Source organism: Lynx canadensis, chromosome B1 (assembly GCF_007474595.2).
Source record: "Lynx canadensis isolate LIC74 chromosome B1, mLynCan4.pri.v2, whole genome shotgun sequence".
NCBI classification, from domain to species: domain Eukaryota; kingdom Metazoa; phylum Chordata; class Mammalia; order Carnivora; family Felidae; genus Lynx; species Lynx canadensis.
In genome coordinates, this window is record NC_044306.2 from 145,453,030 (window position 1) to 145,525,118 (window position 72,089).

Below are 72,089 nucleotides of genomic sequence, written 5' to 3' on the forward strand. Positions count from 1 at the left end.
GAGATTTTGCAAAGCTGCCTAGATTCTTATAAAGGTAGTCTTTTCATTACTGAAGTCTTTTCACTCCTCTAGTGGCTTTGCCTAGGACATGCCCTCTGTATTTAGACCTTTGGACCTCTCTGTTCTCATTATGCAAATTACACTCTAAAGTCTTGGGAATTTCTTTCCTGTTTTAGGGAAATCATTTTTCCTTCATGATTCTGGCCTAGATACTTTGCGCTCTATCTAATCTTCTAGTTTTAGCGATTACTTCTTTGGAAAAAAAGCTTGGGAGATTACCAAACTATTTCTAATTTTTGCTCTGCTATAGTCTCTTTGTCTCCGTCCCCTCCTACCCAGCTGGCAACAAAAACTGGATTGATTATTTGAATTGGGGCAAAGGAAGAAAAAAAGTACAGCAATAATTTTATTTTATTTTAAATTTTTTTAATGTTTATTCATTCTTGAGAGAGAGATAGAGAGAGAGAATGAGAGCACATGTGCGAGCACACGGGCAGGGAGAGAGGGAGACACAGAATCCAAAGCAGGCTCCAAGCTCTTAGCAGAGCCTGAAGCAGGACTCAAATCCACGAACCGCGAGATCAGGACCTGAGCAGAAGTTGGACGCTTAACCGACTGAGCCACCTAGGCATCCCTACAGCAATAAATTTAAAAGTAGATTAATAGTTTAAAATATTTTCCTGACACATGTTTTAAAGGCGATAGTAGATGAAAGTAGTTCTGATAAAAGCTAATGACGCTTAGAAGAGAGCTGGGGCAGTCAGGATGGAGGGATAAATACAGACTTGACATATATTTTGGAGGCAGAAAGAACAGGACTACTAACTGATAATGTGATGAGGCTGAAGACGAGGTTGGAATCGAGTGTGACCCCCAGATTTCTGTTGGACTATCACTTTGTGGATATTGACCAGTTTGGCCAATCTTGCATCCGTTTGTAAATTCACTTCAGCGCTCCTTACCTACCTAGAAATACATGGTTTTGGAGTTGAGTCAGTTGTAACATCTTACTGGTCCCCTCGTTTACTAAGGAGTTAAGTAAAACCTTTGCTATGCATTCATTTTATGAGTCATGACTTTTCCTTTTAAAATTGTTTTTAAAGAATCACAACTTATGATATTATAATGTTTTTAGTCTAAATTCGTTTTTAAAAATGTTTACTTACTTACTTTTGAGGGAGAGAGAGAAAGTGAGGGAGGGACAGAGAAAGAGAGAGAGAGAGAGAGAATGCCAAGAAGGCTCTGTGTTATCAGCCCCGACTTGGGGCTCTAACTCACAAACCATGAGATCGTGACCTGAGCCGAAATCAAGGGTCCGATGTCCAACCAACTGAGCCACCCAGATGCTTTGTCTATATTCTTGTTAGAATAATTATAATTATAGGGATGCCTGGATGGCTCAGTCCGCTGGGCGTCAGACTTTGGTTCAGGTCATGATCTCACGGTTCATGAGTTCCAGCCCCACGTCGGGCTCTGTGCTGACAGCTCGGAGCCTGGAGCCTGCTTCGGATTCTGTGTCTCCCTTACTCTCTGTCTCTCCCCTGCTTGCACCATCTCTCTCTCTCTCTCAAAAATAAACATTAAAAAAGTTTTTTTTAAAAAAAATAACCATAATTATCATTAGTGTAATGAATTAATATAATTAATAATCTATCAAGGGTGGCAAAAATCTTGACAGCTTTATTGTCCACTGTCTTCATTTCACAGATGAGGAAACTATAGAACAGAGAAGTGAAGTGATGTTACCAAAATTGTAATCGGTTTCAGAGAAAAACCCTCTCCAGCAACTTTTAGTTCAGTGCTTTTTTCATTGTACCCTTTAACTGAGCGTACTTTCTTCACCTTCTTGTTTTTGTGAATGTGGGCAATCCATGAAGCTTGAGACAGGTTGCTTCAGAATGATAAATTTAAGCTCTAACCACTTTCTGTGTGTCTTCAGAAAAACAGACAAATAAAACAAAACAAAACAAAACAAAACAAAAAACAAACGTGTATCTGGAAAACAGAGGGGAAATTTAACTCTGAGGCTGAGAGGGAAAAAAAAAAGGTCATTCGATATATTTTCATGATATGTAACACTGTTACCACGGCTAACCCAACTGGCTTGGAAAGTTATGTCCTTCCCTCTACCGTCTTTCCCTTTGGGTTCTATCACTGCGACTTTTTTGGTTGTTTTGAGCATAAAAATATTCTATTTATTAAAGCTAAAAATGCTGAACCTTTTATATTCAACTTACAATTTTATTCTGTTTGTTAATTCTATAGACCTACGTAGACTATATGGCATTTTGAAAGTTTTTAGGTAATAGCCTCTTATGCAGAACAAGTTAAATATCTTAAGACATTAAATTCCATGGTGAATTTAATGTTTGTATTTCCCTTTTAGGTATTTCCGATGTCAGGTTCCATGAACAAAACCTCTCCGAATTCTTGGATAATTCTTTTAAGATTAACAAGCTAAGTTTGCAAATAGTGACTCTTTAGTTCCTTTAGATATTCAGATAATATGTAAACTGGAAAAGTTTCTATTTAAAATCACCAATTTATTATTTATTTATTTATTTATTTATTTATTTATTTTTAAGTTTATTTATTTTGAGAGAGACAGAGTGGGGCAGGGACAGAGAGAGAAGAGGAGACAGAGAATCCCAAGTAGGCTCCATGCTGACAGCTGAGGAGCTGGAGGTGGGGCTCATACTCAAGAACAGTGAGATCACGACCTGAGCCTAAATAAAGAGTCAGATGCTTGACCAACTGAGCCACCCAGGTGCCCCTAAAATCACCAATTTAAATGACCGATTTGTGTATTTTGAAAGAGAATTACAAAATGACTATACTAATAGGCCAAATTCTCTAAAGCAGAAGTACACAAAATACAAAATATGTGGAGATTCCTAAACCACAAATATTATTATTATTATTGTTATTATTATTATTAGTTCATTATAAATATAATTCTATGACACATGTTTTTATACTTACCTTTAAATCTTCCTGGGATTAAAATATGTTTACCCACTACAGAAACATTTATCAAATCCTAAGGCATTTTAGGGATACCGTCTCACACATATGATGACTGAAGATATTAGCCAAGGTGATGACTGGATTCTTCTGTCAACACCAATTATTAGAAGGACTTCATAACGTAAAGTATTTAGGCTCCCAGTCCATGAAATCCACTTCTCTGCTCTGCTCATGAAAGCCTTCATTCCCATCCAGGTGGCTTGACTGAACTTAGTGTTTCCTTGACTGTTGACATAGTTGTAAATTCTTTAAACTTGACAGACCTTCTTTCAAATGCTTCTGTTTTGTGGAACCGTTCAATTCTTAAAGCTGTAAAAATGACATGCAGTTGAATCTTGGAAATCTGGTGCCTTTGGGTGACTATTTGATCACAAATTTTAAAGTCTAAAGCAATAAATGAGTTTGTTTGAAGGATATAGGCCATCCAAAATTGAAGGAACATTTAAAGGTCAGGCCTCTGGAACCAGGAATCCTCCTGTGAACAGAAGGAACAAAAGGAATGGTTTTTGTCAAGGACAAAGGAGGTTCAAGAAGACTTTTCTTCATCCATTTTCAGTTAAGACTACACACACAGGATTAAAAATCTTAGGTGAATGAGTTCATTGGCCTGCTCTGTGTCAAATGCCGTCCCTTAGCCAGCGAGGTGCCAGAAGGAAAACATACCCTAGGACCTGAGAAAAAAATCTGAAACTTGAGAGGCTAATGAAGATGGCCCTACCAGCTTCTGGGGATAACGATTGTTTGGACAGCTCTGATTTCTTTCAAGCCAATGACAATAGTCCCTTTTGGGTAATTGTTGGAATGCCAGTGCTAGTGTAAAACTAATCTCAATATTTAACCAATTTCGATGTTATTACCATTCTAACGGAACTCATGCTAGAAAGCAAACTTGGAGCAGTATAACTTTTCCCTTCAAATTGACTCCCATATCACTTAATCCTTAAAGCAGTAGCAAGTAATCTTTCCGGAAGAAGAGTAAAGTCACATAAATAATAAGGTCAACCCAACTGCCTTTGGTCAAAGAGCATAATAAATTGACTCCTTGAGGCCGAGAGGGTGTCGCAAATCACCAGTGACCACATGAGTAACTGCTTCATCACCGCATCAGCAACCATTGGATGGGAGCATCTTGAGAATTCAGGAGAGGTCCTCTTGGTAGCCACCGTCATAGAATCAGCATCACCTACTTTTGATGGTAAGCACTGCACATTTAACTTTTTTTTAATAATTTTTTTAAAATTTATTTTTGAGAGAGATACAGAGAACAAGCAGAGGAGGGTCAGAGAGAGAGAGAGGGAGAGAGAGCATCCCAAGCAGGCTCCATGCTGTCAGCACAAAGCCCAATGTAGGGCTCGACTCACGAGTTATGAGATCATGACCTGAGCCAAAACCAAGAGTCAGATGCTTAACTGACTGAGCCACTCAGGCACCCCACAGTTAACTTTTTAAATCAACTTGACCTCACAAGAATATTGTCCTTTGGTATTTGCATTAAAATAGGAATCCATTTCCCTATAGTAAATCCAAGGAAAGACTATGATCCTCAACTAATTTGTTTTGACTATTACTTGCAATATTATTTTCTGTTTATTGCACTTGACATTGGGGATACACTTGCTATTATTTAAGTGACATTTTGTGCCTGTAAAACATCCAAAGACATTAACTAGTAATTCTTGGCTTTAGATGTGGCAAGAGTTCACGAAAATCAATTAGAGATCCCTGTATTAGTTTTTCTCCTTGATGCTAAAAAAAAACATACTGAGCTATAGTTTAAAGCCCAGTGCCACCCAATTTTAAATTATTTACACTTTTATATGTTATTGCAAACTGTTTCTGGGTATACAGCCATGCTACATTAGGTTATACTACTGATAATTAAATAAGGGTAGGCTTGGTGATTAGAAGAGAACTTTGTCAGCCAAGGAAATGTTGAAAACACTTAGGTAGTTTTTTGCTGTATGTAAAATTTGACACCCCATTAAATAAAGCTATAACAATAACCCAATAAAGCTGAAACAGCTTCAAGGAGCATAAAGGGAGCTTTCAGGACTTTACTGTTAACAATGCAAAATGTCAGTATGAGAAAGGCCTTAATAGGGCCATGATTTCACATGCAAGATTGACTAGCAATGTGCGGATCAGAGAATTTGGGCTTCTGTGTTTTTGGTAGGGAGGGTTGTTTCGGCTTGAACTATCTGGGTTGGCCTGATTGTATGTTTGTGCTAGTTACATTTTAGACATCCACTAAGAATCTGGACTTTCTTTTTCACATGTCGTACTGTCACTGCAGGGAGGATGCTGAGACAAGGACTCCATTTCCCAGCACCTCTGCCTCCAGATACAGCAGATGATTAATCCCTGTGAATGGAGTGTGATCAGAAGTGATCTGTGTTCCTTCCAAGCTGAGACTTTTAAAACATAGACGAGGCAGCTCTTACGCTCCCTTTTCTCCCTTCCCAGGACAGAGGGAGCCTGGGTTCTGACTCGCCATGGAGGAGAACCCCTCTCCCCAGCTAGGAATACCTGCATTAAAATGTTATGTGAGAAAGCCAAGAACTTCTATTGTATTAAGCTGTTATGATTTTGATGTTTTTTTTTTATCAAGGCTAGTGTTGCTTTGATTAAATATAGTATCTTTAGCAGGATACTTGTGCGACCGTCTCCTTTAATTGGTCCTATCCATCCGTTCATTCGACAAATACTTATTGTCTATTATGCGCTAGGCAGTATGCTGGGCATACGTAATGAAGACATAGGCTGGATATTCTGTTGTTTGTAGTGTAAGGGGTGGATTCCTTGGAATGGATTGGGGGAAGAAAGAGGAGAAGACAGGTCTTTAGGAAAAAGTCCGTTGTGGGAAGAGTGCAAGGAGAACTACAGCTGCTAGGAGAGCATGTATGCAGGGGAACCTCATCTAATTAGGGAGTCAGGAAGGCCTTTCCATCAAAGTGGCCTCGGAGCTTAAGTTAGAAATGTGGGTAGGAATGAACCTGACAAAGGCTGGCAAGTAAGGGATGGAGGCAGAGGTGGGAAGCCCAGAGAGCGTTCTAAGCAAAGACAGCACTGTGTGAGAGCCTTTCGAGTAAGGAAAAAGGCATGGCATTTAACAACCAAAAGGAGATAATGGCTAATCTATTATTTTATGTGTAGTGTTTTTAAATAGACAAATTACAGCACTAACATTTTCCAAGGTGTTTCACAGGATGACCCATTCTCGTCAAACATCGGTAACCTAATCAGAGTAGTTGGTATGGCCTGATTAGCTGTGTCTTTCTTTTGTAAACTGTACTATTACTGTGTCAGACTAGGAACAAGGCAGCTAATTATGAGCAGCCTTTCAGCAGCTGTCTTTTATTGGTGTGGCAAAGATGCATCTCTGATTCTCCAGCAGCGTCTGTTTTAAATATTTTGTCTTGGGGCGCCTGGGTGGCTCAGTCAGTTGGGCATCTGACTTCGGCTCAGGTCACGATCTCGCGGTCCATGAGTTCGAGCCCCGCGTCGGGCTCTGGGCTGATGGCTCAGAGCCTGGAGCCTGCTTCCGATTCTGTGTCTCCCTCTCTCTCTGCCCCTCCCCCGTTCATGCTCTGTCTCTCTCTGTCTCAAAAATAAATAAAACGTTAAAAAATTTTTTTAAATATTTTGTCTTGTTATTTTTTCATAGGCATGCACCTTTAAATCAGAACCCAAATTGGTGAGGCCATGTTGATTCCCCCTTATTATTTTTCCTCTGGCCTCCTCCTTTCCTACTCTTTCTCCTCCTCTTCCTTCCTTCCTTGCTGTCTTCAGTTATTATATTCCTCTGAGTAAAAATTATAGGCAAACACCAAAAGTACCGCGTTGTGTATCTGTAGGAACTCATGAAGAACAAAAAACAGTTAACAGTGATCCACGGAAGCCCCTGTCTCACCTAGTGGCTAGTATCCGGGAGCCTTGGATAATTGTGTACTAGAAATATTTATCATATCAAAAATACTTCTTGAAATGCCCCCCGCCACCGCCTCCCCAGACATTGATTTCCTCCTGTAGAAAACAGGCACAGAATCCAAGGGGGAAGCAAATCAATTCGGCAAACATCGGCACTGACTCATACTATAGCTTTCAAACCTATAAAAGCGCAAAGCAGCTGAAAGATTTGTCTCTCAGAGGAGAGTGAAGATGAATTTTATTAGACCTGGATTAGGTTGAGTTAACCCGAGAGAAACCAGTTGAATACCTATCGGCCCAAGAGAATTACTCACTAGAGAGGTCTCCCCATTTCCCCCGGTCCTTTGTGGATCATAAACCCAACACTTATAACAGCTACCAGTGATCACATTCCCATGACGTTTGGGTTTCTGTTAAATTTCTTTTCTCCAACAACACAGGTTGGTTACCTAGCACTGAACGGGTTTGGCTAGTTTCTCGCTGCAGCCCCGGTCAAGAACAGGCTGAGGGTCAGTGACAGGATGAGGACATCTGTTGCTGTAATTACTTTCAGACAATGAAATTATTTTAACATTGGATATGTTAAAAATGACCTGTTTGGTTGTTATTATTGCAGGCTTATAGATGAAGAAATTTAGAGCTCGGAGAGTTTAAATGGCTTTCCCCAGTCACACATCTAATGAGTGACGGAACTCAGAAATTTCCTAAGCCCCTCTCCTCCACGTAAGCACTGCTGCTTCCTGAAGCTGCCGTTCACCAAGGGCCCCATGTCACTGTCAAGTGCTTTAGACATCTGCAACTTGGTTGAATTCCTCCTCACCTGGCCTTGCAAGAACCGATATGAGCCGAGGCAGCTGGTCCCCTGCCAGCTTTGGAGTAACTTCCCTCTCCAGCAGGTCCCTTTGCTGCATTCCATGACCCAAACCAGCCTGGCTTTTTAACCGAATAACTTTTTTTTCAATTTGGATATTTTAGGTTTCTCCTGCTGAGATTTGGCGACTCAGCTTTTGCTTCAGCTTCTTGGCTCCCAAACCTCATGGTGTGACTGATCTGGTTTTGGTTCTGGATTCCCTACTTGTGGGTTGGGCAGCCCGAACTCACCCCATAATGTGGAGACAAGACCCCTGGTTCCGGCTTTCCAGCCCTGCAGTTCTTTTTTTTTTAATTTTTAAAAATGTTTATTTTTGAGAGAGAAAGGGAGAGACAGAGAGAGACAGAGTGAGAGTGGGGGAGGGGCAGAAGGACAGGGAGACACAGAATCCCAAGCAGGCTCCAGGCTCTGAGCTGTCAGCACAGAGCCCAATAAGGGGCTCAAACTCGCGAACAGTGAGATCATGACCTGAGCCAACGTCGGACACTTAACCGACTGAGCCACCCAGGCATCCCTCCAACCCTGCAGTTCTACTTGGTCCCTTCCCTGCAAGAGAGCAACAGCAGGTTGGCACAATAGAGGAGGAATGAGCTAGGAGTCAAGGTGCTTCATCTTTCCAGGGATCCACTTGTTATTTGTAAAAAGAGAATAATGGTAATAATAATCATAGCCACTTTATAAGATCATTTGGAGGGTTAAAGAGGTGATAATTTTAAGTGGGTCCAGCACACAGCAGGCACTCAATAAATATTATTAGAATCACATAAAGAAGTTTACCTTTTCAAAGCGCTTGGAACATACTAAATTTTACACAAACGTGAGCTATTAATCAAACTTTGGGGGCCAAAAGAGACCTTTGAGGTTACCAAGTTCATTTCTGTTTTGTTTTACTGGGAAATATTGTTTAAATATAGTGACGCCTTGTACTTCCTTGTTTTATTTCGTAATTACAGTAAGAACATGCCTATATTGTTGAAGAGTGTGCATATTATAGGAAAAAAATCCTACCAACTTGTAAACGTCTATTTACAATAAATGCACCAGGAATCAGCCACCTTATTAGGAACTATCCCTTTGCTCACATCTTTGAAGATCAAAATCACATGGAATTTCACACTGCCATGTTATTTTACTTTAAGCACAGCACGTCATATTGGTAGTAAGTCCTCTTTTATTTAGGCTACAGAGATTTGGAGAACTGCTCAATATTAGTAAAAATTCTAATGAATGGCTCAGAAAAGCAGATATTTTGGCAACGATGCGATCAAGATGGCAGCATAAGTTGTTTCTGACTTCTGTCCCCGCAGAGGGCAGCGACCAGCCATTGACAAGACACCGCTGTGAAAATCTCAGAACGTGGGTGAGGCTGGAGCACCCCCCTGGACCCTAGGGACCAGAGACAGTATTAGAAGGGTAAGAGGAATGCTGCACTCCGAGCACATCACCCTCCCCCAGGATGGCACATCTCCATGCTGAGAGGGCCTGTGGGGAACTATGGTTTCTCTGGTGGGAAAAAGAGAACCCAGGGTGGACATGCTGCTCCCCTAGCATTGTGGCTTGCTTCCCTGGAGGCCAATCAGGTGTGGCTTTATGGGGATCACGGGGAATCCGGCTTGACCACTAGAGATTAGATTGGCTACAGAGAAAGGGGACGGGGTTTACAGAAAAAAAAGGCCACGTATGCTAAGTCCAGAGCTAACATCATAATCAGCGATGGAAGGTTGAAAGCTTTGCATCTAAGATCAGGAACAAGACAAGGGTACTCACTCTCACCGTTCTTTCTCTTTTTCTGTAAAAAATGGTTTTTTTTAAAAATGTTTATTCATTTTTGAGACAGAGAGACAGAGCGTGAACGGGGGAAGGTCAGAGAGAGAGGGAGACACAGAATCTGAAACAGGCTCCAGGCTCTGAGCTGTCAGCACAGAGCCCAACGCAGGGCTGGAACTCATGGACTGCGAGATCATGACCTGAGCTGAAGTTGGACGCCCAACCAACTGAGCCACCCAGGCTCCCCAATTCTTTTTCTTTTTCTTTGTTTTGCTAGAGAGATAGAGAGCCAGTGGAGGAGGGGCAGAGAGAAAGGGAGACAGAATCCCAAGCAGGGTTTGTGCTGTCAGCCCAGACCCCAACCCAGGCTGGAATCAAAAAACTGTGAGATCGTGACCTGAGCTGAAATCAAGAGTCTGTCGCTTAACCGACTGAGCAACCCAGGTGCCTCCTCCCCCTCCCCGCTCCCACTCTCACGGTTCCTATTCAGTATAGCATTGGAAGTTCTAGTCAGGGCAATAAGAAGAAGAAATAAAAGGAATCAGTCAGAAAGGAAGTGAAATTGTTTCTATTTTAAGGTGACATGAGGGGAACCTGGGTGGCTCAGTTGGTTAAGCCTCCGACTTCAGCTCAGGTCATGATCTTATGGTTCGTGAGTTCCAGCCCTGAATTGGGCTCTGTGCTGACAGTTCGGAGCGTGGAACCTGCTTTGGGTTCTGTGTCTCCCTCTCTCTCTGCCCTCCCCTGCTTGTGCTCTGTCTCTCTCTCAAAAATAAACCTTAAAACAAATTTAAAAAAAAAAATAAAGATGACATGATTTTATATATGGAAAGTTCTAAAGACTGAACCAAAAACCTGTTAGGTATGATTAATTAATTCAGTAGTTGCATAATACAAAATGAACATAGAAAAATCAGTACCATTTCTATATATTTGTAGCAAATTACCTGAAAAAGACACAAAGAAAATCCCATTTACAACAGCATCATAAGCAATAAAATATTTAGTAATAAATTAAACCAAGGAGGTGAAAGATCTCTATACTAAAAACTATAAGACACTGGTAAAAGAACTTGGAAGAGGTACAAGTAAATGGAACAATATTCTGTGTTCATAGATTGGAAGAATTAATATTGTTACAATGTCTGTAATGCCTAAAGCCATTTATAGATTCAATGTAATCTCTATCAAGATTCCAATGACATTTTTTAATAGAAATTAAAAAAAACTATCCTAAAATTGGTTTGGAACCACAAAAGAGCCCCAAATCTAAAACAATATTGATAAAGGAGAACACAGTTGGAAGCATGACACTTCTTGATTTCAAACTATAGTATAAATCTATAGCAATCAAAACAGTATGGTATTGGCATAAAGACAGACATATAGACCAATGGAACAGAACTGAGAGCCTAGTTTAGTACTAACCCACACATATGTGGCCAGCTAATATTTGACAAGGAAGCCAAGAATACTCAAAGAGAAAAGATAAGTCTTTTCTTTAAATGGTGTTGGGAAAAGCTCCTTGACAATGGTCTTGGCAATTTGTTTTAGATACGGCACTTAAAGCACAAGCAACAAGATAAAAAATAAATATGTGCAACTACATCAAACTAAAAAGCTCTGCACAATCTCAAAAATGATGAACATAACGAAAAAGCAACCCATGAAATGGGAGAAAATATTTGCAAAACATATATCTGATAAGGGGTTAGTATCCAAAATACATAAAGCACTCATACAACTCAATAGCAATAAGCCAAATAATCCAATGAATAAATGGGCAAATGACCTGAATAAACACTTTCCCAAAGCAGATATTCAAATGGCCAACAGGTACTGGAAAGGATGTTCAGCATCCGTCATCATCAGAGGATTGCAAATCAGAACCAGAATGGGATATTATCTCCCACCTGTTAGGATACTATCATCAAAATGTCAAGAGATAACAAATGCTGAGGGGCATGTGGAGAAATGGGACCTTTGTGTACCGTTAGTGGGAATGTAAATTGTGGAGTTACTATGGAAAACAACATGGGGGGTTCCTCAAAAAATTAAAAATAAGACTACCATATGATCCAGCAATTTCACTCCTGGGTATACATAGAAAGAAAATGAAACTGCTACATCAGAGATATTGGGACCCTCAAATGTATTGCAGCATTATTTACAACAATCAAGATGTGAAAACCATCTATGTGTCCACTGACAAGGAATCAATAAAGAAAATGTGATACATATATCACATGGATGGACTTTGAGGGTATTATGCTAGGTGAGATAAGTAAGACAGAGAAAGGCAAATACTATATGATCCTAGTTATATGTGATATCTAAAAAGCTTGAGGAGTGCGTGGGTGACTCAGTTGGTTAAGTTTCCAGCTATTGATTTTGGTTCGGGTCATGATCTCATGATTCCTGGGAGTGAGCCTTGTGTCCGCTCTGTGCTGATAGCACGGAGCCCGCTTGGGATTCTCTCTCCCTCTCTCTCTGTCCCTCCCCTGCTGTCTCTCTCTCTCTCTCTCTCTCTCTCTCTCTCTCTCAAAATAAATAAATAAACATTTAAGAAAACATTAAAAAAAAACTTGAACTCATAGAAATAGAGAACAGATTGGTGGTTTCTAGACAAGGGGAGGTAAAGGGTGGGAGAGATGGATGAAGGGGGTCAGAGGGTATAAGGTAAATAGATTCTGGGGATGTGATATGCAGCATGGTGGCTATAGTTAACAATACTGTAGAGTATATTTGAAAGTTGCTAAGAGAGGAGATCTTAAAAATTCTCAGGATAAGAAAAACAATTATAACTATGAAAGATGATGGATGTTAACTAATTGCAGTAATCATTTGGCAATACATATGTATATCAAGTCATTGTGTTATACACTTTTAACTTATATAATGTTACATGTCAGTTACATTCCAATAAAACTTGAAAACGTATAAAACAAGAAAAGTAGGTTTTTAAACTTTCAGATATACACAATAATTTACTTAGCAAAATACTTCTTTGTGGGTAAATAGCTTCAGTATTTTCCTTATCTGAATTATCAAGTATTCTGAATTTAAGAAACCAGTTAATGAAGTTTTATTATATATTTTCAAATTTCTTTTTGCTGTGACTTCCCCCAGGCAAGCATAACAAGAGATTTAAAAATCAAGACTTAGATTTAATGAATATCATGTTGGATGAACATAATTACTTATAGCCTTAAGGGCCGACCAATCTGGTTTTTATTGCAGTAACTAGAAAAGAACATCTCAAAGATGAAGATCGTCCTTAAAAAACTTCATCTTATCTTGCTCTAACAAATGCTCTTTACAAAATGCCTTCTCTGCTTAAATGTTATGTCTGTGTGCTATAGACAGAATGTCTGTGTCCCTCCAAAATTCATATGTTAAATCCTTATGCCCAGTGTAATGGTTTTAAAAGGTAAGGCCTATGAGAAGTGATTAGGTCATGGGATGAAGCCTTGATGATAGGGATTAATAGCCTTATAAAAGAGACCTTAAGGCTCTCTCCTTCCTTTTGCCGTATGAGAACACAGAGAGAAGACGGCCATCTATTAACCAGGAGGCAGCCCTCACCAGAAGTCAAATCTGCTGACATTTTGATCCAGGACTTTCCAGACTCCAGAACTGTGAGAAAGAAATTTCTGTTGTTTATAAGCCATCACCCTATGTTATTCTGTTATAGCAGCTTGAGCAGACAAAGACACTGTGTTACAATAAAATACTTTTTATGAAGGGGTAAAAAAATAGATCTTTAGGCTTTGAGAAGCTATACAGATGGACAGCGACCAGACCATATATGACAACAGAACTTTGACCCACAACCTTGGCATCAACCAGTCCAGAATGGTCAGGATTTGGTCAATTACTGACAATTTCTGTATTTTTTTGCCTTGCTTCCACCCCAGGACCAACTAAGAAAAGCCAATATGCTCCCCAAACCAATTACGTATGATGCCTTCCTTCTGGTGAGCCTCTTTCCAGTTTCCCCATATGGGCACCTTCCCAACATATCATACATGAAGCCACGCCTTTTTATTTTCACTATAAAACTTTCACATTCCCTTGCCTGTTTTTAAGTCTTTCCCAAACACAAGTGATGGTGTCGACCCATTTGCTATATGGCAAACTTTGAATAAATAGCCTATGTTGCTCCCATTGGATGGGCTTTGCTTATTTGTGTTTTCTTTGTGGTCCTATCAAGATACAGTGTACGTTGCTCAATGCTGTGGATCCCCACCTTCAACCTGTCACAGTACCTGCAGAGTCCCCTCATGTCTTGCTGCTCATGGTTTGTCAAGTCCGCGACAGGATGTTAAGTCAGGACCAGGTCTGAGCTCTGCTTTCTTTGCCTCGGTTATTTATTTACAGATCGGTACACGGGTTTTGTTATTGGTTTCCATTTGTTTGGCATCCTTGGGAGAATCAAGTCCTTTCTTTTCATCCTGTTTTGTTCCCTTCGTGATCTGTTTTGCGTTGAGCTATCTAACAGTGTTATTTGTCATAGATGGAGAACAGAAGTGTGGAACAAAGGCACAGGAATTCCAGCTAGCCTCGTGACTGGGTAAAATTTGAAGTTGTCACTGGCCTGGTGTCCATTTAGATAGATTTTGGCATCAGACACCAATGAAACTTGCTAAGTTTCTCTTTTTGTCTTGACTTTTAGCCAGACAACTTGGCTTCGATTCAGAGAGAGCCCTGTCTAATTTTCTATCTGCTAGTAGTGCGTGGGGGAAACACAAATTTTGGGGTCTGCATTCAAAGGTAGACAACCACAGTAGGTTAGAGACCGAAGACACAAAGAGCATAAGTGTTGTTTGTTTGTTTGTTTGTTTGTTTGTTTGTTTTGTATACTGTTGGCAGCTCTCATTGGACCCTCTAAGTCTAAATCCTCTGCTCTTCCAGGGAAAATTCCTGCATCTTATATGCACTCTCCTTATCTTCATTATTCAGGCTACTGTATTTCTAAATAGCATAACTTCACCAAGGATGATTTGAGCCTTCAATGACCCCTCTGGGGAGCATTTGTCATAGACAAAATTGTTCATTGAGAGACACCTCAGGAAGGAAAGGAAATAAGATTTCTCAAGGCTGATGGGCAGTATTCTTCATTTTAATGCAGAAGCTTCCAAATCAAATGATCTCTGAAACAAAATAAAGCCTTTATTTAATAAATTGTCCCAGAGGTAATTCATGGAAGTGTAACCCTAAAATCCACAAATTAGACAGAGCCTTGAACTCTCTAAGACTCAATTTACATTCCCTCCCCCATGTTCACGTACAAGTCACAGAGGCAATCTCTAAAATCCTTGCTGAAGACTGATAAAGGTTCATTCCTCCTTTCCCTCAACAGAGACTTCAGAGCACAACACTAGATTCTGATGTTGTAGATAAAAATATGTAGTGATGCAGAGCAACATTGTAACTAAAACAAAGCAAGTTATAGGGATTCATATTTCAACAAAATACATCAAAAGTAGTATTTGTAGATGTTGAATATTTCATGAATAAATTCCGAACTCCATTATCAGAAATGGTAATTGTTCTGACATTGTATTTAAATTTAATTACCATTTCATTTTCCGTTATTGTAGTAAGAAAACTTGAGATCTACCCTCTTAACAAGTCTTTTAAGTGCATAGTACAGTATTTTTATGTATTTCTAATCAAATTCTAATTCTTTTTTTTTTTAAATCAAATTCTAATTAGAAATTGTTTTTCCAAAAGATTCTTTGGCCAAAGCTAGTGAGCCATTTGACAAACTTAAGCAACAACCAATTAAACCCATTTTTCTAATTTTTAAAAATGTTTATTTATTTATTTTGAGAGAGAGAGCGCGCCAGGGAGGGGCAGAGAGAGAGAGGGAGAGAGAATCCCAAGCAGGCTCCGTGCCATCAGCACAGAGCTTGATGCAGGGCTTGATGTCACCAACTGTGAGATTATGACCTGAACTGAAATCAAGAGTCGAACACGTAACTGGCTGAGACACCCATGTGCCCCTAAACTCATTTTTCTAATGAACCCTCCCCCTTCTCCACCTGTTGCCTCCCTATATAGGGCATGCCCTACCTGAGAAGAAAAAATGTTCTTTCCTGATAAAGACCTGCAAACTTATCCTAGATCCCTCACAAAATGACACTTGGGAGGATTTCTAGGTTTAATTGGATATTGCAGACAGTGGACACCAACTTTTCTGCATTATTACACCTCTTTATGGATTCACAGAGTCTTCAGTAAGAGACTCTTCCTTCAGGGAGACCACACCTGAGCAGGTCTTCTGGAACCTAAAGAAGGCTCTTCAACAACCTCCTTTCTTTGGAATCTCTATTAGTTTCCTGGGGTTACCGTAGCAAAGTAGCACAAATGGGGCTGCTTAGAATAACATAAATTTATTTTCTCGCTTCTAAAGGCTAGAAATCTGGGGCACTTGGGTGGTTCAGTGGGTTAAGCGTCTGACTCTTGATATTGGTTCAAGTTGTGATCTCACAGTCCTGAGATCAAGCTGAGCGTGGAGCCTGCTTAGGATTCTCTCTCTATCCCTCTCTCCCTCTCTCTCTCTCTTTCTCTCCTCCCCCCTTGGCCCCTCTCCCACTCGCTCTCCCTCTCTCTCTCTCTCACTCAAAATAAATAAATAAGCATAAAAAAAGGCTAGAAATCCGAAATCAAGGTGTTGTCAGGATCAAGTTCCCACTGAAACCTGTAGGAGAAAGTACTTCTTTTCATGTTCCTAGATTCTTGTGTTTGCCCTCAATCCATGACATTCCTTGGCTTGTTGATGAATCACTCCAATCTTTGCCTCTCTCATCACATGGTGGTCCTCTCATCAGTCATATTGTATTAAGGACCGTATCTACTCCACTGTGACTTCATATTAACTAATACATCTCCAACAATCCTGTGTTAAATTAAGGTCACATTCTAAGAAGATTAAGAATTCAGCACATCTTTGGGGGGGATGGTGAGGGGGACAGTTTAACCCATAACAGCATTCCCAAATCCAGACGGTCTTTTTGTCTGTTTGTGCATGGACAATAGGGACAAGCATTTGTAGTTTTTAATTCAGCTTCCTGGGAACCATCACTTATTACAGCCTCAATATTGACCCAGTTGCAAGGACCCTTTTGTCTTAAGGTAGTAGGTACCACTGCAAAATTTGTTGAAACTTCTGCTGACATAGTCCTAGGTTCCCTATTTGACTCCTCACACAGTATAGACATTACTACTACTGCCTGAAAATACATAATACTTTTTAACCAGCCTATTAACCGCTTATGAGGTTTCATAACTTTCACCCCTGCACATTACTATTGACTGCTGTAGCATCCTGAATCCTGCCTCTACTGGAAGAAGGGGAATCTCACGATTGCTTGACATCTTTTCTCTGCCTCATTCAGATTTATTAGAGATTCTCATTGAGAACCCTAACCTAATACATTATTTGTCGATGGATCTTACCTTAAAACTGAAACTGGAGGTTAACAAATAGGATATGCTATTATTAATTTAAACTTTTCTTTAGAACATAGTCCTCTGTCTGAGGTAAAATTAGATCAGATGACAGAACTTTCTGCAATTCCCGGAGCTTGTTAAGCTATCCAAAGACCAGAGAGTAAACATATATACAAATGACAGATAATATTTTGGAATAGGACATGCCTTTGGGAATCTTTGAAAACAAAGGGAATTTCTTCTGCTGGAACCTTAATCAAAACTGAATAGCAATTAAGGAACTTTGAATGTACCCCTGCCTCCTGGAAAGGTGGCTATTATAAAAGTTGAGGCCCATGTTAAAAGGCATAATAGAGGAGGGGAAAGAAATGATCTAACAGATTATTATGCCAAACCAGCAGTCTTAACTAAACTTGTGATTTTAACTAAACACCCTAAGGATTAATATTTGGAATTTAAAAAGACCATTATAAAATATCTACATTTAGCTCCTGATTTGAGAAAGAATAGAAAATTCTCCCTTTCACTCCGATCATCTCTGGCACAGTTAAGTTAGCTACTTGGTAACATCAGATGATTTCAAATGGATATTATTTAAATTGCTTCATAAAACTACTTACCATGATACAGACACATTGGCCATGTGTTATTAATTAATAATAAAATCTTGGGAAAACTGTAAAGATGGGGAATGGCCAGGAATTGACACTTAAGGACCCTCTTGGAACACCTTCAGATGGATTTTAGCCAGCTTCCTTTCTCCTTAGGATTTGAATGTGCTGTAGTTTTTACAAATCTGTTCTCAGGATGGATTGAAGCATTTCCTTGCCAAACAGTTACAGACAGCCCTTATCATTGCTGAAAAGCTGCTGGATTTTGTGTTTTAACCTGAGGTATACCAATTTTTATATCAAGGGACCAAGGGATACACTCCATGGGAATTATTATAAAATAACTCAGTAAGGCGTTACCTCTTACTCAGGAATTACAGTGCCTTTACCACCCACAATCTTCCAGAAATGTTGAAAGAACCAATGTTATTTGCAAATTAAAATTAAGAGCTTTCAGAAACCTTTGAGCCCCCCATGGCCAAAAGTGCTCTCTGCAGCCATTATGGCCATATGGTCCACTTCCTTGGGAACACATTGGTAATCCTTCTATGAATCAGTTACTGATTCAGTATGGGAAAGCCCATACATTTACAAATTTCACCTCTGCTACTAGACTTCCTCCTGCTGTAAACACACATGGCAAAATATTACAAAGGACTCAAATACTATACTCAGTCTCATCACCAACAGGTTAAGGCTACCTTCCTATGGCTTCTTCCCAAAGATCCCCTTCATGATTTTCAACCAGAACTTGTCTATTGGAAGAGACATCAGAGAAAAACTGTTCTCTAACCTCATTAGACAGAACCTTATCAGGTCTTATTAACAACAAATGTAGCAGTGAAACAGATGCAAGTCAATCCTTGGGCTCCACATTTAACAACTAAAGATGCAATCGGAATTCCACATAATTAAAAGATTTCTCCAACAAGAAACCTCAATCTGAAGATTTTCAGAGATCATCTAGAAACAGGTGATCTTCAGAAGTGGACTGCTGACCCAAGGCCTTTGGAAGAAGCTGATGAGTTCAGAGAGTGGACAGATTCACTCAAGATGTTGGACCAGAGCACCTGGATAATTCTTGTTTTGCTTTCCATTGCTTCTTTATAATCATCCTCATTTTCTATAGATCTGTAAGATCTAAAAGGCATAATAGAGATCTATAGATCCCTGGTTGTCACCCACCCATAATGGTCCCTTTTCTCTTTTTCTTTATGATAATTGTTAAATCAAAACAGAGCCATTCTAATGCCATTACTGACAAACGGATAAAGGAATTGTGGTGTATATACACAATGGAATACTACATGGCAATGAGAAAGAATGAAATATGGCCTTTTGTAGCAACGTGGATGGAACTGGAGAGTGTTATGCTAAGTGAAATAAGCCATACAGAGAAAGACAGACACCGTATGTTTTCACTCTTATGTGGATCCTGAGAAACTTAACAGAAGTCCATGGGGGAGGGGAAGAAAAAAAAAAGAGGTTAGAGAGGGAGAGAGCCAAAGCATAAGAGACTCTTAAAAACTGAGAACAAACTGAGGGTTGATGGGGGGTGGGAGGGAGGGGAGGGCGGGTGATGGGTATTGAGAAGGGCACCTTTTGGGATGAGCACTGGGTGTTGTATCAAAACCAATTTGACAATAAATTTCATATTAAAAAAAACTGAGAACAAACTGAGGGTTGATGGGGGGTGGGAAGGAGCGGAGGGTGGGTGATGGGTATTGAGGAGGGCACCTTTTGCGATGAGCGCTGGGTGTTGTATGGAAACCAATTTGACAATAAATTTCATATTTAAAGAAAAGTAGTCAGTTCTTTCCATCTTATTGACTGCTGGACATTCCATCGATCATTCTGTCACCATGACAACTGATAAATTCTGGTTTCATCAAATGGGATCATAGGGAATTATAACCAATAACATTTCTACTTCACCTTAAATATGGGCAAATGACCTTAAACAAATCTACCTGTGACCTTGCCATGTCCCTCTCTTCTAGGAAAAAAAAAAGTATTACAATCTACTGATAAAAACTAAGGTTATTCTAAATTTGAACTCAAACAACATTCATAGGGTTGTGTACTGAATACTTGCCATGGCAGGAAAATAATTGAGATCCAAACATGTAACACAACTAATGTAAGGTCTTGGTTCCGACCTTCTGTCATGAACCATTTCTTTTTTTCCCCCACGTCTCCATGTGCCCCTACTGGATACTATTTCCTTTTTGTCCAGGATGCCTGGTCCTGTTTGCCTCAGTTGGCATCTTATGCACTTTAGGAATAATACTCTGAGACTTGACTGTACAGAGAGGCCCTGATTCAATAAATCCTCAAGGCTAGAAATTCTGATTCAGATACAAGCTCCAAACCAATGCCACCCTTAACTATTCAGGTATTCTACCTGGGAGAATTACTGACACATAGTTTGTGCAAACAATCAGATCAGTGTTCCCACCTGTGGCAATCATAAAAATGGAAAAGACTGTGAGAAACTTATCATTAACTTTGGCAGAAGTGATTAACGATACCATCTCTGCTTTCAGTGGAATACAGAGCAGTCTCAACTCAACCTGCTCATACAGAGCAGGCCCAAGTACTGATGGACAGCCACAGTACTCTAGATTTCTTGTGGGCTTGTCATGGTGGCATCTGTGCCGTTGTTAATTCTTGCTCTACTTGTATCAATGATTGGACATGGCAGAATAGGTTATACATCACCATAATAAAAAAGCTACTTGTCTCTCTGAGGTTGGTCCTCATGAAATTGGTTCTTGGCGTGAGTTGGGCAATTGGAATTCTCGGTTTCATGCATTTCATAGGAACTATTAATTGTTCTTGTTTTTGTCATGATGGTCATTATGTTGCTCAATTGCATTCTGCCCAGAACAGCCAATCCCTCATCAGATGACTGCACTGACAATAGAACAGAAGGGTCAAGACTTCTGGTCTTGCCATGCAGTTGAATATGAAGGTGACTTAACAATCCCTGAGCATTGAAGGTTGGGTCTCTAGGCTTCCATGAATTGGTTAACCTTTCACAGGTGAGATACTGACCAAAAAGGGAGATGAGAGTGGCCAGACCAGACCATATGTGACAATAGAACTCTGATCCACAGTCTGCAGCAAATAGTCTGGGAAGCCAAACCACAACCTCTGTAACAACCATTCCAGGGAGCAAAAACACAGCTGCTCCAGCAAGTGTTCCTTAGTGGGCTGGGCATGCTCAGTGGCTGCTTGCATCCCTATTTTTTTGCTTCTCCTTCCAACTCAGGACCAATCAGAGACGGCCACACATGCTCCCCGCCAAACTTACGTTTGATGCCTGGCTTTTAGTTTTCCCCTTTCCGGCTTCCCAGTGCCAACAGCTTCCAATCAGATCATACCTGAAGGCTTCCCTTTTGTTTTTTACTATCAAGTTTTTTCACTTCCCTGTTCACTTTTGAGTTTCTGCAAGTGATGGCTGACTTCCTTAGTCACAGTAAACTCTGAATAAATGACCTCGTGTGTTCAGATTTCAGCAAGTCTTCACTTATTTTTACGGTTTTCAATCCACGGCAGCTTTGTTTTAGGATATCTATTACAATGGGCATAAAGGTAGTAAGATTATAAAGTCGGTCTCAGACACGCAGGGCAACTGTGAGGGCAGGAGGGAAGGTTCTTTTGTGACAATGAAGGAAAAGTGGTTTCTGAAAAATTTCCCGGAAATCTTCTGGAAAACATGAAGGGGAAGAAAATAAGTGATTTGTTTGGCTTTGTAAAGTGACTTGATGGGCTGGATGGAGTCCTTATTTTTTACAGCAAGAAAAAAAAGGGAAAAAAATGTTCATTGCTTTGTATTTGAGAAGAAGCTCTTTACCCAGGTTCTAAAAGCACTTTGCAAAAATAGTCTGGTGCTAAGTATTATAAATCCTTTTTCAAAAATGAGAAGTGCGAGCATTGTTGATTTTTCCGGGAGAGTAGAATAGAGATTTTGTACTTTTCGATTAAATGTCCTAATAATTATGCCAGTAACATATTATTCCATAAACTAGTCTGTATGGCAGGGTTTTATATATTATGTATGCTGTGTAAACCCCTAACAATTAAAAAAATAAACAGTTTTTGACTTTTAAATTAGTCTGTTTCTCCTTACTATGTTCAGTGAGCTGGCACCAAAATTACATATTTAAACAGAGTGATTTTATGGCTTGAAGTAATCCTCACACTTCATATCTACTCTGTCGACAGCACTTTCTATCATCTTGAATTTACTCTCTTTGCCTTGAGTCTATAAATAAGGAAAAAAACCCATTGCTTTAATTTTCATTTTTTTCTGCTTTAGTCTGAAGGAGTGCTTTAATATTATAAATGTGGCTTATAAATCTAAGTCTTTGAAGCAAGGTTTATCACCTTAGATTCCATCAAAATGGTATGGAAAAAAATGATTTAGGTGTATAAAATGCAAGTTCCTATCTATTATTTTAAAATTACAATTTACTACTAAAACAGTGATTCTTCATTTTCTTTTCTTTCTTTTTTTTATGTTTATTTATTTTTGAGACAGAGAAAGACAGAGCATGAACAGGGGAGGGCCAGAGAGAGGGAGACACAGAATCTGAAGCAGGCTCCAGGCTCCGAACTATCAGCACAGAGCCCAACACGGGGCTCGAACTCATGGACTGTGAGATCATGACCTGAGCCGAAGTCAGACGCTCAACGACTGAACCACCCAGGCGTCCCAGTGACTCTTCATTTTCTAGAGGGACTCCAGTGTTATCTGAAAATGTCCAAAAGGTGTTAAGCACAACAGAAAGGATATAACAAGGTTGGGGTTGTTGTTGTTGTTGTTGTTTAGCAGAGAGATGGGTAGTGAAATAAAATACCAACAACGCTTTGTAATTCCAACAGGGTTGGCAGAGAATCTCCTGAATTTTAAAAGTGATCTTTCCTTTACAGTATTGGTTTCCTCACTACCAATGTTAGAGTAGGAAACTGGGCTTTGGACACTACTACTGACTTGCTGAATATTATATACCAGTTCAATCTGATTTTTTTTTTTTTTTGGCCTCTGGTTTCCTGTTTGTTATATATGTTGCTGCTATCTGCCTTGCAGAGATGATGTCAGAATTAATTACCTAAGTAACACTGTACTGTTGAGGCTAAGCTTATCAACTTGGTCATTATTTTTTTTTTCATATAATCTGTGCATACTCCTATATTCTTTCATAAGGATTTCTTTTCCCTTTATATTTTACCTGCTCTCGATAATTGCAGTGTTACCCTCCCAGCTTTATTATTCATACTTTTCAGGAGTGGAACATTACATGTAAATATATGAGACCCTTTTCTGTTATAGGCCTTTGAATATGAAATGTAAGACATATCTCCCGCTTTTTGATACTTTCTCACACCAGCAAGAAACTACCTAACCTTCTAGCCCTAATAAAATTGAACTGTTTTTTTATCCATGTATTTTTATCTATTTATTTAACAAATGCTTATTGACCACTTCCTATATGTCATACATATGTCAGTGCATGACATATAGTAAGTGGGACGTATATATAATCATACATACATCCGAGATGGCAGCTGGAATACCCTTTCCTCAGACTTTTAAAAAAATTGTCCAAACACTTATCGTACATCAGAGGAAAGGCCCATTACTCTTAAGATTTCATTGCTGTTTTTTTAGATTCCATAGGCTCATATTCTCATGTTGTCTTCACTACAATTTCTGGATGACTTCAAGGACTTAATTTTCCTTGTGTCTCTTAGCTTCCATGGCTGTTCTGTTTTCTATGCCTTCAACAGATCCAGATGTGGAGTTCAGCCCCCTTTCCTTGACTTCTTGCAAAACACAGGCATTCATGCATTGGTATACTTTATTAAAGATTTGGGGTCATATAGTGACAAAGAACCACATACGAAGTAATTAAATGTCAATGTTACCCTACCCTCTTTTAGAATCTCTTACGCCACCTTCATTACTGGTGGCTGGCTGATTTGGCTCCATTGGTCCCTACGTGTTTTGGTCCTTTGCTCTCTCAATAGTCTCCTCGCATTTCTCCATTGATCTCCTTCCAATCCCCCCAATTCTTACCCAGTTTAAATACAAACGATTTTGTTCTCTTAGTTTCACTGGACCACTCCAGGTCATACTCTCGTGGTCACGGCCACGGTGGACTGAGAATCTATTTTGTTAAATAGAAGACTCTGTAGAGAATTTTTGCCACTCCCTCAGGACAGAGGTGTCTGCGATTGATTTTGGTTTTAAAAAGCAGAGTGGTTTTCGGTTCCTTTGCATGTGTGGACAATATACTGTAATGTGATGGGGTTTGCTATAGAGGTCTGGACAGAGCATGGTAAAATTGTTCAGGAGAGATAACTGGGAAATGCAGAAAAGCTTCACAGATATGGGATCAGAACTGGTTTTAAAGCCTGAGAATGAATTTACCAATCTGAAAATTGGTGGAGAGGACAAGAGAATCATTCACCCTAGGTTACTCTATAAATATTTGTATAATTAGGGGAATCTATTACCTATAATTAGTAAGTGTGAGAAGTAATTTTTTCACCCCTCACATTTGAAAATGTGTTGTTACCCTTTCTCAGCTCACCCCGCTATCATGTGACTTTTTCAAACCTTACTCTCATTGACTCTGATATTTCTTATTTCAACCTCTGCTCTTTTTTCTTCTTCTACTAGTCTTTGGACTCTTTTCTGTCTTGGCCCGCCTTCCTACCCTGTGCTCTGCTATTTCAGCTATGTTCTCTTCAACAGGCTTTACTCTGTCACCATCTTCACCAGTTACATGACACAACTTGTCCGTTCTTAATTCTGAGTAATCCCACGTTTTTCCTTTTACTCCTGGTCCTCTCTTGCTGTCTCCAGAGAAAAGTATAAAAAGAGGGCTGAAACCAAACAATTTCCTGTTCCTATGTTAACAGTAACTGGGTATAATTTCCTGTCCCTATGGTCAATAATTCTGAGAATAAGCACAGAATACCCTAGCTCCTTGTTCTGGGAAATATTTGCTCCTGAGAAAGAAGACTGACAGATTGACCATAAAGAGTTGCTTCAAGATGCTTGCCTCGCTGAGCACATCATTCCCAAGCTATTATGTCATAGCTCTGTATAATCCCAACCTGCCTAAAAATCACCCAGCCAGGTTCTAAATCCTATAGATATTCCCCACTGCCTCTTCTCCACTGTCCAGCAATGCTTTCATTCATCTATTCTTCTCTTTTAAGCTTTCTCCCCCTAGATGTCAATAGCAGTCCTATATCCCTCAATCTCAGCAAGTGACCTAATTCCATCTTCTCTGTCCTTACAAAGATAGGAAATGAACCATGAGAACAGTTTCAGTGTGGTTTTCTTTCTTAGAACTCTCTTCTCCATTGGTTTCTATGGCTCCTGTGGGCTTCACCTCACTGCTACTCTTTATTGTCTTACTTACTCATCTTTTGCCATTTGCCCTTTAAATAAAAGTGTCCCACAAGGTTATTTTTTCTTTTAATCCTCTCTTTGAGGCCAATTTCATTCAGTTTCATAGCTTCGACAATGATCTCTCGGCAGATAGTTTTGCTAATCTGCTTTTCTATTCTAACCTTTTATATGAGCTTTAGACACAAAACTGTGACAAGAAGGAACCTCCGTCTCAACACAACTCACAATCCTCCTCTCTCCTACCTCTGCTGTTTCTCTTGTATTTCCCATCTCAGTTAATGACCATCCTAATGACCGTTCTCTGACAAGGAAAACAAACCCAGAACAAAATAATGGAATATCTAGTTGTGAGAGGAGTTTTGGTTAAGTGGAGCCCAATTTACTTTTCTTGGCAAACATAAAATGAATCCATGGATTTTTTTTTTTTTTTGCTCTACCATTCAGGTGTGCAAAGAAAATAGAGTTTCTTTATTTTCTATTTTGGATCACAGGGAGTGAGAGCTAACACTTAGATGTATGTGCCTAAACTTTATCAGGAGCCTTAAAAGCCAATGTGTTCCTGTTCACAGAGTTACAGATGTCTACCTGTCTTCTTCCTAAGAGTCTCTTCCTCAGTCTCCTCACTGATGAAGTACAGAAAAGAGCCACAAGAGATTAATATGGTGATAACCCCACCCAGAAAGACCAACTGCCCAGTCTCCTGTTGGAAGGATTAAATAAAGAGTCAATCTTATGCCGTTTTCAGCCTTCTACTACAAATGACAATTTTGGTGGATGGATAAAGTAGACATGGAGGGAAACCATGTTGGAAAGCTACCATGAATGGTCTCTTGGCAGTGGGGAAGAGCTGTCCCTCAATTCAACAATGGCTCTGAGGCTGTATGGTGCAGCTGGGCTGCTGAGTTTTATTTTAGTCACCCCTGCTACATGAGAACCTAAGACTCTGGTGTGCTGGCTTAGACCCTTTCTCTATCTCTGCAAGTGCTTTGTGCTAACATTTTTTACTCTGCCCTGTTGGTATCATGTTACTCTTACCATGAGGCCATGCTATAGTTTGGTCTTCTCCAGAATTCAGAACGGAACATGGTACAAGATCCTTGAGAGCTCACCTTTCCTATAAATTATACACTTTAACTACCAGGTTTTCTGCCTGAGGTGTTATAGGGCCACCACAGAGCATACAAGGCTGACTTCTGCTTCCTTTCTGTCCATTCTTCTCACAGACCCCTGGACTGGGGCTGTTCTGGCTTTCTCTTTCTTCCCTTACCATCTTGATGTCTATTTCTATTCATTTTCTTCTCTTCTTCTTCTTCTTCTTCTTCTTCTTCTTCTTCTCCTTATTTCTTCTCCTTCTCCTTATTTCTTCTTCTTCTTTTCTTTCTTCTTCTTCTTTTCTTTCTTCTTCTTCTTCTTCTTCTTCTTCTTCTTCTTCTTCTTCTTCTTCTTCTTCTCCCTCTCCTTCTCCCTCTCCTTCTCCTTCTCCTCCTCCTTCTCCTCCTCCTCTCCTCCTCCTCCTCCTCCTCCTCCTCCTCCTCCTCCTTCTTCTTTAAATTTTAGTTAACATACAGTGCAATATCAATTTCAGGAATAGAATTCAGTGATTCACCACTTACATACAGCACCCAGGGCTCTTCACAGTAAGTGCTCTCTTTATACCCATCACCCATCCAGCCCATCTCCCACCTACCTCCTGTCATCAATCCTCAGTTGATGCTCTATTGTTAAGAGTCTTTGGTGACTTGTTTCCCTTTCTTCTCTTCTCCCCTTTCCATATGTTCATCTTTTTGTTTCTTAAACTCCACATATGAATGAAATCTTATGGTATTTGTCTTTCTCTGATTGATTTATTTCACTTAGCATAATACATTCTAGCTCCATCAACATCAATGTAAATGGCAAGATTTCATTCTTTTTGATGGCTGAGTAATATTCTGTTGGATATATCTATATCTATATCTATATCTATATCTATATCTATATCTATATCTATATCTATATATCTCACATATTCTTTACCCATTCATCATTCAATTGACATTTTGGCTTTTCTCCATACTTTGCTGATAATGCTGCTATAAACATTGGGGTGCATGTACCCCTTTGAATCTGTATTTTTGTATCCTTTGGGTAAATACCTAATAGTGCAAGTGCTGGCTCTATTTTCAGGTTTTTAAAAATGTTTATTTATTTTGAGAGAGAATGAGAGCATGAACAGGGGAGGGGGAGAGAGAGAGAGAGAGAGAGAGAGAGAGAGAGAGAGAGAGTATCCCATGTAGGCTCCACACTCAGCGCAGAGCCTGATTCGGGGCTCAATTTCACAACCGTGAGATCATGAACTGAGCCAAAATCAAGAGCTGGACACTAAACCTGTTGAGCCACCCTGGCACCCCTCTATTCATTTTCAAAGAGGAACACACTCTTCCCACCCTTCCTGAAAGATATAATGATAGAATGGTTACTAGAAAACATCATCTATGGAGGAGACAAAATCCACACCAGTTTAAAACATTCAGAGTACTAGCCCTCCTAACACAAAGTTATAGATGTTATTTTTAAAAAATTCAATGACACTTGTTTAAAATGGTAAGGTGCACTTTATTCAGGACCATGGCAATAGGTGTGGAGACCACCATAATGGGTTTTTATAGTGGAAGAGAGGGATCGTACTGAACCTCACCACAGCATGGGCCAATGGGAATTTACAGCCAAGGAACCGTGTGGTGGGAGTCAGTGAATGGAAAATCACTAAGAGGAAACATCAATGGTAAAAGGGGATTTCTGGCTAAACAGATGGTTGGGACTCTTGCTAAAGGCAGGCCAGGGGGATCATACATCACCTGAAGATGGTAGAGGATGAGGAATCTGATCAGAAAATCTGATCCAGAGTGGGGAGTTCTGGTAGAATTGAATTAGCAGGGTTCTTGCTGAAACTAGATTTTACAAGGAAGTGCATATAGGGGCCTAGGAAGATTATGGAGCCTGATTATAGTTTAATCAAGCAAAGAGCCTTTGTCAATATATATGAGTTTTCTGGGCCGGGGACTGGCACGCTTGCAAGAGGAGGCCAGGGGTATTATGGTCGCAGAGGGACCAAGACCCACTCCCTTCAGCCTGAATTCAAAGTTACAGGTATTCGAAGGGTAGAAGGGATGTTTCTGACTAAGACTTAGTGGCAGAGGAGAGCCGTCAAGCCAGATGTGGGCAGGTGGAAAGAAAGAAGCTGGTGCTTTGCCAAGGTATGTGATTGAAGAGGAATGTGGTCTGGCACCGAGAGGTAACAGCCACTGGACATGTTCTGGTCCAGGCTTCCCGGAGCATGTAGGTGTTCAGGGAGGTAAATGATGCCTGGGGGTCTGGGGACCATTTTGTTATGGTAGGAGAAAGGACGACACCATTCTCCTTTACACGTGGAAGCTTTTGTGTGGCCCGGGTCAGTGCCTGTGGCAGTGCCTGAGACAGGAGGCAGGGGATTTCTTGACTGTCTGACTACCAGCTCCAACACTGGTTCTCCGGTTTGGAGACTCAGTAGTTCATTTCAACATAACTGTGTCTTAGAGGTATTTGTAGCATTCTCCAACTTTAAAGGGGCATTTCTGATTTTTGGTTCTGGTGAGAGTAAGCAGGATTGGTCCCTTGGACATGAGTACACCTTTTGGAACTCCTGAAGATTACTATTAGAAAGAATGACCCAAGGAAGGAAAGAAAGGGGTGCTGCTAATGGTGTTTGGTGCGTTTAATAGCAACCTAAGTGGTGTGACAGTGCTTTACCAAGCTGTAAAATGGGTCAGTTGCACCATTACCCACCAAGGCCTTCTGCTTTCCCTGGTTCAATGTCATTCAAATTTACCTCCTATTTGCTGGTCTTGCTGTCCCACTTTCAGCCCTGACTGTTGTTGTCCACTTCTGTCATTGCTGTAGCCACTGAACTGGTCTCTACCTCTAAAGTGTGGCTTTTGTGGTCCAATATCTACAGTGTCAAAGGGGTTACCTTCCTGAAGCACAGGAAGGAGCTTGTGTTCATCTTCACTTCCCACTATAACAAAGTCTAAATTTCTTGGTGCTATTCAAGACCTTCCATTTATTTCAGACCACAGCTTCTTTCCCAGCCTGGGCACACACTGCCTCTTTTCTTGACCTGCGTCTTTCCATCTACCATTTCCTTCCAATACAGTTGACTGCTCTCTTTGCCTCTCCCCACATACACTCCCACAGGAAGACCTCTGTCTTGCTCATGCCTCATCAAATGTAATTCCTTTGTCTAGCTTTCCCCTATACCCATAACACGTGAGCCATGTGCTTTTATGGGTATTATGCACCTCTCAGATAACATTTCTGTAATTCCACTGGATATTTATTTACATCAATGACTGCCTCCCCTACAAGGCTGTTACTTTGTGAGAAGGTACTGAGTCATCTTTAGGTATCCAGAGTGGTCTACATTGTATGTGCTACACAAAAAGTGCTCACAAATTTTTAAATGAATCGAATGGATAGACAGAGGTGCATGAGTGGCATTGGGGTAGAGATTTGGAAGGGGCAGGTAGGCAGGAACGAGCAAAGGCGTCAGGGCTCTGGGTAGCCTCTGGAGTGGAGTGAGGGTGTTCATGCATTTCATCTGGCGGAAGGCAGAAGTTGTCAAAATGAAGTTTCTTATATCCCAGCTCCCCATTTTCCTCCATTGGCCTCTTTCTCCCGGTTTCCAGAGAACCACCTGCACAACCTTGACCTATAGCTCATCAGTTTCTAACAGACGCTCCATCTGGGGTGGGGGGGCGGGGAGGAGAGAAAGAGTTCTTAGCCTGAGAGTGGGAACAGACTTCAGGCAACAGGACATAAAACAGCTTGCTTTGCCATCACTGTTTACGTCACCCAGAAAGAGAGTTTCCTCAGGAGTCTATATAGCTGTGAAATAAAATGTAATCATTTGATGTTTCCAACATCTGATTAAACTGATTTGTTCTGGTCAAGTAGCTTCCTGGCCATCTGTCACTGTCACTCCATTCTGTGGCATCAAAAACATCTCTGCGGCCCAGGCAATCGCTGCTGTCCTGTCCTGTCCTGTTCCCTGAGCCTGGGGACGCTAGTCTGGGACTGACACTCAGGCTCCCTGAGAGTGATGCAGCCAACATCAGCGACGGAACTGAGGGAAGTACCAGGCTCTCCAGACCTTTCTGTCCGGCAGCTTGGCTGATCACAGCTTCGTCACCTCTTCTGATGATGGGCATCTGATAATGCGGTTCTTGGGATTTCAGAAATGTGGTTGTTGTCCAAATAGGAATGGAAGGGCCGCTGTTCCTTAGTCAGGCTGTCAGATTTCATTATGAAAATATGGTCTCTGCAGTTTCTGATGTGGTAGTGGGAATGGAGTGCTAACGGGCGCAGCGTTTTCTGTTGTATTACCGTATTTCTCTTATTGTAAAACTCACCATCAACCTAATAACATAGTTGAGATTAAAAACAAAGTTACGCTGTTTCCACAATGCTAAACATACGTGTTGATCGCAAGGTGTGTCCTGATTTCCGAAATGTTTAACTGACAGGAGAAGCTTTCATTTAATAATCAAGGCCTTGTAAAGTTAGCCAACAGGACTCATAGAATCTAAGGAGAAAACAGCTTAATTCACCTTCTGTGCAAATCATTGAACCTACTTTAAAGCTTTTTGGAGTAGCTCTTTCCCACCCACTGAAATGAAACTTAAACCAAGGCTCGTGAATTTTATGGCTACCCTTTTGTCCCCAAATGTAGTCTCAATTCAGGACTTCCTATGTCCACACCAAGCCAGGAGACTGAAGACCTCTTGCCGGAAGTCCATTTGGCACAAGGGAGTCATTGGATTGCTATGTGACTCCTTCCCTTACCACCAAGGACCTAGTGAGACCCTTCTAGATTCTTTCTGCTGAGGTCCCCTTGACCTTCAGATAGTCTTCTTAGACAAGATCCAAGAAGACTTCTAAGAAACCAGCTTTCTTGTGCATGATCCATATTTACTCTCCAGGAAATATTCATGATTTTTTCACCTTAACAGACTCTGGGAACGCAGGTCAACCCCAGGGAAGCCACTATTCCTCCACTTCTCTATCAGAGCACGAACTAGTTGCAGTCTCTTGCTCCTTACATTCTTAGCTGTGATTCCGATTGCTGTCCACACACCTCGCTCCCTAAGTGGTTCCTAATTTGAGGTCTGGAGAAGGAAGATTTTACTCATGTCCCATGAGATGGGACCTCACAGCACAGTGACACTATCCCATTTGGCACAGTCTTCCAAACTGATCAGCGAAGGGTCACACAACTGTGTTTCAGAATTACTTTTTTAGTCTTAAAGGTAGTACACTGTGGAAGAGGCAGATAGTATTTTTTGTTTTGGGGACCTCAGCTGAAATTAATGCTAAAAATTCTATTTTAACATGTAATCTTAGATTTCTCAGATCTCATCAGACTGTATGTTCAAATTGGTATCATTTTTCTGGTTAAAGGGCTCACCAGTATTCATCACCACTATTACGGACACCATGATACTATGGTTTATAACAAGAAATATATATTTGGTCCTCAGCCTCACTCCTAAGTGACGGCAGCCATGAAGGTATCTTTGTTATGTTAATGAGGCGACTTTGGGGAGGCACTTAAGGATGGGGGCTGTTTGCCAGGAGAACCAACAGGGAGATAAGAAGTTTGGAACTTTCAGCCCCCCCACCCGCCCTTGAGCTCCAAAGAGGAGAGAGGGGTGACAGGTTGAATCGCTCACCAGTGGTCAGTGAGTTATTTCAGTCATATCTACGTAATGAAGCTTCCATAAAGACCCAAAAGAACAGCATTCAGACGGCTTCCAGATTGGTGAATTCGAAGAGATTTGAGGAGAATGTCTCACTTGGAGAGGCACAGGAGCCCTGGGTCCCCTTCCCCATACCTTGCTCTATGCACCTCTTCTATCTGCCTGTTCCTGAGTTGTATCCTTTTATAACCAACCAGCGATCTAGTCAAAATGAAATGTTTCCTGGGTTCTGCGGGCCAACCGAACAAATCAATCAAACCCTAGGAGGGAGACGTTGGAATCTATAGGGGTGCGTCAGAGGCACAGGGAGACAACTTAGGCTTGTGATTAGTATCTGAGGTGGGGGACAGTCTTGTGGGACTGAAACCTTTCACCTGCGGAGTCTGATGCTATCTCCAGGTAGATGGTGTCAGAATTGAGTCGAACTGCTGCACGTCCAACTGGTGTTGGAGAATTGCTTGGAGGCGTGAGGAAAACTGCTGGAACTGAGTGTCAGAATATTGGATACAAAAGATACAAACCCAGCTCACACTGGCTTGCCAAAATATAGACTATATTAATTCAATGGATGGTGCAGTCCACATGGAGGAGTAACAGGATTTAGGTATTGAAATGAAGTAGATAGGACTTGTTCTCTATTTCCTTTTCCCCCCTTCATCTCTTGTGTTAAAGTATACTTTTCTTAAAAAAGTAATTTTTGTTTTTCTTAAAAAAAAATCTTTTATTTACCTTTGAGAGAGACAGAGACAACCTGAGCAGGGTAGGGGCGGAGAGAAGGAGAGAGGGAATCTCAAGCAGGTTCCATGCTGTCAGCACAGAGCCGGATATGGGGCTCGAACTCACGAAACTGTGAGATTACAACCTGAGCCGAGGCCAAGAGTCAGATGCTTAACCGACTGAGCCACCCAGGCACCCCAAAAAAGTAGTCTTTAAAAATAACTCTTAGGTGAATATAAAATAACCACGTGTCAAAGATTTTATTTAACTTGTTAATTAACGAGGGAACTATAAAGATATTAAAACCGGTCCAAACATCTTTGAGAAGCTAGGCATTTATGCGCAACTCAATAAAGGCATAGTAAAATAAGATTTCTAGAGGGACCCAAAAAGTCATTAATATTCAGCAGGGCAATAAACTGAAATGTTTAAGATGATCTGTTCCACTGGACAAACATCATTTGCATCTCTACAAGTTAACATGGCACTCACTACTTCTGGATCTTTAATCAGTAGAAATGAATGAATCAAACTAAGTTCTTTTCCTGAGAGGTCCTTGGGAGAGCTTCATCTCTGAAAGGACATGTTAGTTACCTAACATTTTGCCTCGTCTCCAAGTGTTGCAGAATTCTTCACAGCACTTGGCTTTCCCAGGCAAGCGTTTGCCATGCATCAGTCTCTGGCGGTTCTAGGTTTCCGTTTTCCTGATCATTTGCAATCCCAGAATGTCTCTTTTCCAAAAATTCTGTAAAAGTCCTGTCTTTTCATTTCATGGCCTGACTTTGGTTATGTGCCAGTCCGTAATATAAATCACAACAGCCAAAAGGAAGGAATAGATCAATTAGCCTTTCCTGGGACTCACGCCCACCCCGTGGAGCTGGGAAATGGATCAATTGTACTCAAACTACTAAGACCAAGGGTGAAGCAGGGGTGGTTTTCTGAAGAAAAAGTAGATTCTATTACAGGAAGAAGGGCACATGCACATTGTGCAGTTGAAAGCAATATTTTTGCTCTGGGTTTGTGTTCACTCAGGCCCTCTAACCTCTGCAAGGTCTTTCAGAGTCAGTGGGAATCCTCAGAGCTGTCTCATGATAGCTCCAGATCTACTCTGTTTCATGCCAGGAAATGCCAAGTACTGGGGACCATTTACTGGGCATCGCCCGGATGTCCTGCCTGGTGCAACTGTTGCTCTGTGGGCATCCCACCCTCTCTGTGCATGGCTGTGCTTCCTCCAAGAACCCATGCGACCACGTTGGAGGCCTCTAGGGGCCAGGATTCTGGGCTCTGGCGATGATGATAAGTTGAAAACGCCCACTTTCCTTTTGTGACACAGTTTGTTAGAAGGTCACAAAACACTATGCTTTGAGGCGCCTGGGTGGCTTAGTTGGTTAAGCGTCCATCTTTGACTCAGGTCATGATCTCATTGGTTTGTGAGTTTGAGCCCCGCGTCGGGCCCCGCACTGACAGCTCAGAGCCTGGAGCCTGCTTCGGATTCTGTGTCCCCCTCTCTCTCTGCCCCTCCCCACTCTCTCTCTGTCTCTTTCTCTCACAAATAGATAAACAAACACTTAAGAAAAACAAAAACAAAAAACACTATGCTTTGACTCTGTATTTTTTAGTGGTTTTATTTTTTAATGTTTATTTTTGAGAGAGAGAGAGAGCATGAGCAGGGAAGGGGCAGAGAGAGAGGGAGACACAGAACCTGAAGCAGGCTCCAGCCTCTGAGCTGTTAGCACAGAGCCCGATGTGGGGCTCGAACCCACAAACTGTGAGATCATGACCTGAGCTGAAGTCGGACGCTCAACCGACTGAGCCTCCCAGGCGCTCCAAGTGTTTGTTTGTTTATTTGTTTATTTGTTTGTTTGTTTTAGTGAACCCAGCCTTTCCGTTTTTATTCATTGGTTATTAATTAATTGCTGAATTAGTCTTCACTGGACTTAGACATGGAGTTGGGAGACAGATAAGAATGGTAAACGCTGTCACGCGTTCAAAAAACCACTTTTCTGTCAACTGAGGCTTTGTTGTCTGTTGTCTGAGGCTTCTGGAGTCTGGCTTCTTCAGGATGAGCTCTTCCAAGAATGATCTGAGTCTTCCGGCTGCCACAATAGTTTGCCGAACACGCCCTGTCGTGTCCACGTGCTCTTTGGCCTCAAGCTGGGAGCCCAGCTTCCAGTACCACAGTCACCAAGCGTCACAACAGAAAAGAAGCTTGCGTGTTCAGATGTCTATCATCTGACAGAGGTAGTAGCGACCAAGATCGAGAGAGGTACAATAATTTGGCCAAGATCATCCAGCTTGTTAGTGACGGAGGTAAGACAGATCCCGGGCTTCCTGACATCTTGACAAGTAATCCTTCCACTTCAGACTTCTACCTGTTCTTACCAGACAGTGATCCTGAAATTATACAGAGAGAATATTCTGTGGAGAAAATTACTTCCTGGTTTAGAAACAAGTAACATTATACTCCATTATTAAAAAAAAAAAAAAAGTCAGCAGAATTTAATTCGGAGCTATCCTTTATATGTGGGATGTCTGCTAATCCTAGATGGTAACTTGCCAATTGGAAAATATTCCATCAAAGAAGAAAATATGTGTTCTCTTTCCCTCATCTCTTTTGTCTCTCAATTCTAATTACATTATGGGCTTTTCCAGTACTTCTCTTCAAATCTGAGGTAAAGTTTGGCAGATTTGGAACAATTACTTGCTTCATTATTAGTCCACATGAGTGGAAACCGTTGGTAAATTATGGGGGAATTTTAAATAAAAGGGACAGGGGAGGCTGGGTGGCTCAGTCGGTTGAGTATCTGACTTGGCTCAGGTCATGATCTTGTGGTTCCTGGGTTTGAGCCCCGCATTGGGCTCTGTGCTGACAACTCGGGAGCCTGGAGCTTGCTTTGGATTCTATATCTCCCTCTCTCTCTCTCTCTCTGTCTCTCTGTCTCTCTGCCCCTCCCCAGCTCACACTCTGTTTCTCTCTCTTTCTCAAAAATAAACATTAAAAATATTTAAAATAAAAGGGTCAGCTTCTGGCTTTTCAAAAAGTAGCCAAAGAAAATGGGATTTTTGAAGAGAAGACCCCAAAGTTTCATAGGTTAGAGTAACAGCACCTTTGGGACATGTCTATGTGGATGACACTGAAGGCATCCCCACAGAGTCCTGAGCACCCCAATATCGTTTGGGAATGCGGAGTAGTTTCTGAGTCCCTGGGAGCCTGCAGAAAGATTCCAGCCGTGGGTTAGAGGGAATGAATATTCTGAGAAGTGGAGGGCGCCATGGGCTGAGGGCCTCAGCAGCAGATGCTATGAGGACAGTGCAGGAGACCCAAGACCGGCAGGATGGGCCGTGCCTCAGTGGAGGCTGGCAAGGACTGAAAACAGCATTTCTTGGCCCAGCGTCGGTCAGTCTCCTCTGAGCCCTCTTTCCAACTTCACCTCCGCCTTGGTCCTGCCCAGCCCAGGGTTCACAAAGAGTTCTGCTGAGTCCCCCCCCCCCCCCCCCCCCCACCCCCGCCGCCATGACATCTGATCAAGCTCCCTTATTCCCCTCCTTTGATGTATGCATTCTTGGCCTCCTTTTAGCAAGTATCCTGTTGGGTCAGTTTAGTAAAAATTCCCCCATCCATGGGGCGCCTGGGTGGCACAGTCGGTTAAGCGTCCGACTTCAGCCAGGTCACGATCTCGCAGTCCGTGAGTTCGAGCCCCCCGTCGGGCTCTGGGCTGATGGCTCGGAGCCTGGAGCCTGTTTCCGATTCTGTGTCTCCCTCTCTCTCTCTGCCCCTACCCCGTTCATGCTCTGTCTCTCTCTGTCCCAAAAAAAATAAATAAACGTTGAAAAAAAAAATTTAAAAAAAAAATTAAAAAAAAAAATAAAAAAAAAAAAAATTCCCCCATCCTTGATGTGTCCTTTTAGTGATTTTCGACCTGACTACCCCTCACTCTGCTCCTTGGCTATAAATCCCCTCTTGTCCCTACTGTATTTGGAGCGGAGACCCATCTCTCTCCCTTATTGCGAGCTCGATTTCAATAGTCCAATAAAATCTCCATTTTAACAAGTGTCAGAATAAGTTTTTCTTTAGGGGGTTAGATGAGAGCACCTAGACTCAACGCACCCTGCCTACCCACAAACTTGTTCTGGGATGCTGCATAAGCTTTCCCCAAATCCAGATGCCACCTGGGGGTAAGGGAGGCAGGAACCCCTCAGCTGAAAAGAAATAAACCAAAGGAACCTGAACAGTAAACCACAAGAATCAAGTTTCCTGAAATGATACCAATAAGTATTTCTGTTTGTGATGGAAATTGGGGCTGGTAAGCCACATTCGGGTATAGGAAAGTAAAGAAAGTTGTATGATTTTGTGTATCTCAGCTGCTTTCCTTCACTTGAGAACCAGAGGCTTCTGAAAAATATTATCTCTAGGATAATTTCTTTGACCCCAGAAAAATAAAATGTACCTTTTGCAGAGAATGAGCACTGTTGACAGAGCTATTTGTCTTATCCCGTTAACCCTCCCCTTCAAGAGTCAAGGGGGCAGCTCAAACCTATTTATTTCTGGAGGTCCTTCATGGCATGCATTTCTTGTTTAATAAAAATGAGACAGGGGCACCTGGGGGGCTCAGTCAGTTAAGCATCTGACTCTTGGTTTTGGCTCAGGTCATGATCTCACGGTTTGTGAGTTTGAGCCCCACGTCAGGTTCTGTGCTGACATTGCAGAGCTTGCTTGGTATTCCTTCTCCCTCTTTCTCTGTCCCTCCCCACCACCCTCTCTCTCTTTCTCAAAATAAATAAACTTAAAAAAAAAAATGAGACGGGGGCGCCTGAGTGGCTCAGTGGGTTAAGCGTCTGACTTTGGCTCAGGTCATGATCTCCCAGTTTGTGAGTTTGAGCCCTACGTCGGGCTCTGTGTTGACAGCTTGGAGCCTGGAGCCTGCTTCAGATTCTGTGCGTCCCTCTTTCTCTCTGCCTCTCCCTGGCTCATGCTCTGTCTCTCTCTGTCTCTCAGTAATAAATAAACATTAAAAAAAAAAAAATGAGACAGGGGCGCTTGGGTGGCTCAGTTGGTTAAGCGTCGGACTTCGGCTCAGGTCATGATCTCAAGGTTGGTGAGTTTGAGTCCCACGTCAGGCTCTGTGCTGACAGCTCAGAGCCTGGAGATAGCTTCAGATTCTGTGTCTCACTGTCTCTCTCTCTCTCCCAGGCTCGTGCTCTGTCTCTCTCCATCTCTCAAAAATGAAGAAACATTAAAAAAAATTTTTTTAAATGAGACATTTATAGCCCCAGGTATGCTTCCTCACCACATAATTTTCATGTACTTAATCAGTACCTTATTTTTCATTCTTCAAAATACTCAGTCTAAATGAATACCTATGCTTATGAGCTCTCCAACTAATAGGTAGAGACGTCTGTCACACTCAGCCCAGCTCTGCAGAATCTAATAAGCCTAGTGAGCTTCAGACAGTAAATGTTAGGGAGACAGATTGCCAAATCCAGAGAAGCTTCTCCTCCCAGCAGTGAACACTTTTCAGATCATTTTGCTTTCAAGTTTTTTTTTTCTTATTTCTAATATAAGAGGGAGAGGGGGAAAAGAGTAATGTACTTTCTTCTCTCAGATTTAGTTATAAGTCAATAGCTGTCCCCAATGCAAAGAGAATATTCGTCCTGTTATAGCTCAGGTCTGGTAGATTTCTGAAAGGCCAGCGAGCATAAGAAACTCTCTTTGGAAGTGTAACTTTTTTTTTTCTTTTTTCTTAAAGGACTATGGTAGTATTACAAAAGATTAAGGAGTGAAATGGGGTATCGCAAACATACATGTATTGCTATCTTTTGTAAATTGTGGAATGCTAGCGCTCTGATAGTTCTCCCTAGTTTCTGAGACATTCTGTATGCAGTTTGTCAGTGTGTATTTATAGTCACAAGAGCTTTTTCTTTGGAAAGAGGCCCCTTGCCTCTGGATCCCTCTGGAATCTGAAGGGAAAAATGACAGTTTAAATTGGATGTATTTAAAAATAATCTGCTGAATCCACACATTCAGGGCAATGTGTCATCAGTCATTCTCACCCTCACTCTATTCTCACATACGGTCATATAACTGAGGGAAACTCCAAGGCCAGGGTTATGCCTTCAACTTGAAATGAAAACTCAAGGACTCACACCTTGCTCTGGTGTGAGATTGAACTAAATACCTACAAAATCCCTTCCAAATCTGAGACTCAGATAGTATAAGATCCTAAATTTTATTGGGAATTAATTATTTGAATAATTCATGTGATAACATTTTCAGGTATATGTACCATCCATCAACCAAGTTCTAAGTCATTGTTTCACTTGTAGCTTTCTTGGGCCGAACGAACTCGATTCCCATATGTTGTCTACCATGGAGCCTGGAGATGGTATTGGAATTCCGTCAATTATCAGACTATCATTATCCTTCTAAACCATTATGTTTCACCCTTCAAGCAAAACCCTTCTCTCTCTTGAAGCTCCTACACTCATATTTTATCACCATCCTTGGTGTCATTCAAGTCTGCTCACTCCTGGTTTTGCTTTTTGGACTCAGTCTTTCCAAGTTATCCCCTCAAATCCTCATCATGGGTGACTTTAGGGTCCATTTGACTTCACACCAGAAATATCTAAGGGGATAGAAGCAACTGTAAACAAACACACAACACAACACAAACCAAAACAAAAACCCCCCAAAACATCCAGAAGGGCACAAAGCTGTGCTCCAGACCTGGAGTTAGCTCAAAGATAGAACTGATGCCTACCGGTCTCTGCCATGAACAAGGGTGACGTTTTACAAGTAACTCTTGTGAGAATATATGAAGTAGCAACTTTTTATACAATGTACAATTGAGAGCCAGTTGGAAATTATCAAATCCAGGTCTACGAAACCCCTAGCATGCTTCAAAGCTCTGACCCCTTACAGGAGACCATTCAGGAAAACAAAAACAAAAACAAAAACAACTTAGAAAAAATGCTGGAGATATGATACCTGACAAGCTTTTCACTCTTATAGAGGTGGAATGCTTAGGCGTCCGTGTAACTACGCCAATAGCTGAAATAAATGACAACTACTATGAGCTCTGACACTGGCAAAATGCCAAAACCTGGGCCAAAGAGTGGACACGTCTCTTTGAGACAGCTGGGGGTCTTACCTCTTTGGACTACCCAAAGGACCTGGCTTTGGTGTGCAAGCAGCTCTTTAATTAATTAATTAACTAGTTAATTAATTAATTTTAAGTTCATTTATTTTGAGAGAGAGAGAGAGAGAGAGGCAGAGACAGAACCCCAAGCAGGCTCCCCACTTGCCAGTGCAGAGTTGGACGTGGGGCTTGAGCCCACGAACCGTGAACTGAGATCGAGAGACGCTCCACAGACTGAGCCACCCAGGTGCCCTTCGGGTCTTTAACTTACCTTCAGTTGCAAATATGTCACTGGAGAAATAAAATATGAATCTCCTAGTTAAAGAAGGAGGTCATTGGCCTCTTTGAAATTCTTGACCCAACCATGTCATCTCAGTTGTTACCACCCTTGAATGATTTAATTTTCTTTCCTTTCTGGAGCTTTTAGTTAAGATTGCATTCCATTTACAGGAAATAGAAAATTCAACCAGTGGTTTAGTTTCAATAGGTAGGTGTTTCTTTTACTCATGTAACAACGAGTTTAGAAGTAGGACGTTACTATAGTAATTTGTATTGATTTTCTAGGGCTGCCATAATAAAGTACCACAAACTGAGTGTCAATTTATTGTCTCGCGGTTCTGGAGGCTAGGAGTTCAAGATCAAGGTGTCAGCAAGATGGATTCCTTCTGGGGTTAGGGAGGAAGAATCTGTTTCACGTCTCTCTCCCAGCTTCCGGTAGCTCCGACTTTGTCTCCGGATCTGTCTCCCTGTGACTTTCACTCATCGATGCCCACTCTGCGAGCATGAACGATGGGATAAATTGCATTGCGTTTTTTATAGGGCAATCGTTCAGTATTTGAATAGAATGATCACATTGTTACCTAAGTCTTCTTTCTCTTCAGGGAAATTCTCATTCTTTGCTGAAAGGACCAGGTTTTGAGACTCTATGATTCTGTTCTCTCTCTTATAGATGGAGTTCCATTTGTTATCTCCCCTCTTAACTGAGCAAAACACTCCACATGTGTTTGGGTTAGTTTGGGAAGTTTCCTTTAACGGGGCACTCGCTGCACTTCTATGAATGTAGGCTAAGAGAAGATTATTTAGTTCTTTTGCCAGCCGCATTATCCAGTTGTGATCTAAACTACCCAGCTGTCATCTACTTAACACATCCCATTTTGTACAAGTTAATTATTTGAAGGTAGATTCAGGACTTTCCTTTATCCCTGTATTTTTTATTTTGTTTATTTTTAACACCCCTTTTGCCTGTATGAAAGGCTTATCACTCAACAGATGTCACTATCCTTATCCTCACATTTTTATTTTTTTCAAATATTTTAATGTTTATTTATTATTACTGAGAGACAGAGCATGAGCAGGGGAGGGGCAGAGAGAGGAGGAGACGCAGAATCTGAAGCAGGCTCTGAGCTGTCAGCACAGAGCCCGACGCGGGGCTCGAACTCACAAACCACGAGACCACGACCTGAGCTGAAGTCGGACGCTTAACCGAATGAGCAATCCAGGTGCCCCCTTATCCTCACATTTTAAATGTTTTTGCCATAAAAGCACCAGTATGAATAATAAATCATCCTAATTTCCTTGGCATATTTTAGACTAAAGCCCCATTTAATTTTCATAATTTTGGCACAGTGTGAGGCACCTTTATGTTTTTCCCTTTTCATGTATCTTTTTCCCACGCAGCTGCACTAGGACACGAACTAGAATCTCCAACTGCACTTGGCTGGTGTCAGCAGTGGCATCACTGTGTTAGCCACAGCAAAGCTTTCTGCACGCACCAAGAGCCCTGAAAACAACTCTATCACATCTTTGGAAATTCCAAACACATTAGGGTGTGGAGCATTCTTTCCTCAGAAACAGGAAAAGGCAGCAAGGAACCATTCACCGAAGTCAAAAGAAATAATGATGGCTGTCCAAAGTCAGTATGGAGAGACATCGCCAAGTATCTGCTCCTCCTTGCTTGGTAACACTCCTTGTTTAACTACTAAGTAGAAAAACTCAAAGACATCTCCTTAAACGTTTCATTTTACCCCAGGAGACTCTGTCTCATTGTGAGCTAATGAACAAGCACATGGGTTGGCATGAAATGTTTGCCTGCTTCGAAGGAAACCGAGGTCTACTTCTGAAAAGATTCAGCTGTGAGACCAGTGTATGAAGGTGATGTTAGGGAAATGTAAAGCAAAACAGATTATCAGCCCTTAACCTGAGGGTCATCGAAAGGCATCCGATGTCCTAGCACTTTATCCAATTGACAATATTCATTCATTTGTTTGTTTGTTTCATAAAACTCCATCTCCCTGGCAGCCTGAAGAAAATATAGGGTAGCAAAGTATACATAAGACTAAAAGAGTGGATTCCCCTTTTCCCCATCTAGGTCTAGTTCAGTTTGCTCTGTTTTAGACTGACATCTGGTGGTCATGAAAGATCAACCAATGGCCCTTCAGGGAAGAATTCTATCAAAGCAAGGGTGTGGCCATTTTGTGTTCAGCTCTTGCCCGTAAATATTCCACAGGGTTACTTATATTCATTTTCTGTTGTACATAAATCAGAGTGGCTATCTGAATTTGACCATACTTCCCAAAATCTTTAAAAATACTTAAAGCATGCTGACCTAGACCCACCACTTTTTAAAAATGTATCTCAATGAAACATATGCAGACAGATTTATGAATAAGTATGTTCCTCAAAGTGTAATGTATAATAGTAAGTTTGGAACGCACCCAAAAGTTCAAAAATAAAGACTGTTAAAATTAGACTGTTCCATTACTCAAACTTTAGAGGATTATTTAATGACATGGGAAAATGTTTATGATATATTATGAAGTGAACAAAGCCAATTAAAAGACAAGTAAAACTTCACAATCTTGGTCTTCATTTTATGTGTGTTTCTTCCTTTCAAAAGTATGAACATGTAATATTTTTGGAGGCAGAAAGAAAAAAACAACACCCTAAATATTTTATATATGGTTACCTGTGCGGTAGAGCATCAGTACCAACTTTTTTTCAGAGTAGCACTTCTTGAAGATATGTCTCCTGAAAACTTGTCAAGTAAACGTGCTCCTGTAGAATATTGGTGCAAAAGGTCAGAAACAATTACTTCGCTGTTCCTGGGATCAGGAATAATCCAGGAAGCTTTAACATGCAGCTGCTACATCCAGTTTGCTGATAGGTCTGTGGCTGAGACAAAAAAAAAAAAAAAAAAAACATGTTATTTCTTGCATGACCCTAAAGACTCATTAATTTGTTCCAAGGCTTGTATGTTGCTTCCAAGAGTTGTTGGTGGGGTTGCAGAAGAAGGTGCAATCCAAATCACTGTGCAGTATGTGTAATAGCCAGAGTTCTGTTTTATAATTGGACACAGTCCATTTCATAAAGCATTTTTAAGACACAGCTTTGAGATTTTCCTTTGACACTGACCAGGTATAAATAGATTGATTTGCTTGCTTAGCCCGGAAAGATAAAGGGATCTCACGGTTTTTCTTAAATGGAGCTCAGAACAGCTGCCCACAGGTCCTGGGAGCAGCTGTGTAGTTAGCCAAACTTACCTAAGGTTTTCCTCTTTCCTTTCTCTTGCTTTACATTTCACATTTGTTTGCTTAATGCATTTGGACACGATTTCCACATACATGGTTAACATGTCACGTTTGTCTACCCTGAGGGCACCAGGTGGCAACCCCAAGAAGAGGAAAATCATTTTCAGAGCTCCCCGCTGGCTCAATCAACACTTCTCAGTTCTAATGAGATGGTTCACCTCTTTTTCCATTTAGCCATTTGGTCGACAAAACTTTGATGGCTGTTATAGGAATAGCTTATGATTTTCACACTTACAGGTATTAACACCATTGCTGTTAGATTGACAAACAGGAATGCAATTTACCCTCCAGCTCCAGCTGGAAATATACCTCCTTCTGGATCTTTTATTGCACAAATTCTGCTAAATTCCTGGTTGAGGCAAGGCCAATGATGCTACGTAGTCATTTTCAAAGAAATAGAAATGAAATGTACTGGTGTACATTAACCTGCGTGTGCTTCTTAAATAAATGTGCAAAGATAAATTGACTTAATCATTCATTGCACTGTTACCTGACATGACGTTCGAAATGAATATGCACAGCAGACTATGGTTAACTGTACAGTAAAAAAAAAAAAAAAAAAATAGAGTCGGGGAATGCGGCAGTGAAAGACAAGTAAAAATTTTTAGTTATTGAGTAGTTCTGCCTCTTGAGTTGGTCATGTTTTAGGAATTCAATAAATACTCATTGGATGTTTCATGTATTGGTGCTATTTTCTTTTATCTAAGTAAAACATTCCCAAAATAACACACACTGGGAGATACAATTCAATGCATAAATATTCACTTTACACGTAGCCTTTTGGGAATGTAACACAAGGTCAAGTTCTGTGGTCATAAAGATCTTTAAGATGTGGATGGAGTATATCGGTGCCAGAGTTACAGAGAATCCAGGACAGAAGAATTTGCTTTTCAAAGTTAGATCTTGAAATCTCATGTGTTCTGACTTCAACTAAAGTTACAACCTTTGAGAAATTATTCCTATCCTTTCTGTGTAATGTACTTGGCTACTTCTGAGGTTTATAATTCATCAAAATTTGGGGGAAATGTTCTCCTTCCTTTTTTTTTTTTTTAATCAAGGAAACTATGCAGAAGAAAATGATCATTCACTCAAGTGTGTCGAGCCTAAATTGTTGACCTAGAATTTCAGGTGTTAGAAGTCCATGATTTAGAAGTAAAAAGCAAACTACATTTCAGTGGGTCTCTTTCTAGGATTTATAAGTTGAGGAATAAAGTGAGAAAAAATATAAACTTATGAGATATGTTCACATAATAGATCCAATTTATGGAGTCTCTACTATAGTTTCTTTTCCTCACTGTACAGTTGTTTATACATATTATTGCCATCTAAAGCAGTCCCTTACCCAAACTTCTCATCACTCTAGTTAACAGTGCCACCAATGGAACTTTCTGCAATGATGGAGAAGTTCTGTATCTGAGCTGTCCAACACGATAGCCACATGTGGCTATCCAGGACTTGGATTGTGGCTCCTTCAGCTGAGGATCTGAATTTTTAGTTTCATTTAGTTTTAGTCAATTTCAACTTAAGTTGCTATGTGTGGCTGGTGGTCTCTGTATCTGACAGCACAGCCCTAGTCCATTAACTGGTTTTTATTATTTTCATAGTACTTAGCACAAACTGCAATTATCTTTCTAATTTGTTTGTTTCCTTATCGCTTGTCTATCTTCTCTTTACTAGGTGTTAGGCTCCCTGAGAGACCTGGTCAATCTTTTTCTCAGCTGTATCTTTATTACCCGGAACAGAGCTTGGTGTGGGGTAGGAACTCCAATTATTTATTAAAAACATACGCAAATGTTATTGTTATGCATGCGCTACAGATGATCAGGAGTAAAGAGGGAACATACTTGTGGAAGCTGGCAAGGGCTCGAAGCCTAGACTATCTGACTCAAGCTCAGAATCCTACCCCTCTACCAATTGGCCACAACTGCATCTGTGGCCTCGCTTCAGACCCCTGACAGCTGAGCCCCAAGAATGGATGATGTTTGGGTTGGATTAACACCAAAAACTAAGAAGTTCATGATCTGCTTTGGTTGCTGGAATCCTGACCAGGAATCTTTCAGGCCTTCGGGTGAAGGTACTGTCCCAGAGGTTTAAATGCACAGATATTACTATTGAGGCAAAATATTCTAACCTAGACTTTCCCAGAGTGTTCATAGCAGTTAAGAATTCCATTGCTCTTTGAGATGTTATGAATTGCCCTGCTCGGGGAGGAAATGGTTCTGGAAATGTGTTTTTTCTAAAATGTATTTATAATATGTACATTAGAAATGAACAAATGCATTTTCTGGCTGTTCTCATTATTTTGAGATAATCTGCTGGAAAAAATGAGTCAAAAGTCCTGAGAACCTACACATAGGAACCCCTACACTGATGCAAACTAAGGACTTAGAAATAAATCTTCATGGTACCATAGACCATCAGTTCACCGCTGCTTGCCTGCGTTGTCTGATGTGATCAACTTACAACAACACATTTGTGATATTAGCACGTTTATTTTTTGTTAAACACTCATACTATACGCATGGATTTTTTTGGTGGCTGAGAGAAGCTTTAAACAGAGAGCATTCAAATTGACTTAAATAAACAAGTTAAATCTTTCAAAGAGAAAGCAAACAATTTTAGGGTCTGCTTTCTTTTAAAATATATTATACATAGGGGCGCCTGGGTGGCTCAGTCGGTTAAGCGTCTGACTTTGGCTCAGGTCATGATCTCACGGTCCGTGAGTTCGAGCCCCGCGTCGGGCTCTGTGCTGACAGCTCAGAGCCTGGAGCCTGTTTCGGATTCTGTGTCTCCCTCTCTCTCTGCCCCTCCCCTGGGCATACTCTGTCTCCCTCTGTCTCTCAAAAATAAATAAATGTTAAAAAAAATTAAAATAAAATAAAATAAAATATATTATACATATATACTTACTATGGAAGTAAAGTTGATGTACAATGTTACATTAGTTTTGGGTGTGCAACATAGTGATTCAACAATTCTATACACTCCTCGGTGCTTGCCATGATAAGTGTAGTCACCATCTGTCACCTACCTAATTACAATATTATTGACTGTATTCTCTATGTTGTGCTTTTCATCCCCACAACTTATTTATTTTATAACTGGAAGTTTCTTAATCTCCTTCACCTATTTCTCCCATCCTCCCACACACTTCCCCTCTGGCAACCACCAGTTTGTTCTCTGTATTTAACAAACTCTGTTTTTTCCTTTGTCTCCTTTTTTCTTTGTTTGTTTCGGGGATTCCACACATGCGTGAAATCATATGGTATTTGTCTTTCTCTGTGTGGCTTATTTCACTTAGCATAATCCTCTCTAGCTCCATCCCTGTCATTGCAAATGGCAAGATTTCATTCTTTTCTATGGCGGAGTAATATTCCTTTGTATATATACCTCTGCTTTCTGAAAAAAATGAGAAATGTGCTTTACAAGATGAAATAAAGACTTTTTCAATGGCCAAATGCAAGACTACCTGACCACTGGGAAACTTCAGTTTTATGTTCCTATCTTTGCTACCTTATTTTGATTTCCATGGGACGTTATAATGAAAACAAAGTAGAGTTATGGCTAGGTCTGATACATGCTCAATAGCACTTCTAATATTAAATAATATGTAACTGCCATAAAATACTGTTTGCATTAAAAAATAGCAAAAGTATAAAATTAATATTTTAACTTGAAAAATTGACATATATTATCTTTTTTTTAGTAAGAGAATCAGTATTATTTAACTTATTTAGCACATTTAATAGGTTAAATAATTAATTTAAGTTTAATATAAATACAAGGTAAATAATTGGATATATTTAATTGGTTTTTTTGTTCCATTATGAATATAAAGAAATGCACATGAGTGAATTTTCACTCATTTCTTAAGGTTTCAAATAAAGAATGTCTTTGACCATTTTTGCCATCCTTTTAATCTTAGTGTGCATTCCATCTCACAAGCTCCTTTTGGTGTTTTGTCAGTACAGTAACAGTTTCAAAGTGCTTTGTAGGAAACTTTGCTTTAGCCCCATAACGTCCAGTAATTCAGCAGCACACATTAGCATTTTTGCTAGCTTTTTTCTATCCGGAAGCATGACTCAGCAAACCAGGGTGAGTCTGTTTGGACTGAAAATGAAAGGAAATTAACTAGCAGGCACTAAGGGGGGTGGGGGGGTGGGGGGGTGGGGGGGGGGGGGGGGGGGGGGGGGGGGGGGGTTGGGCAACAAGGCCTTGCTGAATTTCCCAGTGGGGGCCTAGGATGCTAAGTGGACACATGTGGACACCTGTGGGAGTGTTACAGAGAGAAGTCCGGGGTCTGGCGTGTGTCCTTATCTCCCTTGTGAAGTAGTAAGGGGCACATCCAGGCTTGGGGTCACCGGGTGCTAAAGTGGAATATATTGGACAAGGTCATCAAGCGTGTCTTTACAGCTGGGGGAGCTGGCTGTCAGTGAAAATTCTTAGAGTGCGTGATGAATGAAACAAGTGCAAACAAGTTAAATAAGGTCAAAGGTGAGACCCCCCCAAACTGCAGAAAGCCAAAAAGTGTGAGGCAATTCATTGCAATGAAAGCGAAGTTGGAAATAAAGTAGCTTGAAGCCAGCTGGGTGAGTGCACAGTCTTGGAGTTTTATATTTTAACTTGAAATAAGGATGTAGAAGATGGCAGTGATGGAATTGGAACCAACCCCAGGATTGAAATTCTTTCTCCTCTTCTCACTGTAGGGTTCAAATTCTTTCTCTTTTTCCCACTAAAGGAACCTCATTGATGCTTACTTTCCTTTTGTATATAATGCTGATAATAATAGTCTTTATCTTGTGGGGCGTCTATGAGGATTAAGTGATTCTAAAGCCATAAATCATTTCGACCCACATCTATTACACGTAGTTCTCCATAAATATGGGCTGCTGTCGTTAAAACAAGGAAGGTCCTGGGCCGTGGCCATGGACAGAGCTGGAAGAAGGTAGGATACTACAGTAGCACACGTGTGTTTTGGGATCAGGTTTTGGACAAGTTCCTCAACCCTTCTCCCTATTACAAAACCAGAGATAATACCACCTCCTTGGTTTGCTGTGTAAGTGAAGTTCAAGGATATGTGTAAACTACCTAGCACGCTGCTGCCTGTTGCAAGGGGAAGGCTCCATAAGCCAGATACTTCTGATTGCTAAGGATACGAGAGCCTCTCATCATTAGACCTGTATTCCTACCGCACCCCACCCCCCCTTGATGCAGCCTTCATATTCATTTGGGCTACATACAAATAACAATAACACCATATTATCAAAGTCACACTTAGGGAGGCCTTTCAGAAGTGCCAACATTTTATTTCACGTTCCAGAAAAAGGATGATTTGTATTAGGAAAAAAATGGCTGGTGGAGGCATCTGGTCTCTTCCCTTTGATGAGTGCTATTTTTCGTATCTTTTTATTTTTGGAAGTTCATGACTTAAAAGGACCGAATTAGTTGGAAAGAAATCATATGCAAATGTGATGAACAGTTTGCTAGACGCAAAAGTCTTTGTGGTGAATTAAGGGGAGAGAGATGTTATGTCAGACACTAAACTTGAGAACTTTTGCCTCTGTGGAAGATGCACAGAACTTTACCTTTGTGTATGTCAGAAAACAGGAAATTATGAAAGGTGTGCCATTATAGAAATCCCTGGTTGAAGAAATTTAGTTGATCTTCTGGATATTTTCAAATATCCAGCTTGCATATTTTTTCTGTTTTTTGATTATTTATCTAATTTTTTAAATGTTTATTTATTTTTGAGAGAGGGAGAGACAGAGCATGAGCAGGGGAGGGGCAGAGAGAGAGGGAGACACAGAAAGCGAAGCAGGCTCCAAGCTCTGAGTTGTCGGCACAGAGCCCGATGCGGGGCTCCAACTCACAAACCTTGAAATCATGGCCTGAGTGGAAGTCAGGTGCTTAACCGACTGAACCACCCAGGCGTCCCATGTTTTTTGATTATTTATCTAAATCACTGGCTTGAATATTACCAGTGTCATGACAGCCTTAAAAATAAATTTTTGACTTCTTGCCCATGTGCTACAGCTTAATGGTTTTGAATTGGTTTCTTTAAAGATTTAAAAAATCATTTTTAATAAAATGCCTTTATCCAAAAAAACCTCTTAAACAATGTAAGTTAAAGCCCTTTTGGGGGCTTTGTAATACATTTCCCAGAATTTGCTTTCCTTTATGTCTCTGTTTAGAGGGCACAGACAGATTCTTGTGTGGGTGTGGAGGACACAAGAAAGCAGCAGCCATCTTGTAGCTCACCGTGGTGATGCCGATCTGAGGGCTCACATTCTTGGTGGGGGCAGCACGTGGGCCTGGACTGTCCCACTGCCCCCGACATGCTCAGATGGCTTCTCAGACTCCTGGGCTAGAGTATGTGTTTAAACTTGTAGCAAAGGGCTCTGGTTTCTGTTGGTCAGACGCCAAAGGATTTCAGTAAGTCCAGGCCATGCTTGTGGATTCCACCTTGTTCTTGCTCTTCCCCACCGCACATCCGTCTTCCTTTCCAACTGCCAGGTTAAATGCTCATAACAAATCTGTGTGTGTGTGTGTGTGTGTGTGTGTGTGTGTGTGTGTGAGTGTGTGTAATTTACATATATTTGGAGAATATATTTTATCTAATTATATATGGAGAATATATTTTTTGCTAGTAGTCTGCTACCCTGATTGAACCCTAACTGAGCCAGTTCTCCTTGACCATGGGCCTTTCTCCAGAGATAACCCACTGTTACTAATGTGCCATGATCTAGATTTTTTTTTCCCTGTGCACATAACTAAACATCACATGTTTCTCACCGTGGCAGGAGCTTCCATATAATTTAGGAAAACAATGGGGGCCCAGATTGCTTCTACAGTCTCTCTTCAAGTGTCACTTCATTGATACAGAGCTCTGCTTATAATTTCTCAGTTTTGTTTGCTGAGCTGACGGTGATGTTTCGCTGACAGTGAGGTTTCTCTTTTTGTCGGCGGTTAGTCTAATTAAGGTTTTCTGTTCATAACTTAGTTAAAATTTCTCTTCCATTGTTTACTCAGTTACTTTTGCAACCACCGAAAACCCATAGGTCGTCTGGATTCGCAAGGAGCATTCAGAACTCTCATGCGTCTGTCAGGTTGCTTTTTCGCTTGGTGATTTATAGTACTCCTTTTCACCTTTGAGTTTTGCATTTCCCAGTCCACTTTTTTTTAGGTCCAGGGTGAACATTCCTAATTTTAGACCAGGAAAAAGCTGTCACTCTTATGTTTCTCTCTTTCTTTGATTTATATTGTTTCCAATTTTGTCAGTCTCAGGGGAGGTCCATGGTTTAGGGACAAAATAAAATTGCATTATTGAAAACCTAAATTATGTAAGGCATAGTAGCATTGTGGGAAGACAGAAGACAAAGAATCATCTCTCTTTTCTAGTTTATGAGGATAGGTATACATATGGAAAAACTGAATTCATAACAAAAGACTTAAATTACAGCCCAGAAAACTGATGAGATGTCACAAGATAGTATATAACAAATTGCCACAGTAGAACAGATTTGGAGAAGTCTTCAACTGGTGTTGAGATGGAGGCTGGAGAAGGGGGCTGAGAGAGAATGAGCCGGGAAGCTTCTTTCTAGCTCTTCAGCTGCCATTCCTCTTCCCCAACCCAACCAAGAGGCATTGGTTGAAGGAAGAGCACATCAAGTCTTTTTCTCTCATGGGGCCTCTGGGTGACTCAGTCAGTTAAGTGTCCAACTCTCGATTTTGTCTGGGGTCATGATTTCACGGTTCATGAGTTCGAGCCCCGCACTGGGCTCTTTGCTGACAGCATGGAGCCTTCTTGGAATTTTGGGATTCTCTCTCTCTCCCTCTCTCTGCCCCTCCCCCACCTCAAAATAAAAAAAAAAAAAACACATTAAAAAATCTTTTCGCTTCTCTCTTTGTCCGTATATATATGTATTAGCAAACCAAATTTCTCCTTTTGGAGTATGTCTCACCACTGCTTTATATACCTCAATAGCCTCCTCCTGCATCCTGGGTTTTTTCTCAATTATTGAAACCACAAAGAGCACAAGTTTTGAAAGCACTTTTACTTACATTCGGTAATAGAATATCAGTCTGCTAGCTTTCTTCTAACTGTATTTTCTTCTTCGTGATTATTTTTAAACTTACTATTTATGCCAAAATATTCATAAAGTATGTATTTTTATGCAAAAATATGTATATGTAAATTTTGATTTAATTATTTTTGGAGGGTGGCTGTGACAATATTTTTACAAGTTCCTGGGTGACTTTTATGTGCAGGCAGGATTGAGAACCACTGTAATAAGCATGATTTGGGAAAAGTGGACCTGACTATAATTGGCTGTTTACATACCTTTTTCCTTATTTTCCCCAATAGATTGTAAGCTGTCAAGGGAGGGATCCAAGTTCTTGTTCATCTTTGTGATTAATGTATGTACTTACAGGAAGGGAGCTACTTGATTAACCCAGGTCTACAGTCTATTACCCATGATTCCATAATCTCAAAGCTCTGAAAATGGAAAAATATTTCTTTCTTTAAAAATTTATTTATTAAATTCAAGTTAGTTAACATACTGTGTAGTATTGATTTCAGGAGTAGAACCCAGTGATTCATCACTTACATATAACACCCAGTGCTCATCCCAAAAAGTGTCCTCCTTAATGCCCATCACCCATTCACCCCATCCCCCACCCACCTCCCCTCCAGCAACCCTCAGTTTGTTTCCTGTATTTAAGAGTCTCTTATGGTTTGTCTCCTTCCCTGTTTTTTATTATTTTTGCTTCCCTTCCCATATGTTCATCTGTTTTGTATCTTAAATTCCACATATGAGTGAAGTCACATGATATTTGTCTTTCTCTGACTGACTTATATTGCTTAGCATAATACACTCTAGTTCCATCCACATTGCTGCAAATGGCAAGATGTCATTCTTTTTGATCACTGAATAGTATTCCATTGTATAAATATACATGTGTATATATGTGTGTGTGTGTGTGTGTGTGTGTGTGTGTGTATACCACATCTTTATTCCTTCATCAGTCAATGGACATTTGGGCTCTTTTGGGCTCTTTCCATACTTTGACTATTGTCAATAGTGCTGCAATAAACATTGGGGTGCATGTGCCCCTTCGAATCAGCATTTTTTATCCTTTCGATAAATACCTAGTAGTGCAATTGCTGGGTTAGAGGGTAGTTCTATTTTTTATTTTTTGAGGAACCTCCATCCTGTTTTCCAGAGCGGCTGCACCAGTTTGCATTGAAAATGGAAAAATACTGCTTGACTCATTTGAGAATAGAGGCTGATCTCAACTCAGATAAGGCTATTTATAGACTATTTATCCCACTTTGTATGGATATTTGTTTGTCTCACTATAGAATGGTAACGTAGTTGATGATGGGGTGCTACCCTAGACTTTTCTGGAGGTGTTACATATTTTAGTTCCCACATACACACAGACATTGGGTCTTCAAAAATATTCAGAAATCTGAAATACGTCTGACCCCAGGGTTTCCGAGAAGATGTTGTAGAGAAGTATTTATTGATGTTCCACCTGGGGATTTAAGAAAGCGGAGATCTTGGGAGACAGGGTAAAATTTGGAATTCAGGCCAGGGGTTTTCAGAACCCATAGGCTTACCTGTGCAGCTTTTAAAACCCAGCAGTGGCCCTGGTACCACTTCCAGAAATTCTGATTCAGTTGATCTGGGGTTGGGCCTGGGCATCGGATTTTTCGGTAAACTTTCCAGGTTATTGTGCTGTGTGGCCAGAGTGGAATATCAACAATAGACTAAAAATTCTCAGCTGGAAGCTTTCACACCTCTTCCCTTCATCAGAGGGACTTTCCAAATGTCATACAGATCTTTGGAGATATCCCTCCACCACTTTACACTGCTAACCTGAGCCGTCATCATCCACAAGGAGCATTGTATCTGTCTAGAAAAAATTTGAGGGCCACTGAGTGAGATATCAAAACAGGGAAAGGGATCCCGTTGGAGACACCAAGGCTAGCTCTGGTAAAAGGACAAAGACTGGAAAACACAAAGGACGTAAGGAGAATAGAAAGTAGTTTGGATTAACGGAAGGGTAAAGCCAGAGAACGACTTAAGCCTTCAACATTAAGACTTTGTGTGTCTATTGTACCGTCATTAGGATACTTCTGTTATACCTTAAACTGGCCTTGGCTATACTCGTTGTTTAATTTTTTTCATTCGTCAGCTTTCTGGCAGTAAACAGACTTTTCAGAATTCGTCTAGCAATGCTCTCTGCTCCCAGGGTGGTCTCACTGCAAGCATCTCGGGTCCCAGGTGCGGGATCTTGATGAAATGCTGTGAAAATTCACAACAGATGAGAGTGAATTATCCACTGGAGAGGGTGGGGGAGGTGTCTGTGTTGTGAAATAAGGGCGGCGCGTGCCAAGGAACACAAGAAGTTATCATACATAAGGTTTTACACAGCATGCTGGCTGCTTTCCACCTTCGAGAATGTGTGTTTCATGGGTAGAACGTCATTCCTGTGAGCTATGTGGGACACCCACCCTGCTTTAATTCATAGTGGCATGTCAGAGCCATAAATCATAAGCTATAAAAACCAGCCTCAATAATGACAAATGCATTGGATTATGTAATGTGCGTTATTAATACAGCCAAGCTGTGTATGTCTTCTGATGGTGTGCAAGAAAAGAAAACCTACAAAGAAGATTTTACCTCCTCTTTTCGAATCTTAAAACAATGAATGAATGCTTAGAAAAGCTAACAAAAGTGCGTGGTTCAGGGTAAATGTTCAAACATGTCAATTATTGTCCCTGTTCATGGTATTGCTGTTGCCATTTATGGAGGTGTGGGGAGGTTGGTGGCCTGCCTGGGCCACCAGGCTTTGGTGATTCGACATTTGGTGATGCTTTGGAGATTCGACAAAGTGTAGTTCTCAAGTGGGACAACACCCTCCCCATAGCTGTTTACCTGTCTATCTTCCTTCCTTCCTTCCTTCCTTCCTTCCTTCCTTCCTTCCTTCCTTTTCTTCTTTCTCTCTCTTTCTCTCTCTCTCTCTTTCAGAGAAAGAGAGAGAAAGAGAGAGAGAATGAATGGGGGAGGGGCAGAGAGAGAAGGAGACACAGAATCTGAAGCACGCTCCAGGCTCTGAGCTACCAGCACAGAGTCCGATGCGGGGCTCAAACTCACCAATGGTGAGATCATTACTTGAGCTGAAGTCAGATGCGTCACCAACTGAGCCATCCAGGCACCCCACAGCTGTTACATTTCTATGCTCCAGTTTGCTAACTCATCCCCATCAGTTTTGAAATTGGGACCAACTATATGATCAGCAACTATATGATCCAATTGTATGATCGGCAGGGATGCCTGCGTATTTAAACTTGAGTGGTTTGGTGTTGGTGATTTGAGAAGAATAATCTGTAAGAGGCACCTCAATGTAGAGGGAAAGGTCCAGGATCAGGAGTTAGAACCAAGGTCTTCTTTGGGCTCTGCTGCAGTCTAGGACTGAAGGCATGAGCAGGTTGCTTCAGAGCCTCGGACCGTTTCCTTATGGCGACGTGGAAAAGTCAGTTAGACAACTGCTAGCACCCTATCCATCTCTAAAGCTGTTCAATTATGAATTCAAAGAAAGCCAAGATTAAATTTAAATGGTAGGGGCGCCTGGGTGGCTTAGTCGGTTAAGCCGTCCAACTTCGGCTCAGGTCACAATCTCGCGGTTCGTGAGTTTGAGCCCTGCATCGGGCTCTGTGCTGCAACTCAGAGCCTGGAACCTGCTTCAGGTTCTCTGTCTCCCTCTCTCTCTGCCCCTCCCCTGCTCACGCTGTCTCTCTCCGTTTCTCAAAAATAAATAAACGTTAAAAAACATTTTAATTTAAATGGTAGACTTTGAGGGTTTGCAACCTGGAGGCCCATACCAGGGGTTGGCAAGCTGTGGCCTGAAGGACCAATTTAGATTGCCACCTGTTTTTGTATGAACTGAGAGCCAAGAACGATTTTGTTTTTGTTTTTTTTTTTATGATTTTGAATGATCATATTTTACATGGTTATATACCGACATCATATCCTCAATTTTTCCTCTTGGTTGCAAGGCCTAAAATATTAGTATCTAGTCCAGTAAATTTTCCTGACTCCTGCATTATTCACACCCTACATAAGAAATTAAAATAGAAATCTGTGTGATGATCATTAGGTCCAAAGAGAGTTTCCACTCCAGCCCACTCTTTAGGGTGGACGACTATCTTCTATTCTCTAGTGTGTTCCATTAATTATTGTCTTGGCTTTTTTTAAATTAGTGCTTTAAAAAAAGCATTACATTGTTATTTTATCAGAAGAATAGCAATCATTTTTATATGTAGTTCTCAACAATTCTAAGTCATATGCTCTCTGTTTGACTCTTTAGATTGGCCATGTTCTCAGCCTTTTTCTTTTTTGGCCATTGAAGGAGAACATATTTTTTTCTTTCTTCATGATTTATGCAGCACAGCCCCCTTTTTGTTTTTGGAAAAAGCCAACACAGTCCATTCTGCCTCGGGATCTGGGCTCGAGATGGGCAACACGCCGCTTTCTATTCTGATCAACGTGAAGACAAGAGTGTGGGGCTGTCAGTGGCCCTGTCTCCAGCCTGGGGGTGAGGCCACCCCAGTGAAGCAGACACAGGGAAAAATCAGGGTGCATGAGCAGCACAGCAGGGGAAGCAAGCTGGCAGTACTGGGCCCCTGCTTCATACTACTGTTCTTTCCACTTACGTGAGCCCCAATTTCCCCCTTTCATCCAGGTCAGCTCACCATGGGTCTGTGACTTGCAGCCAGAGTTGTTCTTGACGGAGAAGGCCCTTCAGTTTTCTCAGAATGTGAACCTTAGAACCTCAGAACGCGACCTTATTTGGAAATAGGGTCTTCGCTGATGTGATTACTTAAGGATCTTGAGAAGAAATTATCTGGAATTTAGGGTGGGCCCTAAATCCAATGAGTGATGTCCTTATAAGATGCCCTTTTCTTAAAGGACAGAGAGGTGTAGGGGAGAAGGAGACCTTGTGAAGGCGGAGGCAGAGATTGGAGGGAGGCTGCCACAAGCCAACGGACTCCAGAAGCCACCAGAAACAGGAAGGAGCAAGGAAGGTTCTGCTGTTACAGCCTTTGGAGGCTCTGCTGACACCCTGATTTCAGCCTTCAGGCCTCCTGAACTGTGAGGAAATACATTTCTGTTGCTCTAAGCCGCCCAGTTGGTAGTCATTTTATGTTGACAGTCCTTAGAAATCAATGCACTCTTCTCATATCTGGTCAGAGAGAACAAAAGCACCTCTTGGTTTTCTTGTTACATAACGAGGGTCACGGCATCATCTGTATTACAGCAGCCGTCACACTGCCGTGTAATGACAAGCTCCCACCTCCCTCCTTTCCACTAGATTGTGTCTCCTGAAGGATGGAGAGCCCGCGTTGTCCTCTGGATCTGCCCCCTGTCCTAGCACAGTGACCGATCCATCACGGATGTCCAACAAAAACGTGTTGCATGAGTGAATGAATGAACGAATGAGTATGTCCGTTACTGTGCTAAGCATCAAGGGAGAGACATACAAATATGAGACTTCTCTGGGAGTCTAAAAGCCGAGGTAGAGAGGAAAGACAAACCAGAAGCAGATATCCTGTAGCAGAGTTCATGAAAACCAGTCTAAGTGTGACTGCAGGAGGAGCCAAGGATGTATTCAATTCATAAAGCTCTCTACACCCGCCCCTCCCTCTGGCCTCTATAGCACAGGATTTTCTCTGGAATTAGACTGGCTGCCACTTGGGAAGCTGTGTGGCTCTCCCAGCCAGATCTCTCAAGTGGGGCCTGGTTTTTAGGGGTTTTATGTGGGTCAAATAAGATAACACGTGTAAAGTGCTTAGATAGCGCCAAACTCCAAGCTAAGCGCTCAAAAACTGTTAGATGGTGATTACTATTATTATTCTAGTCCTTTCTCTCCAGGCACCGCTGCTCATTTCCACAGAACACTCTGCTGTCACCTTGAACATGACACTTCTGAAAGCCAACATTACCTCCCTCCCCAAGCTGGCCTCATTCTCTCTTTACCTTAGAGTGCATCGTCTCCCTGCCAGGCTTACTTAAAACCTTAAGGCCATGCTTAACTTCTTGCTCATGTGAATACACCAGCAAATTCTGTGTAAAGTCTTTCCACTTGTCATTTCCTTCTAGATCCTGAACATCCTAACTCGAAGTAGAGAGTCACCAGCAACTCACACAGGACTCAGAGTGTCTCTACTCCTTAAGGTGGCTATAAATCAAGGTTAAAATCATGTGTCTGTGTGAATATAGGTACAAATTTGCAAATGTACTGTAGATATGACTGGTGCTATTTCTTACGCAGCGTGTTCCTGGAGATCCTCAACGTTTATTGTAAGATTTCAATTTTCTTTTGTTTTAAAGCAAAGACGATTTCCATTTAAAATCCATGTGTTATTGGGGCACCCGGGTGGCTCAGTCGGTTAAGCATCCGACTTTGGCTCAGGTCATGATCTCATAGTTTGTGGGTTTGAGCCCCACGTTGGGCTCTGTGCTGACAGCTCGGAGCCTGGAGCCCGCTTCGGATTCTGTGTCTCCCTCTCTCTCTCTGTCCCACCCCTGCTTGTGCTCTCTCTCAAAAAATAAATAAACATTAAAATAAGAAAGTAAGTAAGTAGGTAAGTAAGTAAATAAATAAATAAATAAAATCCATGTGTTACTTTGTAAGGTTTCAATATGTGAGAACCATGTCTTATGTTTCTCTTGTCTCCCATAGAGCAAGTAGTAGTGTTGGGAATATTCTGGGGAGTTATTTAGTTATTCTGGGGCTCAAACGCGAGGGAATCACCCTCTGTGTCTCTTGGCCTGTGTTCCCACCTCCAAGATACCAGCGAGTCCTGCCAGTTCAACCGACAAATGTGTCAGCTGGAGTCACATTTCCCCTCCCCACTGCCACCTTGTGGTCCAATCACCTTGCCTAGAGCACTGGAAACATCTCTTAATGGTAGCCCTCCCCACCCATGTCTCCTTTAATTCTATTCTTTACACAACACCCGGCAGGATCTTTTAAAGTCCCTATCCCACTTAGAAGACATTTCAAACTTGGACTCTCCACAGGGTTAAATGTAATTTCTCTCTGACCTGGTGTTTAAGTATTCTTCCTGCTGTGTATTCTGCTCTGTTTCAACCCTTTCTTATTCCACGAATATTCAGGCTTCATTCTGTTATGTCAGTCACCTTTCTGCTGCAGTAACGCTTTGGAAATCTCCACCTCCCCAAATCTTAGTGGCTTAAAATTGAAACCTTCTTCCTGTTCATGGCCTTGGGGGTTAGTTGGACAGCCCTGTTTCAGGCTTCGGATCAGGTCGTGGTGAGCTCCGCGTGAGTCTCTCATTCTGAGAGCCGCAGCCCCCAGCGCTGCCACTGTCTGATGACAGATGGCAGGAACACTAAAGACCAAGCCAAACTCATACAGGAATGTGCAAAACTTCTGGACAGGTGTGATTTTATTACATCCATTTCCAGACCATTGGGCCAAAAGCAAAATGCACACCCAAGCCTACAGTTTAAGGGGAGTCAACTGCTCAGAGTGGAGCCACAGCAAGGGTGGGGAAGGAAGAACAATCGTTAACAAGTAATACTCTCTGGCTGTTGGCCTCAGGGACTTTGCTGCTGCTACTACTTCTGTCTGGGCTGCTTTTTGACCATATTTCATTCCTTCATTTTGGTCTTTGTTCAAATATTACCTCATCGGAGAGACCTTCCTTGACCTCCCCTGAGACAGAGTCCCAGAAACCCAGTCATTCTCTGATACTCATCTTGCTTTAGTTGTCTTCTTAACACTCACCTCCTCCTGAAATGATATATTTATGCATCTACTCTTATCCTGGTGTTCCTGCCATTCTCCCTGAGGGCAGAGGCCTTGTTGGTCTCTGTATCTGTATCACCAGCATGTGCAATAGTGTGTAATAAATATTGGTTAGGTTAAGGAAATTAAACAATAATAATGATTGCCGTTCTTTTATTAGAAGGAAGATTAATTGAATAAGCAAAATTACAATCAGAACTTATCATGCCAGGAAGGTGATATCATTTTTTCTTTATTTAAAGCTGTGTGTGTGTGTGTGTGTGTATGTGTGTGCAGGAGTATGCGTGCTTGTTTTCTGCTTTTATTGGAAGTTTAATGCATTTAAATTTCCGTGAAGGCTTAGATGCCTAATTAATAGAAAATTTATAATTCTGTAAGGCTTTTTTTTCATTAAGAAATTTTTTGCTTAATTTATTTTTTTTAATTTAAATCCAAGTTAGTTAACATACCGTGTAGTCATGATTTCAGGAATAGAACCCAGTGATTCATCACTTACATATAACACCCAGTGCCCATGCCAACAAGTGCCCTCCTTAAAGCCCATCACCCATTTAACCCAACACCTCACCCAAAACCCCTCCAGCAACCCTCCATTTGTTCTCTGTATTTTAGAGTCTCTTCTAGTTTGTCTCCCTCTCTGTTTTTATCTTGTTTTTGCTTCCTTTCCCCTATGTTCATCTGTTGTGTTTCTTAAATTCCACATATGAGTGAAATCATATGATATTTGTCTTTCTCTGACGGACTTATTTTGCTTAGCATAATACACTCTAGTTCCATCCATGTTGATGCAAATGGCAAGATTTCTTTCATTTTATTTATTTATTTATTTATTTATTTATATATTAAAAAAAATTTTTTTAACGTTTATTTATTTTTGAGACAAGGAGAGACAGCATGAATGGGGGAGGGTCAGAGAGAGAGGGAGACACAGAATTTGAAACAGGCTCCAGCCTCTGAGCTGTCAGCACAGAGCCTGATGCGGGGCTTGAACTCACGGACCGCGAGATCATGACCTGAGCCGAAGTTGGATGCTTAACCGACTGAGCCACCCAGGTGCCCCAAGATTTCTTTCATTTTAACCACCCAGTATTCCATTGTGTATATGTGCCACATCTTCTTTATCCATGCATCAGTTGATGGACATTTGGGCTCTTTCCATACTTTGGTTATTGTTGATCGTGCTGCTATAAACATTGGGGTGCACGTGCCCCTTCGAATCAACATTTTTGTATCCTTTATATGAATACCGAGTAGTGCAATTGCTGGGTCATAGGGTAGATCCATTTTTAACTTTTTGAGGAACCTCCATACTGTTTTTCAGAGTGGCTGCACCAGCTTGCATTCCCACCAATAATGCAAAAGAGATCCTCTCTCTCGCCAACATCTGTTGTTGCCTGAGTTGTTAATGTTTGCCTTTCTGACGGGTGTCAGTCAGGTGGTATCTCATTGTGGTTTTGATTTCTATTTCCCGGGTGATGAGCAATGTTGAGCATTTTTTCATGTGTCGGTTGGCCATCTGGATGTCTTTGGAGAAATGTCTGTATATTCATGTCTTTTTCCCATTGCTTCACTGGATTATTTGTTTTTTTTTTTGGGTGTTGAGTTTGATAACTTCTTTATAGATTTTGCATACTAACCCTTTATCTGATATGTCGTTTGCAAATATCTTCTCCCTTTTCGGCGGTTGCCTTTTAGTTTTGCTGATTGTTTCCTTCACTGTGCAGAAGCTTTTTATCTTGATGAGGTCCCAATGGTTCATTTTTGCTATTGTTTCCCTTGCTTCTGGAAACATGTCAAGTAAGAAGTTGCTGAGGCCGATATAATTCTGTAAGTCTTAGATATGTTTTACAATATTTGCCCTCAAAATCAGCCTTTTCTTCTGATTTCCTCATTATCCTCAAGTGAGACTTCTATTCTTCTAGACTTAGAACTCTAGAATTACATTTGACATTTAATTTTCTCTTCCTCCTTATTTAGTGAATGCTTAGATGTGTAGACTCACTGGCCCAACATCCTTTGCACTCTGTTCCTTTCTTTTCTATTTGTATTTCTGTCTCTGAATTTCAGACTTCTCTCCTGCCTTGAACAGCAAGATCTTAACTGATTTGACTTATCTCTATCTGTGGTATATATTATGTGCCAGAACTCTCATCATGGGGGAAAGTTCTGATTATATGACTCCTATATTTTAAAACATTCAGTTCCTTCTAGTTGCAGACTACATTAAGGGGGAAAAAAACTATGTAGAGAATGTAGGTACACTGCTGCCTTAAAATATGTCACTTTTCTTCCCCCAAAGCAACTGGAGAGAATTATTTGCTTTGGATTAAAACAGGTATCAGTGGGGCGCCTGGGTGGCTCAGTCGGTTGAGCGCCGACTTCGGCTCGGGTCATGATCTCGCGGTCCATGAGTTCGAGCCCCGCATCAGGCCTATGCTGACAGCTCAGAGCCTGGAGCCTGTTTCAGATTCTGTGTCTCCCTCTCGCTGACCCTCCCCTGTTCATGCTCTGTCTCTCTCTGTCTCAAAAATAAATAAAACGTTAAAAAAAATAAAAAAAAATAAAACAGATATCAGTGATCAACTCTTCAAAAAAGCTTTAAAAATTATTTGTTGTTTATCTGAAATTTAAACTTAACCATGTGTCCTGTATCTTTATTTGTCAAATCTGGCAATTCTACCTTGAAGGCAAGAACAGAACATTCTTCAGTTATTATTATCATTATTTTTTACCCTTCTGGAATTCTTTAAAAAAAAAAAGCAAACAGACAAACAAAAAATATGAAAATCTATCATACAATTCTCACCTCAAAGGGACCATGATTATTTGGTTTCCGAATTCTTCGTGACGGCTTTAATATCTATCCCTCTGAAGGAATTGTGTACCTAAGAAATTTTTGTTAACGCACATCCGGGTAATACACTGGTGGTGTATTACAGGTGATACGGCTGGTGGTGACGTTGTCAGTAGGATCTTTTGTGTTGAACGATCAGTTCAGATTTAGTAGTGCCTCCTGGGAATTTGAAGTTGTCCCTAGAATCAGTAAAATAAAATAAGCAAAAATGGTCTTATGCCACCACACGGTGTCTTTCTTATTAAATCCTTCCAGAACCGTAGAAATGGAACATTCCCATCCACCGTTCCCATTTTGCACATGGCAGAGGCCCAAGGAGTCAGAAGGGGAGCCTAGACGGCTGGCTTCATCTAGCCCTCAGAGGCTTCCAAGCACATTGCTTCGTGCGCCTTCCACGGGGTGCTCAAAGCATAGAGTGTGCTCTCTGAAGGGAATGATGGCAGGGACAGCAACAAGAAGGCTTTCCATTTATAGGCTGGTGACAAACACGAGTTCATGTGACCCTCATAAAATGCTTGTACGGTAGGTATGACTTCCTTTTTACACAGGAGGGAATTGCATTCAAAATGGGAGCAACGTAGTTAAAAAGTCACTGGAATAAAAGCCTGTATTATTTTGTAAGGCAAAGCAATTAAGTGACGAACACTAATTTCCTTGAAGCTGACGTAACCTTCCCCCTATATAATAATGCCAGTGACGCAGCTGCAGTGCCTGGATGGAAGAGGTCCAACTTTCTAATTTGCCGATGAGGAGTAACTGAGAAAATGATACTGACCTAATTTTTAGCAGTATGGACATTGAAATAGAACTAATGTTTGAGAGGTGCTTTCTTATTTGTCTAATAATAGTACCAGTACCATTTTGCGAGCACTTTTGTGTGCCAGGTACTGCTAGGTACTTTCTAGCAGGTTATCAGAGTAACTCTAAAAGGTAGGTGATACTCATCACTAGTCCATTAAATACTTATTACTTTAGCCAGGATGCTCTGTTTTACCAGCCTCATGGAACTAATGGGTCAAGTCTCTCTTAATTTCCCAGTTAATCACTGTAGCATCCCATTATCAGGAAGGTCTCTTTTGATCCTTTGACCGCCCCCCCCCCCCCCCCCGATCCCCATGGCCCTGTTTTCTGTTACCACTATTCTTATCTGGCTTAAAGGGCAGTCCAGTTTTCACAGGCCAGGCAGAAGGAGAAAACTGCCAAGTCTTGTCGGTCCACAAGCACCCAAGTTTTGGTTCTAAACCCATGGTGCCTACATGCTTGAACACTGGCCCTGAATGGGCCCGTGTGCAGACATCCATTCTGTGGCTGAACTCTTGTTGACCCAGGTGTATGTTCAGCCTGTGGTTTTGCCTATGCTTGGTTTTCAGAGCTCTCCACACACTTACATATTTGGCCAGTGTTCCTCATGTTACAGTACCATGTCAAGACGGCTAGATACCTGATGTGTAGAGGTTTCCAGACCCAATCATGTTTTGTGCTGGAATCAGCCTCTCCTATAAAGACTCATGGCCTTATGCTCACCCTGGATCGTCAGCCTGAACTCACTTCTCCTTCCGAGTGTGTTCTCCTTACCTTTCATTGGAGTCTCCATCTGCCAATAGACCTTGGTCAGAGATACCCTGTGCTATCTGACAGATTTTCCTAACTCAAATTCTTGGCGAGTAAGGTTGTTCACTCATTCGTAAATTCATTTATCCATGCAACATGTATTTATCATGCACTTACTATGTGCCGGGCACCGTTCTTATCAATAAGCAAAATAAAGTCCATCTTCATTGGCATCTTTTGAACAAAAGCGGAAAACAAATAAAAATTGAGTACGTAGAATATCATACATAATATGGAGAATAATGAAGTAGGTGTTGGAGGAAGAGATGGGGGCTGGTGGAAGCTGCTGTTTTAAATAGAGTGGTCAGTACAAGATCCATTGAAAAGGAGATGTTTTATGAAATGCTTTAAGGGCTGGAAGGTATTGCAGGCAGGGGGAACAGAAAGAACAAAAGCCCCGCGGTGTGAATGTGCTCTGTGCATTCTGGGAGGAGCAAGGAGGTGAGGTGGCTGGAGCAGAGTTGGTCGGTGCATAAGTAGAGATGAGAATAAATTTAGAGGTAGTGGGGAGGGAGGAGGGAGCCAGACTACAGGACTGTGCAAACAGTTTAAGGATTTTTTATTTTACTCAGAGCGAATCGGGAAGCCATTGGAGGGATCTGAGCTCAGGAAGACTGTGATCTGACTTAAGCATCAACAAGGTCACATTGGATTCTGGGGGGAAATAGGCTGCAAGAGAATATAAACAATAAAGAAAAAAAGAGTAGACTTCTCATTAAATTCAGAGGATTGAAGATGTGCATTTATCTTGGATCTCTCCTGAAATAGCGCTAAAATGACAGCATAGAAGTATAACAATAATATACTCATAAGGAGAGAGTGAGAGAGAATGAGAGTGAGAGAGAGAGAGAGACTATATTAGCAGTCACAATACCTATATCATTTATCTATCTATCATCTATCTATATCGTCTATCTATAAGAAGATAGAGCAGTACGTCCAGGCATTCTTTGTAGCGAACGAAACAGTATTTCTTCTTTCATCCAACTTTTGGTTGGATGGTTCCATTTGGTGGAAGGGTGGGAAATAAATTAAAAAAAAAAAGTAAAAATGTATCAGATCTTGCAACTTAGCATCTTGCTGAGGAGGCTGAGGACCAGGAAACCTGTTCACTCCAGAGAACCCCAGTGGGGCTCACAAATGGGAGGAACTAGTTACCTCAGAAGACTGTGGCAGGCAGAAGGTTGCAAAGAGGGGGCATCAGTTGAAAACCTCTACGTGAAAAAAGAGGTCAGAGTGGGAGAGAGCCAAAGCATAAGAGACTCTTAAAAACTGAGAACAAACTGAGGGTTGATGGGGGGTGGGAGGGAGGGGAGGGTGGGTGATGGGTATTGAGGAGGGCACCTTTTGGGATGAGCACTGGGTGTTGTATGGAAACCAAGTTGACAATAAATTTAAAAAAATATTGGAGGATAAATAACATGACTATAGGTATCCTGCTATAGAATAAATAAATTTGGAATGTGTTAAAAAAAAAAAAGAAAGAAAGAAAAACCTCTACGTGGAGTAGATGGATCCCTGCTCTCCTTTCTTTTACCCTTAAAGGAAACTATGGGTTTACTCTTTAGAAAAATTGAGAGGCCAGGGACATCAGCATATGAGAGGGCTGGAGTGAAAACTGGAAATTAACTAAATGTCCACCTGCTGCTCCCACAGCCCTTTCCCCCTTTTCCCAAAAGCTGCAGCCAGAGGTACACCCCCAGCCGGAAGTGTAAAGGATTAGTATCTGGAAGAAACTTTGCTGAAAGCCCGACGGGCCACCCAAAGAATTTATACGGATGTAATTTAGGGTTCAACTAACATTTCTTGAGTAGCCAGCGTTCCTGTATGGATGTTGGAGGGGAAAAAAAATGAGTCAGGCATGTTCCCTGCCCTAAGCTCAATTCCAGTGAGGGAGAAAGGCCCCCCAAAGGTGAGGAGGGTTCCGGGCAATGTCAGTGTGGTGAGAGGTGCAAGGTACCATGAGGACTCAGAGCAGGGCCTCCCGAAGCTAGGAGGTCAGAGAGGGTATCCTGGTGATGGGAGATAGAGCCTGTGCTGAGTTCTGAAGGCGGGTGCTGTGGCCAGTTGGGGTACAAAGGATTCCTGGCAGAGGGAACAGTGTGAACGAAGTCTGGGAAGCATACGTGTTCAATATTGGCGTCTTGCCTAGTGTGTGTGTTGGGGACGGGGTGGGGTGGGGTGGGGACATGAGATGAGGCTCCAGAGGCTGTCGGAGTCAAATCAAGGGGAGCCAGCCATGCCATTGCCGGAGTGAGTGGAGAGCCCTGGAAGGGTTTTCAGAAGAAGAATGACATGGTCAGATTTTGGGAAGATGGCTCTAGTCTGTCCAGGTCCTGGGGAGTGGATTTCAGCAGGGCAAGATGAGGAGTGGGGACGGACTGTCCAGATGAGAGATGAGCAAGCAAGGGTTCACATCAGCAGGAGAACTTGCTGAGTGAGCGGCCATAAGCAGCGGTGTTGTGGCAGTGTAGCGTGGACCCGGGTTCTAACCCTGGCTCTGCCAGTCACTCCCTGGGCAAGTAACTGAACCTTCATATCGCTCAGCAGATCACCCTTTCGTGTTCACTTTCTTGATCTTTACCCGCCTCAGTTTGCCTTCGTGACTCTGCTGGTACAAGTTCCTGCTGTTGTTCCGTGTTTCCCCAAGATCCTGAACACCCCTCACACCTGTTCTGTCTTTAACTCCAGGCTCACTGACCTGCTGTCAGAGTCACATGGGTTCCTAAGCAAGCCTTCCCTTTCTTTCTCTTCCAAGTATGTGTGTGACTGTCTGTGCCAGTGTGGGTTAATGTAGAATGCAGTCTTGCCTGATGATACAGGACTTGGCTTGTTAGTTGAATCTCTACACTGGTCCATATGCTTCCAAATATTAGTTGGTGTGCATGATGTGGATAGTGTCTCCTTAGATGTGGCATACTTGTGCAGTGCACAACCTGAACATATGTACCGGAAGGGGTGGCTGGTTTTTCAATACCCAAGTATTTTAACAGGTAAGCCTTTGGGTATACTAAATTTGGTACTTAGAAGATCATACCTTAGAAACGAAAACTTACCCAATATGTGTATTTAGTGATGGCAGATCATTTGGTAGATTAGAACTGGCAGCCTGTGAAAAGCACGTAGGGCTCTTTTTCTCTACTTGGATATCTTTATAATGTACATTTTCCCAGTTGGGTTTAGATATTTTCAGAACTAGGCAATCTTAGTGGCATTTGCCTAGGAATAGCCCACACTTCTTACTTTAAGTCATAGCAATCAGAAAAGGCCTATCACCCCTAGCAAAATGTATAGCTAATACGTTGGCACCGTGGCTCTTTGCCCAGCCTCTTTGGCTGAGATAACTCAGTCTTGGACATTAGTGCTCACTGCATTTTCCTCTGGGCCACTCACAGAGGCCACACCTCTCAGGTGTAGTCAGTTGCCTTCTGAAATGACTGTCACCCTGGAACCATAACATAGTTAATGACATACGCTATCCCATATGCTACTCAAGTCAGTGTGACTTTAATTATTTCTCCTGGGATGAGCTCAAGGGTTCAGAGATTCTCAGAAATTGTGGACTAAGACTGTGACTTAATATGCAGCCAGACAGGGCGTGATGGATCCCCAGTAGGGCTTAGCAGCTGTGGCCCATCTACATTGAAACAGTGATGCACACAGATGTCACCATGGTGACCTCCATAACTCAGAGGGTGTGGGAATTTAGAGATTCCCAGGGGAACAGTGCAGTTGCACTCATAAGGCCCCTGTAACCTGGCACTTGCAGGCTTTCAAATATAAGTTGTCCCAATTAAGATTTCTAAAAATCTGGTTCTCTGGTATCCATGTGCCACAACCAGGTGAACTTTAGTGGAGGAGTGGAGGAACTTTCGAGCCTGAGTGCACATGTGTGTGTGTGTGTGTGTGTGTGTGTTATGAAAATGTGGTGGGAATTTTACAGTGTTTGTATTAATGTCTCACAAGGCATAATACGACCCATGAGCTCCCTTTGATTGACATTTCCCAGAATTATAAGTTTCTGTAGTTTCCTCTTCATTTCCAAAAGTTCAAAAGTTTTTTCTCTTTATGCTCTACGATTCCTCATAGTAATCTTGACTACAGTGTCTAAATTTTGATAATTCAATTGATTTATCTAAGAAGAGTTATTGAATACCTACTCTGTGTATAGAATTATGCTTTATGGTTAGGCGTCACATGTGAAAAATGGTATGGAAGAAGAATTAATTTCAGTTGAAGCAAAGGTATTTAGTGTTCCTTGTGCAATTTCATCATTTAAAATCTCTACCTTGAAAATCAAAGTATCTGATTTATGCAGATAGGCAGAGGCAACATGAGTCAATTTGTCAAGTTTGCAGATGAAGGAAATTCTTCATCTGGTTGACAGTAAATTAGTCCTCAGACCCAGATAATCAATTAATCAAAAACCTCATTCATTCATTCAACACATATTTATTGAATCTACAGTCTGGCCAAGATAGGCACCTGGGCGTACGATGATGAATGAAGCAATTGGAGGCCCTATTTTCATGAGCTTATGGTCTAGTGGGGAAGAAAGACAATAACTGCTTAAACTCAGATGAATATATAATTACAACTTGAAAAATACATTCAAGAATTAAATAGGACAATGTGGTAAAGAGTAGCTGGAAACTTACTTAAATATACATGAAATACCAAATGTAAATGCATGTATGATTAAGAACACAGCACACACAGGCATGTCTGGGCGGCTCAATCAGTTAAGTGTCTGATTCTTGGTTTCAGATCGGGTCATGATCTCACAGTTCGTGGGATCCAGCCCTGCGTTGGGCTCTGCACTGACAGCATGGAGCCTGCTTGGGAATCTCTCTCTCCCTTCCTCTCTGTCTCTCGCCCCCTTAAAATAAATAAATAAACTTTAAAAAAATAGAACATAGCACACAGAGATTCATCTCAGGGGTAGAGTAAAAGGACAACTGTATATTTGTACATTAGGGACACATGCCTGCCTAAGATCATGGTCAACTGTATTCAGGGCTTGAGGATTTAATGTTTGAATGACATAGGAAGATATGGGAAGAGAGAAATGAATCTGTGGCTTCTTCTAAGACCAAAATGAATTTACTTTCTCACTCGGGAAGTGAGAGAAAACTAAGGGGGCGGTAGGTGTGGTGTTAAAGACGCATCTAGCTTTATCAAAGATGCTGGAGAATCAGAGTTAGTGTTTTTGTGGGACCGATTCCTAGGTCAAAACAAAAAAAGAGAAGTTGGCATTTTTCGAATACCCACCATGTACCAGGCACTTTTCATATTATCTCATTTATGCGTGGGTATTGTTTCTATTTGGGAGATTAAGAATCGAGGCACAGGAAATTAAGTAATTTGCTTGAATTCTTACAGACAGTAAGTTAAGAGTCTGGAATCCAACACTTGGTCTGCTTGACTTCATAATTTTCTAGTCTACATTGTGTTGTTTTGCTTTGTTTTCTTTTTACCACCTCTATGGTCACAAACAGGCACAATCCCATTTATAATTTATAGGACCAACTTATGTTTATATCTTTTAAATAAAACATTTTATTTACACTTGTATATTTCTCTGTAGTATAACAGTAGGTACTATAATAATTTAACACAACTATTTTATTTTTTATTTATTTTTATTTTTTAAATTTAATTTATTTTTTAATTTACATCCCAGTTAGTTAACATACAGTGCAACAATGATTTCAGGAGTAGATTCCTTAATGCCCTTTACCCATTTAGCCCATCCCCCCCCCACAACCCCTCCAGTAACCCTCTGTTGGTTCTCCATATTTAAGAGTCTCTTATGTTTTGTCCCCTCCCTGTTTTTACATTATTTTTGCTTCCCTTCCCTTATAACATAACTATTTTAAAGCATCTTTAGAAAACTTAGGATATAAAAGGTCGAGAAAGACTATGTTCATGGATTAGTGAATCTATATTATAAATATATAAATTTGCCCCAGATTAATCTATAAATTCAATATAATCCCAATCATAATACTAGTATGATCTATTTTAAGGAAACTTGAGTCATTCTAAAATTTTTATGGATGAATACGGTTCACAAAAAACTAAGAAAAAATAAAGAACACGCATTAGCTGTGTTTTGTAACTAGTGTGATAACAATGCAGGAATAGTGTCCAGAAACAGAGCCACCTTTATGTGGATATTTATTACGTATCAGGGATGGTAACACAAATCAAGACAAAGTGGCTACCTATATGGAGAGAAATATAGTTGGATTTCTCACACAGCATTAAAGAAATGGATTCAAGATTTAATTATAAGAGAGAGGGCTACAAAATTCTTGTTGACCTCAAGTAGATTCAGTGTTCTTAAGTAAAACCTTAGAAGTTCAAACACTAAAGGCAATCAAAACAAAACAAAGCAAAACAAAACAAACAACCCCCCCCCAAAAAAAACACTCCAAAAATAAAATGAAAAAACAAGCCAGTGGATTTGACTAAATAAAGCAATTTTAAATATTTTTTTTATAATGAAGAACCCCAAAGATAATTAACATTAGGGCAACAGATTGGAAGGGAATATTTCCAATACAGGTAAGAGATTAATATTCAGTATAGTGAAGAAATTCATACAGGTGAAAGGTACTATCTCATTATGGTTTTGATTTATAAACCAACAAGAAGGAAGAAAATTTAAAAGAAAAGTGGCAGAGGTTATGAAGAGGCAATTCATTCAGCTGATAAATACATCAAGAAGTGCTCCACCTCACTGTTAGCCAAGAAAGTGCTAATTGGGGCTCCTGGGTGGCTCAGTCGGTTAAGCATCGACTTTGGCTCAGATCCTGATCTCACGGTTCGGTTCATGAGTTTGAGCCCCACATCAGGCTGTGCTGACAGCTCAGAGCCTGGAGCCTGCTTTGGATTTTGTGTCTCCCTCTCTCTCTGTACTCCCACCCCACTTGTGCTCTCTCTCTCCCTTAAAAAAATAAACATTAAAAAAAAAAGAAAGTGCTAATTGAATAGCAAAGAAAAAGAAGTTTTCACCCCATAATTTTGTCAACAATTAGAAAGTTAGATAATATGCAGTGCTGGCAAAGATGTGGAGAAAATACAACTCTCATGTACTATGGCGGGAATGACAGCTTGTGCAGGCATTCTGGAGAGGAATGTAGTCTACTTAGTAAAACTCCACATTAAAATACCCTCTGACCCAGAGTCTCACATCTGGGTATATACCCAAAGAAATCCCTCACATCTCTACAATTCCATTCCTCGCCCTATAGAAAATCAAAATGTGTACGTATGTTCACCGAAAGATTTGCACGAGAATGTTCATATAGACACTAATATGTAATAACCAAAATAGTATATGTGTCTGATTATAGTACAGTTAAGTAAACAAATACAGTAAGATAAAATAAATTAGGATATATTCATAAAATTGAATACTGTACAACAATAAGAATAAGTAAACTAGAACTGTAGAGAATAGTACAGCTGATCTCACAGGTATTGTGGTGAGGGAAAGAAGGGAGAATCCTGAGTATGTACAACAGGATTTGATTTGAAAAGTTCCAAAAACAGACAAAATTAATGTGTGGTGTTAAAATTCAGGATAATGGTTACTCTTGCTCGGGGAGGGACGTGCCTGGGAGAAGGCACAGGCGGGACTTCACAGGGGGTGCTGGAAATGTGCCGTTTCTTGATCTGGATGCTGGATGTGGGTGGGCTCATTTTGGAGAAATCATGAGCTGTACATCTATGATTTACATACTTGTCAGTATGCATGCTGTGCTTGAATAAAATTTGTATTAAAAATAGATACGTGCACAAAACAACATTATATAATTTTCAAGTATACACATCAGTCTAAGTTACCATTGCATAAGGAGTCAATTAAAAAAAATACTCATAATTTCCAGGGCACCTGGGTGGCTCTGTTGGTTAAGCATCGGACTTTGGCTCAGGTCATGATCTCACAGTTCATGAGTTCAAGCCCTGAGTTGGGATCTGTGCCGATAGCTCAGAGCCTGGAGCCTGCTTCAGATTCTGTGTCTCTCTCTCTCTGCCTCTCCCCTGTTCACACTCTATCTCTGTCTCCAAAATAAATAAACATAAAGAAATTTATTAAAAAGAACGGATACTTTCCAATGATGTTGAGCTGAAGATTAGATTATATACAAAATACACTAATGTTGATATTTTGTAGGGGGAGAGAGAAATGCAGGTAGGGACCAGCCTCCTAGTGTGAGGCCCGGAACACAGCAGGAAACAAGGAAAACACAGCCCCTGCCCTCAAAGATCCAAGAATCCTGTCAGGAGACAGCCGTTGAACAAATGCCCAACTAATAATGACTTTCAATTCTGGTAAGTGCTACAGAAAAGAAGAAAGAAAGAATTGGGGAGGATAGAAACTGTAAAATGGAGTTCCCTTCTGCGGTAGATCTGGAGGAGAGAAGTCCACAGAATGGGAGAATAAGGTAACTGGGAAATTGG

The 72,089-nt window shown here is 41.1% G+C and overlaps 1 pseudogene; it reads left to right on the forward strand.

Annotated features, from left to right (window-relative positions):
• Positions 1-4,107: 4,107 nt before the first annotated feature.
• Positions 4,108-39,782, forward strand: LOC115513044 (annotated as a pseudogene).
• The last annotated feature ends 32,307 nt before the right edge of the window (positions 39,783-72,089 follow it).